This window comes from Pan paniscus, chromosome 9 (assembly GCF_029289425.2).
Source record: "Pan paniscus chromosome 9, NHGRI_mPanPan1-v2.0_pri, whole genome shotgun sequence".
Classification (NCBI taxonomy): domain Eukaryota; kingdom Metazoa; phylum Chordata; class Mammalia; order Primates; family Hominidae; genus Pan; species Pan paniscus.
In genome coordinates this window covers 47,702,799-47,774,737 of record NC_073258.2, presented here as the reverse complement: position 1 = coordinate 47,774,737, position 71,939 = coordinate 47,702,799, and the positions used below count along the sequence as shown (strand labels likewise).

Genomic DNA, 71,939 nt, shown 5'->3' with positions numbered 1-71,939 from the left:
CCGTCATGCATCTAGATGCTGCTGTGAAGGGATTTGGCTGATGTAATTAAGGTCCCAAATCATTAGTTGACTTTATAAAAAGGGAGGCTATCCTCCAGGAGCCCAGCCCGATTAGATAAGCTCTCAAAAGGGACTGGGCATCCGCCGAGAGAGATTCAAAGCTGGACGTGGGGAAGTTCTCCGTTGCTGGCTTTGAAGATGGAGGGAGTCGCCTGGTAAGGACCCAAAAGCAACCTCTAGCAGTTAAGAGCAGCCCCTGCTGACAGCCAGCGAGGAACTTGGATCTGCCAACAACCACTTGAACTTGAAAGAGAACACCGAACTCCAGAAAGGAATGCAATCCGGCCAACAACTTGACTTCAGCCACACAAGGCTCTAAGCAGAGGGTCCGGCTAAGCTGTGTGTGGACTCCTGACACATGGAAATGATGAGATGATTAGTGGGCCTTATCTGAGGCCGCAAAGTGTGTGGTCATTGCTTACGTAGCAAGATAAAACGAATGCAATTAGCAACCTCTTTCTTTTGCTTATCGGCTCTCTCCTCCTGCTAGAATGTAAGCTCCAGGCAAGCAGGGATTTTTGTTTTGTCCGCTGCTACAATCTCAGCACCTAGAACAGTGCCTGATGTATGGTGGGCGCTCCATACACGCCAGTTGAACGAATGAATAGGAGTGGGCCCCAGGCATCAATCAGCACAGCCCTGCCTTCCAGGAGCTGCCCGTCCATCAGGGGAGATCGGCCCCACCTGTAAAGAACAAGGTGGGAAATGCTAATGGTAGCTGGAGACGCAGAGTTCAGTTGTTTTCTATAAATCCAGTCTGGCTGCCTGTGCGAAGATCTGTATTTTCACAGCCCCAACAAAGCACTCTGCTCCGAGAGGAGCATCATTGAGATATTAGTACAACCCCCAACCACCCCCGCTCAGGTAATTAAGGCTGGCCTGGCTCCACCTCCCACTGCATTCACTGAGAGCTTGCCTGGGGAAAGCTGGTCACCCCACAATTGCCCTGTGCTGAGGAGGAAGCCTCTCAAACACCTACCTGTCAAAGTAATTAACCTATTAAAATGAAAGCAATAAATCCTGGTGTCAGGTTGAGCCACAGGGAAGGGGTCTCTGTTGTGTTTCTTTCATTTAGATTTCAAAGCCATGTCACTGTGGCTTCATAGTCACAATGGTAATGAGTCTGTGCACTGTCTGATGCCTGGGGACCAGCCACTGTGTTGAGGTCTGTGATGAGGCAGCTGCTCTCCAAACCCAGCAGCCCTGGTTTGGGACTAGCTGATGTTGCCCTTTGGATGTGGTGGGTCAGGGTCTGGGGGAGGTATAAGGATAATATTCTGGACTCCTCCCCTGAAATTTCCATACTTCCCCCAACCTCCCATCTCCTCTGTCCCAGGTAGGCAGGGGTAGGAGCTGGAAGCCCAGAATCTTAGAATTTTACAGGAGGAAGGGGTTGTAGAAGTCCTTCATGTTACAGCTGGCACACTGAGACACAGAGAAGGTGAGAGATTTGCTTGAGGTCACCCAGCAAGCTGAAGGCAGAGCCAGGACTGGAATCTAGGCACTTCCCACTATGACCGCTTGTCTGTCTGCTTCCTTGAGGGTATCAGGGTCAACCTCATTCCACAGGTGGGAACACAATCTTTATTTCCAGCTCTCTAAGAATCTGTTTACAGTCTCTGAGACCAGGCCTAGGAATCGAGGTTGCACTGAGAAACCATATCTGTAGAGGGAGCTTAGAGATCACCAGCTCCATGGGCTCCAATTTACAGATGAGAAAACTGAGGCCCATTGAGGATCAGTGCTAGCCCCAGGCCCCCTGGCAAACCGGTAGTGAGAAGCCAGGATTTCAAGCTCCTGGCCAGTGCTTCCTCTCCCATTCTCTCCCTATCTCATATCTTCCTATTAGGAAGAAAGTGGCCATTGAATCAGAACCTTGAAGGATAAGTAGTCAGACCTGATGGGGAGGGAATCCCAGGTGGAGGAGATAGCTTGATTCAGCACTGGTAGCATCAATGGCAGGTGTATGCAGGAAGCAGGGAGAGGCTCGGGTTGGTGGAGCTCAGGGTACAGAAAGCAGGTGCAAATGTGACCCCAGGGCAGGGGCCTTGGCAGGTACACGGACATATGTGCTGGAGCGAGCTGAGGAGGAAGACATGTTGCTAAATGCTGGTGTCTGCTCCTGGGCTGGCAGGAAAATTCCTGTGGGATGGGGGTCTTGGTGGTGTGGAGTGGGATGGGGGTCTTGGTGGTGTGGAGTGGGATGGGGGTCTTGGTGGTGTGGAGTCGGATGGGGGTGGGGGAGGCCATAGCCTCAGCCCTGCCCCGCCCCGCCCCGCCCCATTAGCCCTTCCCTTTCCTTTCCCTGGGTGCTGAGCTCATGGGAGGAGGAGACATGGGAGTCTTCTCTGGCCTCCTCTTTCTACCCCCAGGTCATATTTTTCTCTCCTTTCTTGCCGACTATATGCCTGACCTCAAGTTTGCATTCTGAGCATTTTCCTTTCTGTTCTTTTCTGGAAATGCTCATGATAGCCCTGTGTCATCAGTAGGGAAGATGTCACTATTCCCATTTTAAAGATGAGGCAACTGAGGTCCAGGGTCTTATATTTCCTCAGAATGTACTGATCTCCTTGGAACCGATACAGTGGTAATATATGACTAATCTGCCAGGCACACCCCTGTCATCCCAGCTACTCAGGAGGCTGAGGCAGGAGGATGGGTTGAGCCTAGTTTGAGGCTGCAGCGAGCTGTGATTGCACCACTGCACTCTAGCAGTCTGGGCAACAGCCAGCCAGACCCCTGTCTCTCTAAAAAATAGATGAATAACTCCAGAGTCCTTGATTCTCTTCCTGGCTTCCCCACTTGCCAGCTGCTTTTAGAATGTGACTAACCTCTCTGGGCCTCAGTTTCCTCATCTTTAGAATGGGGATGCTAGTATCTTTGTAGGGTTGTGTGAGAATCAAATGAACTAATATGTGTACATATTTGAGCCACACAGCTATGGTCAGTGTCCTCATCATCATCATGACTGAAAGTGATCCCAGAGCAGAGCCCTCTCAGGTGACCAATGCCCAGCCAAGCCATGGGAGGCCACCCCACCTCCCCCATCTCCCTGGGCCCAGTTGAATCTGAAAACAATGAACTGGGTCCCAGTAAGTATTTTCAGTCCTGACAATCAGAGGAGAGTTTGAAAAAAACAAAAAAAACAAAAAAAAAAAGGAGAAAAGAGAGTGAGATCAAACTGTTTTCTTCAGGAAGAAAGAAATCTCATTTGGAGGCGAGCTCCGTGGCGGGGAGCCGGTGCCACCGGGTGTGACACAGGATCTGTCCATTTCCATGCGGCTCAGGAATTGCTGCTGGCATTTCTAGCAAGTAGCTACCACAGGCCCCACTTCCTATAATATCCTAATTAAAGAGCTGTTATTCATACAGGAGGCACCGTTGCCAAGTGACAGGCTGGGGCTGACCGTGGCCTGGGCCTGGGGAGCAGAAGTTGGAGGCCAGGGAGGGTCTCTGCCACTGGGTACCTCCCTGCCCACTGCCCGCCACCAGGCCTGAGCTGTGGAGCCGGGAAGGTCAGGTGTCTGAGAGGCTCTCCTAGTGTTCCCAGTTTAGGGGTGGGAGCTCCAGAGAGGGGCACTCCTAAGGCAGGAGGTGGGTGGGGATTAGGGAGAAGGCCTCCCTGGAGCTCAGCCAGGTGGAGAGCTGGGGGTCAGGGTGGACGGGCAGCTAATATGGAGATTGAGGGAGTGGCAGAGGGACAGATGGGAACAAAGATGGAAGGAGGAGTCGCAGGGAGGAAGGGACAGCTGCTGAGCATGGCTGGGTGCCAGGCCAGGGCGCTCTGGGCCCTCGGCCTCATTCACCCAGCAGGTCAGTCTTCAGAGGCAGCAACTGAGATGAACCCTTCCCCTGAACCTCACTTTCCCCACGTGTGGAGTGAGGGGCCAAGTGAGGTGAACAAGTGAAGGAAGAGAGAGAGGAAAGGGGATGGCGATGAGGGGGTGGGCAGAGGGGCCCCCAGAGAGAAGGGCTGCAGTTGCTAACAAGCCGTCCCTGCAGCAGCCAAGCACGGTCCTCAAGGGAGAGGGGTTTGGGCAGGAGGGACTTCCAGGGAGGCGAGGGAATTCTGCACATGCTTTTCCAGTCAGGAAGTGGGGGAGGGAGGTGCTGAGTCCCCCAGTGGCAATTTTGGCAGAATGTTCCAGATGTTCTGCAGGGAAAGCAGAGTCCTTGGGGTGTGGGAGCAGCTGTTGGTGGGAGTTGGGCCTCAGGTTGGGGAGGGGGTGGGGCACACATCTCCCATCTGGGAAGACACTTGGGGGCTGGGCCAAGAAGGATAATCTGGTTACAGGGGCTGTGTGTGTGTGTGTGTGTGTGTGTATGTGAGTGTGTGTGTATGTGACTGTGTGTATGTGTGTAGGTATGTATGTGTGTGTATGTTCATGTTTTACAAACCCAGGAGTAGATTTGCTACCCCATTGACCACTAGTTAATTTCCAGAACAAAAGTGAAGGAAGAGATGGAAGAAGGCTCTTGCAGTAGGAAGCTGGGGTCAAGAGCAGCAAGGGGTGTCCCTCCTGCACTCCTGTGGAAACATAGGAGGGACTACTGTGAGCAATTCCTCCCCAGGTTCAGGCCTGGGGTTTGAGGTTGGTGCCCCGCGGTGTGCCCAAGGGTTGAAGGAGAGTCCAGGGTATGGTCCTGGCTTCCTCGGGCCTCAGTTTTCTCATCTACAAATAGGGCTTGTAGTCTCTGCTCTCCTAGCTTCAAAGAAAGGCTGTGAGGACCCCAGGGAGTGATGGCTGGAGGCAGGATCAGCTACATAATTTGCAGGGCCCCTTGCAAACTGAAAAATAGAGACTCTTTGTGAGAAATAAATTAAGAATTTCAAGACAGCAACAGCAGAGCATCAAACAAAGCATGGGCCCCACACAACTGCCTGGGCCACATGTCTGTGAAGCTGGCTCTGGCGAGAAGGGGTGTGGAGGGGCAGGAGGCCCCTGTGCCCATCTGATGCCTTGGCTCAGAGCCAATTTCACATGGGTTCTTGGTAGGCCCCAGGGAGGCATGATAACCTTCAGCAGTGGATTCTGGGTGGGGCAGGTGGGTGGAGGGAACTGTGGGGTCATTTGGGGGATCGGGGCTTGGAAATGCTGAAAAAGGAGGAGATGGTGATGGTGTGAGCACAAACCCTTGTCGTTACGGCTTCCTGGAGAGACTCCCCACTTTGTCTGCCCTGGTCCTGGCCCTGAGCCAGGGTCAGGGCCAGGGTCTCTCTAGCTAGCCTAGGCTCCTGGTCCTAGGGTGGTAGAACCAAGGCAGATGGCTGATTCTGAACATCTGCTAAAATACAATGTGAACCAACCAGCTTCAAGACCGAGTCTTGCTCCCAAGAAACAACTCGCTATCTGGTCTTACTTAGGGTCTCTTGACCAGTTGGAGAGTAACTTGGGGGAGGAAGAGGCCTTCCCAACATGCTCTGACCAGCCCTCAAAGGTGGGGCATATACTCTAGAGGTCCCAGTGGCAGCCTGAACCCTGGGGTCTGGGGCTTAGCACAATTGAGGATGCCTACCGCATGCGAGGATGCCTGCCCCATGAGAGGCTCATGCTGGGCCTTGGAGAACTTATAGGCAGGGGATGGAGGGCTGAGCCAGCCCTGATTTATCAACAAGGCCCTCCTAGTGAGAGATCCTGCAGCTAGAACCCAGTCAAGCCATGTCTGGATTCCTGAACCACAGAAACAGTGAGATGGTAAATGTGTATTGTTTTAAGCCTCTAAGTTTTGGGAGTAATGACGAATACATCCCATAATAGTAATGACACTAGGATTCACTCATTCATTCATTCATGACATCAGTCAGTACTCATCCACTCATTCATTTATTCATGAAACCAACAAATATCCATGAAGTGCCCGTCATGTGTCAGATACCAGCGTCATGTTATATGAGCACTTGATATGTGAACTGTACATTACAGTTTATAAAGGACTCCCTTGTGGGTTAATTATTCTTGTGTCTCAGCAGAAGGGGCTCCTAGAGCTCCTCAAGTACAGCCCTGTAATCAAGGCCTGCTTGCTGTGTCTCCTTCCTACAGCAGCCGAGGATGGTGGGGAGCCCAGCTTGTATCCTCCTGCCTGCCTTTGCCCATGTGGTCCCAAACAGGCACCGTCAGTTCAAGCCCAGCATGATCTTGAAGCCTCAAGTCCCCAAAGACTCAAGGGTGAGAAACAGAACCTTCTAGGTCACTGGGCAGAAGAGGCACCTGTAGCTCAGATATGGTTTGGCTGTGTCCCCACCCAAATCTCATCTTGAATTCCCACATGTTGTGGGAGGGACCGGGTGGAAGGTGATTGAATCATGGGGGCAGGTTTTTCCCATGCTGTTCTTGTGATAGTGAATAAGTTTCATGAGATGTGATGGTCTTAAAAAGGGGACTTTCCCTGCACAAGCTCTCTTCTCTTGTTTGCCACCATGTGAGACATGACTTTCACTTTCTGCCATGATTATGAGGCCTCCCCAGCCACATGGAACTGTAAGTTCAATAAACCTCTTTCTTTTGTAAATTGCTGAGTCTTGGGTATGTCTTTATCAGGAGCATGAAAACAGACTAATACAAGTCCCTCTTGAGTTCAGGTAAGTAACTTTCCTGGGCTCTACACTCATTCCTGGGATCCAGGATCTTGGGGGGTGGGGTGGGGTCTTCCTACCTGCCCGAAGTCCCTTGTCTGTACAGAAAAGGGCACTGGTCTGACCCAGCCCCATTCCTCACCTGAGCACCCACATGGACCCAAGCCAGAAAGAGGAGGTCAGGCTAAGATGCTGAGTCAGGGTGCTTTAGGCAGCAAGTAATAGGAGAATCGACCACTGCAGGCATCAACCATAAAGAAAATGTGTTATCTCATAGGACGAGATGTTCCAGAGGCAGCGTTGCTTAATTCCATGACTCAGCAACATCCCCTGAGGCCATGGTTTTTGTTTTCCCTTTTCTCTCTCTTCCATCCTCAGGATGGGCTGTTCCCTCATGGTCATGAGGTGGCTGCCACTGCTCCAAGTATCACAGCCTTATAGCTGCAGCCAGAGGCAGAAAACAACTTGCTTCTTGTGACTCATTTCTTTTCAAGAGCAAAGAAACTTTTCCCAGAAGTCCCCCAGCAGACATTTGCTTTTGTTTTGCTGGCCAAAATTGCACCACCTGCCCTCTCTCCCCGAACAAAGCATAGTCATTGGGGTTACTGGGATTGGCTTAGACCAATCATGATTCATTCCCTGGGGCTGGGAGTGGCTCCACCTTTCCTGACCTCTGGACAGCACTGGGCTTCTGTTAGAGAGGAGTCCCTGCTGTCCCACTCTGCTTTCTCTGCCCCTCCCCTTCCCACTCCAGGCCTCAGCCCTCAGGAACGTACCCCCATCCCACGCCTGGCACCTCCCCTCTGGTCAGCCAAGGACAGGCAAGGATCAGAGTCTCTGAGACAGAGGGCCCAGTGTGAGCCAGAGCCCTGGGCTGACGCAGGACCTTGGCATTGTCCAGCTCCCAAATCCCTGGGTAGCTGATCTCAGAGCTCCCCTGCCCGCCCCCAGCCAGTCACAGAACTGCTGACACTCATATCGCACTTACCAGGCTCTGTCGTAAACTCTTTATGTAAGTTACTTACTCCTTACAGCAACTGTAGAAGTAGTTCTGTGATCATCCTCATTTATCAGAGGAGGGAATGGAGACAGAGAGCTAGACCATGCAGCAGGAACTTAGTGGAGCTGAATGTGAACCCAGGAAGTCTGGCTCCAGAATCTTCCCTGAACTGCAGCTCTACGGCCCCCCCAAGTCCTGCTCCATCCCCTTAGTGCAGGTCACTGAATCACAGCCTTTCTGGGCAGCAAGCAGGACAGAGCCGGGGAGGGGAGGTGTCCTGGAGGGACCTGGGCTGCCTACCTCCCCCAGCCTGTGGGAGAGTCACAGGGCTTTGCTGAGCCTCTGTTTTTAATGTTTGAAAGGTGAATCCTAATGATGCCTGTATCAGAGGGGTGTGGTGAAAATGAGAGATTATAACCTCTAATAGTTAGTAGAGGATGACAGGATGGCAGAACGGTGATGGATGGGTAGACGAGGAGCATAGTGGATACAGCTCCCTCTGCCCACCACCCTCTTGTCTAGTGGTGCCCATGGCTTACTCCTCCACTTCCTACAGATCTTTGCTCAGCAAGGTCCTTCCTGACCACTGATAGGAAACGGAGTGCCAGCGCTGGCACTTCCTCTCCCTTTACCTTCTCCATCAATGAAGGGATCCCATCAACATCTGACCTGTTCGCTGCCTTGTTAAGATGCATACTGCCTGTCTCCTGCATTAGAATGTAAACTCCACTATTTTGTTCACTACTTATCTCTAGGGCCTAGAATGTTATTCAGCACATAGCAGGTACTCAACAAATAATTGTTAGGGAAGTGAATGAATGGATGAATGAATGAGTAAAGGGGAGGATGGAATGAATGACCCATGCTGGGATTTGAATGCTGGTCTTGCTGAGGGAAGCAGGGAGGTCAAGTCCAAGGATTCTTCCCAGCCCCACAGCTGCTGTCCCTGGCAAATCAGTGGCCACTCCGTATTCAGTGTATACTACTGGGTGTAGGGAAGGAGCTCCAGGCTTAACCTCTCTTGGCCATCTTCTCTCTTGTCCCTCTACCCTTCCAAGACACAGAGCCTTGTCCTATAGCTCAAACTTATCCCACCCTGGCCTCTCCTCATAGATGGAATTTGAAACTTCAGGAGCACTTGGTCTGGAGTCAGACAGATCTAGATTCAAATCCCAATGCTGTGGCCTCCTTGCTGTGCGACTTTGGGGAAAGTGACTTGATTGTCTAAGCCTTTGGCTCCTCTTTTGCAATATGGGTCCAATCACAAGCCTGACTTGCTAGCGTTGTGGGAACTAAGCTTGATGACAGACGCAGAACCCTTATTGTGGCTTGTGAGAAGGACTTAATAAAAGAAATCGAAACCAACCAGACAGACAATTATTGAGTGCTTACCCTCAGGCGGACATGGTGCTAAGTGCGTTATGTGCACTTAGTTCTCCCACCCACCCCATGGGGTAGATACTAGCAGTATTCCCCTTTTAAAGATGAGAAAACAGAGGCACTAAGATGTTGAGTCATTCACCCAGTAGCACCAAGCGAGTGAATGGTAGAGCTGGGATTTAACAAACATTTAAAACAAAACTCAACGGTGGACATGAGAAGATGAGGCAGTGAGAGCCTCTCTGGTCTGGGGGATGGGAGCCCTGCTGCTGGTCCCTAACTTGCTTGGTGACATGGCTATTCCCACAGGCAGTGCTGAGAAAACCCAGAGGACAAACGGGCTGTCACTGAGGGTGTCTGGGGAGTAGGGCCTTGAAGCAGGAGAAGAAGCTCTGCTTTATTCTGTTTTTAGAAGCTTTTTTTTTGGTTGGGGAGGGGGGAAGTGTCTGGTTATGAAATCAACACATGCTCATTTTAGAAAACATGGAGATGACTTAAAAGTATAAGGAAATAAATAAAAGTGATCTGAAATTTCCCGACCCTGAATGTTCACTGTTAACATGTTCATGCAGTTAATTTATTTGCTCAACAAATGTTTATTGAGTGCCTCCCATCAGCCAGATCTGTGTGTGCCGGACACTGGGGACAGTGTGAGAACCAAGTGGACACAGTCCCTGCCCTCTTGGATTAGATACTGCACAGCAAAACAGACTTGGGGCAGCTCATGGGTGTGGTGCTGAGACGGAGGAGCCACGTGCTGGAGGGCTGGACGCGGACACACGGAGCCAGGACCTGACTGGTGATCTGATTGTGTATTCTGTATTCTCCACTAACTAGTAGGTGTGAGCATCTTTAATTGGGAAATTTTCACAATGCATGAGTGGAAGGGGCCCCAGGTGGAAGGCAGGGCAGAGGCACGACAGCCGCTACATCTTGGGCCAGGCCCTGGGACACATACCATTCCCCTACAGGAACCCTCTGACCTAGTTTCTTATTCCTCCTGTGTGTTCATGTCCATCAGAACCTGGACTCAGGCCTCACTCCACCCTCCGTGGCCCAAATCCTGGGGTAGTGTGAGTCATCACAGGGAAAGGCCTGAAGGGCAGCCCTCAAAGTCACCTAGACCTCCCGCCCCACTTAGCTCAGATGGGGCAGAGGCTCCAAGGCTGTGCAGCAAGGCGGGGCTGTCATCATGGGCAAGGTTAGGGGCCAGGCCTTGTATTGCCTGTGTTTTCTTTCTGCTGCTCTCTAGGCTCATCCTAAGCCAGAGGGCCTGGCCCCTGTCCCCTCCCACCCCCTCCTCGATATGGTCAAGCTTGCTGGAGGAGTGCTGTCTTTGCCAATGGCTACGCCTGATGCCACTTCGTGCTGGTGATCTTGAAGGATACATGAGAGAACAATGCCTGGGCCTTTGCCTCTACTTTCTTCTCCAGCCAGGCCTGCTGGCCTCTTAGGCCTGCCCCCAGCCTGGTTTAAAAGTCCTCCATGCCCCTTGGCATGGAGGAGTCACTTTGGCTGACTCCTTGTCACAGCTGGGGCAAGGTCCAGGCTGGGGTGGGGGATCCCCGGCACCTAGTGTCCCCTCCCCCAGAGGTGAGCTGTTCCAGCCACGGAGGGGGAAGACAGAGTGCTCTTTCTTACTAACTGGATCAGGAAGGGGTGCCAGCTCCACTCCGCATGGTGCATATACACATGCTGCCACGTGCACATATGTTAGCACCTAGGCCACACGTGTGCTCACCCACCATGTGTACAAGCATCCACCAGAATGTATGCTGTGTGGAGGCAGGGACTTTGTTTCATTCACCGAATGCTAGCACAGTGGTGGGTGCATAGAAGGTGTTAATTAAACATTTGTCAAGTGATAACTAAATGAGTGATGAAATGAGTGGTAATACTTGTGCATGTCAGTGGCTATGCAGAGGGACACTCCAGAGTCCATTGACAGGCATATGTCAGGCTCACACACATACAGGGGTACGCCAGCACACAAACATATGCTCAAAGACACATGCACACAGGTGTGTGCTAGTCACACTAGTTGATGTGCGCATCTGTGCATGCTTGCTTATTTGAACACATGAGCATGTGGGCACACACCAGTGCAGGCAAGGAGACTCACATGTGTGTAGCCATACCCCTAGTGCAAATATGCACACATAAACCTGCATTTAAAACTGAAGACATTTTAACAAAATTGAGCAAGTCACTTGTTCCGAATCCTGTGCTAAGTGCTGGGTAGGGCTCAGGGGTGGAGAATTGAAGGTGGACTGAACTGGGCTCCATCCCCAAGATGCTTATAATCTATGGAGGATGACAGATATTAATTTAAACAGTACAAAGGGGTGAAGGAAACCATGTGTATGGGTGTATTTGTGTGTGCACATGAGTGCAAGAAATCCTAGAACCATCAGAATGGAGTGTTGGGTTCCCAGGTGTGTCTCCAGGTGGCTCTTCTAAATCTTGTTTCCAGGTTGATCTAGGGACACTGAGTGACTTGAGTGGGGACTCACGAGCAGAAATGGATGGACTACTTAAAAATGCATCCACAGCATATATTTCTCTGCATGCACACAGCACACATGCAGGCCTACAGCACAGGGATACACATGACCACAGGTGCACAGAACACCCTGCACCTGCTCACACAGCCGGCCAAGCACATGTACCCCACAGGTTCTGACAAGGCCTGCAGGTGTCTCTGGCTCCTCCTGAGTCAGGGCAAGGTGCCTTGAGAGAACCCTGTAAGAGACTGGAGCTGGCGGCTCCTCTAAGGAGTCTATTACACAGCCCAGCTCATTCATCCTGGAGGTGGGTAACAGGATGTGGGCTGCATCTTGTGGGTAGGAATGGGTTTGAAATGTAGCTGAGTCTCAGAAATGTCCTGGACCTAGTGGCCTCAAAGGAGATTGTGTGCTCCAGGTAGCCCTGGGCCTAGCCCCTGTTCTTTTAACCACACCAGGCTCTTCAGCAGGACTGGAGAAGCCTGGGATTGGGGAGAACCCGAGGAGAGGGTGAGGGATTGACCATAGTTATGAAAGGGGCACTCATGAATGCCAGAGCTGACAAAACAAGTCAAAGACCTGTGACACAGGGGGAAACTGAGACTCAGAGAAGGGGAAGGGCTTTCCCAGGGTCACAGAGAAAGGCAGCAGTGAACGTGAGACTGGAGCCCAGGTTCCTGGGGCACTTGTTGTATGTAGCCCTGGGATGCCTCAGGCGGAGGCAGAAGGGTCACTCGCTTGGGGTCTATGGTCCTCTTCAGGCCTTTCCTCCCTCCCAACACAGAAATATTGGCCCCACCCCAAGACCTGCTCATGAGGAGGTGGCTCCTGACTCTACTTTGCCATCAGAATGGCAAAGTCCCTTTGAGCTGTAGCATTTCGTGCCAAAGCAGAAAGATGGACCAGTGACCTCTGATGTTCCTCATTAGCTCATAGGACTTACCCCTGGGGATATCTCAGACCACGATTTCTGTAATATGGGCCAAGGAGGGAGGGAAAGCTACTGAACCTAGAATCAAGGGCTTGGCTTCAATCCCGCAACAGCAACTTCCTGGCTGTGTGACCTTCAGTGTGCCATTTAACCGTTCTGTGCCTCAGTTTTCTCATCTGTAAAATTGGGATAACATTCTTTATCTCATGGTCTGGGCTGTAGATTAAATGAGCTCATGCCTGGAAAACTCTTAACTTCATCAGGCATATAGCAAGGGTCCACTCAAAAGATGGTAGCAATGACTATTTTGGTTAGAACAGTAATTGTTAGACCTGTCTGTGTGGCCTATACCCTGTATGCACAGGCCTTGTATGCCACAGGTGCTTGCAGGCAGCTGCAGGGAACTTGGCTCTTTTTACCCTGTGGCATGAATTTGGGAAGCATGGTGTGTGTCTGAGTGTGGGTACGTAGCTGATAAATACCCAACGTGGAATGCAACTTTGCCTGAATCAGGCGAATGAACCTGCCAGTGCATCAAATTGAGAAATGAGTTTCGATTTCCAGCTGCCTGTGATGTATGGGCCTGCTTAGGAGCTGTGGGCTGGAAGCTCTTAAGCCTGGTGCTCTGGGCCACATGGCTGCCTGGCTCAGCGGGGCCCAGCCCCTCACGTCAGGGCTCTGGGAAACACTATTGGAGCCTAATCCGGGGATTTCCTCATGATGGCTGCAGCATCAGGAGGACCTGCAGGAGATGGGACATGGGGTGGCAAGGTTGAGGGGGACCAGGGAAGAGCAGGCTGGGGACACCTCAGCTCCTTTGTCTTTTGGGACTTGGAGGTTTGGGGAGCGAGGTTTATCCTGAGAGCCTGAGAAAGTTGGCCTGGACCAAACTGGTTCCTGGGAGTCTTTAGGCCTAGGGGTCTCTGATTCAGTGAATAAGAACAGAATACCTAGTTAAATTTGCAATAAAGAACAAATAACTTTAAAGTAGAAATATGTCCCAAATATTGAGTGGGATGCACTTACACTAAAAATTATTCAGTTGATCTGAAATGTAAATTTAACTGGGCCTCCTTTATTTTATCTGAGCCCCCAGGCACCAGCTGTGTGACCTTGGATCACACAGATCACCTTCCCTCTCTGATCTTCAATTTTCTCTCCTTTACAAGTGGGGATAAATCGCGGTCCTCACATGGTTGTTATGAGAATTGGTAAGACGCATAGACCGATAGTAGATTGTGGTGGCTGAGACCGTGACTCTTCAGCCAGACTGCTTAGGTTCAAATCCTGACTCTGCCATATCCTAGCTCTGTAATCCTGGGTATGTGCCTCAGTTTCCTCATCTGTAAAAAAAGATAAACATTTTTCTTACAGGGCTATAGGTAGGATTAGATAACATAATACACACATATAGTGCCTATTATAGAAAAGTTAGTAGCACATAGTAAGTGTAAGTGCCAAATAGGGATTAGGTATTTTTATTTTATTATTATTATAGGTATTATTATTACCATGATTGATTGTCCCCTACTACTCAGTGGCCTCCTAAGGCTGTTCCCTACTTATCAACCATTTTCACTTTAGTATGAATTAGTTGATAGACCATCTTCCAATAGATGAATCATGAAGACAGGCTTGCAGAGGAGTGAGTTGGAGAGATAATAAGGGCCTGTCCAGAAGGAAAGAGCACTGAAGACCACTGACCTCCACCCCACATCTGACCCTTTGGAGATGCCAGACAGGGAAGAAGAGGGAACACTAGACTTGGAGTCAGAGAAGCTGGCTTCGCTGTCCCTCCCACAGCTGTCTCCATCTCAGATATGGCAAATCTATCCTTCTAGACGCTCAGGTCTAACACCTTAGCTCTGCCCTTGACTCTGCTCTTCCTCCCATGTGTCACATCCAAATCCATCAGGAAGTCTTGTGTCTCTACATATACTCAGCATAGGACCACTTCTGCCTACCTCCACTGTTGGGGAGCCACTGGTCCGAGCCACCCAGATTATTGTAGGAGCCTCCTCACTGGTCCTATCTGGCCCTAAGGTTTGGCTTTCCACCTCCTTCTGGTAGTCTTCCCTGATTACCAGGCACTGGGCAAGGCTAGGGCAGGTGCTCAGGAAGTGCACATGGAATGAAGCACATCTTTGAAGGAGGAGAGCAGGATGTTGGTGGGCAAGGGAGGGCAGGCTCAGGAGGTACCTGGGCTCCTTGAAGCAGTGAATGGGGACGAGCCACCAGCTTTCCCCAGCAGGCTTTCCATGAAGAAGCCATATTTGCAAAGCACATTAAGCTTGGGCGCTAGTCTCTGTCACCGGCACCTAATTGATCAGCATGTGCAGAGCAGAGGCCTTACAGAGAAGCTGACAGGCTTCAGCAGGCCTTGGCCACTGGGTAGCTGGGGGATCTACCTCTTTGGGGTGGTTGGGCAGTGGGATCGCCACGTGCCCCCTGCATGGTGCACCCTGTGTCTGCGTGCAGGCTAGAATCTTGGCCAGAAGGGCCCGGCTGATTTTAATATAAATGAGTCTCTCCTCCTTGCTCTCCAGCAGTCTGAGCTGCGCTAAAAGGAGAATTAATTGGAATGAAAACACCAGCTCCAGCTCCTCTGATCTGTTCCTCTCAGAGAATTCACAGTTGTCTTCCTCCAAGCCCCTCCCCTCCCAGACTCCAGGCTAATTCCTTCAGATGCCAGCTGCAGAGGGATGCCCCTGACCCTGCATCCCACTGGGAGAAGGTCCCAGGGACACCTGTGATGGGTTGTGGCATTAAAATATTCTTAATGGAAGGCCACAGACATTTCAAGGTCAGGAGAGGAAGCCTGATCTTGACCAATGTGGGGAGATGGGGACAGTGGCCTGATCCATGCCATGGGGACAAGCAGTACAGGTACTCAGTGGTCCTTTCCGACAGGTAGAGGCATCTACCCTGGCCAACATGTGTTTCTTCCCGCTGAACTCTCTCTATCCCCTTCATCTCCTTCTTCCGCATTTTTTTTTTGAGACAGGGTTTTACTTTGTTTCCCAGCCTGTAGCACAGTGGTGTGATCTTGGCTCACTGCAACCTCCACCTCCTAGGCTCAAGCAAACCTCTCACCTCAGCCTCCTGAGTAGCTGAGGCTACAGGTGTGCACTACCACGCCTGGCTAACTTTTTGTTTTGTAGGAACAGGTTTTTGCCATGTTGCCAAGGCTGGTCTCAAACTTCTTCTTCTTTTTCTTTCTTTTTTTTTTTTTGAGACAGAGTCTTGCTCTGTCACTCAGGCTGAAATGCAGTGGTGCAATCTCAGTTCACTGCAACCTCCACTTCCCGGGTTCAAGCAATTCTTCTGCCTCAGCCTCCCAAGTAGCTCGGATTACAGGTGCCCGCCACCACACCCAGCTAATTTTTGTGTTTTTAGTAGAGACGGGGTTTCACCATGTTGACCAGGCTGGTCTTGAACTCCTGGCCTCAGGTGATCCATCCATGTTGGCCTCCCAAAGTGCTGGGATTACAGGCCTGAGCCACTGTGCTGGGCTGGTCTTGAACTTCTGAGCTCAAGGGATCTGCCCACCTCGGCCTCCCAAAGTGCTGGAATTACAGGTGTGAGCCACCACGCCTGGCCTCCTTCCACTTCTGTTCTTTGGGTTTAGGCTGGTGGTAAAGGGCTCATGCAGTGGGCTGGTGAAGGGCAGGCACTAACAACAACCACAGCTAATGCTCACTGAGGTGTTTCCTAAGAGCTTTATATGGATAGTGCATTTTCACAACAGCCCAGTGAGCTGGTGATTACTATGATTCCATTTCATAGCGGAGGCAACCAGGGCACAGAGGTCATGCTGCTCAAAGTCAAACAACCAGCCTGTGGTAAAACCAGGATTCAAGCCTTCAAAACCTGTGATTTTTGAGCCCTTCCCTGTGCATTGGGCCCTGGCCAGGATGTTGAGGAAAGGCTGAGTTTGCACACCAAGTCTCAATCTATCAGCCAGTCCCTCTCTCCTGGTCATGATACCCCCTCAGCAGCCTCTTTTATTTATTTATTTTGAGACGGAGCTCTTTTGTCCAGTCTGGAGTGCAATGGCACGATCTTGGTTCTCTGCATCCTCTGCCTCCTGGGTTCAAGCGATTCTCTTGCCTCAGCCTCCCGAGTAGCTGGGACCACAGGCACGTGCCACCATGCTCATCAGCCAGCTTCTTGCTGCCATCTCTTCTTGCACAATCATGTTCCCCTCTCTCTTGCTTTCTCTCTTCCTCTCTCGTGTCCTCTCTTCCCCCACAGATGACCCAATCACCATTGATCAGCCCAGCCATTACAGGAGGATCCAAAGGGGACCCTGAGTTCTGAAGTAAAAGGAGATTAATAAGGATCGAGAGTGCTAAGCCTCAAAAGCCCTTGAGAAATTCCAGAAGTCTCCTTTAGTACCGCTGCCCCAGGCCCCAGGGGCTCCTCGACCTCCTCAAGCACCTTCTACTTTCCTCTAGGCATGGCCATCCAGCCTGAATCACATCCCCCACTCACTTCATGGTGGACATGATTGTTTTTCTGTAGAGTTTAAAGATTAGGTTTGAGGCAATATCACTCTATTAGTCTGCAGGGCAGAGTGAGAGAGAGAGAGAGAGGGTATCAGAGCTCTGTGATGGACTAAACAGGCTTTTGTGGGCTAGCCTGGGAACCAGTTTCTTTTACAAATATTGTTTCTGTGGAAGATGCATTCTGGGTCCCAGAAAACTGACTAGGTGGACATGGCTTATAAACTTAGCTTCTTGTAATCTCAAAATAGCTTTGGCATTGGAGAGTTGGGCTGCTTGGAGGAAAAGAAAGGCTCTTCCTGCCCTCAGTCTTTCTCACCTCAGCTCTAAATATATTAAAAGGCCCACCCCAACCTCTCCATCCCATAATGCACCTTTTTTTTTTTTTTGACAGGGTCTTCCTCTGTCACCCAGGCTGGAGTGCAGTGGTGCGATCACAGCTCAATGAAGCCTCGGCCTCCTGGCTCATGCGATCCTCCCACCTCATCCTCTTGAGGCAGGACTACAGGCACATGACACCATGCCCAGCTAATTTTTTGTAGAGCCAGGGTCTCGCTATGTTGCCCAGGGTGGTCTCGAACTCCCAAAGTGCTAGTATTACATGTGTGAGCCACTGTGCCTGGGCCCATAATACACTTTTTAATGGCAGTAAATTATCCAGGGTGGGGAGGGGTGGGAGTGAAGGAAGGAGGTAGCAATATATCCTGGATATATTGGAGAGAAGAAAAGTGAGAGAACCCCTGCTACCATCCGCTGAGGCTGCCATAATGAAATCCCACAGACTGGGTGGCTTATACAACAGTCCAAGATCAAGGTGTTGGCTGGATTAGTTTCTTCTGAGGTCTCTCTCCTTGGCTTGTAGATGTCTGTCTTCTCCCTGTGTCCCCACATGGACTTCCTTTTATAGGTCTGTGTCTAAATTTCCTCTTCTTATGAGGATAGCAGTCATATGGGATTAGGGCTGACCCGAATGACCTCATGTTGCCTTAATTACTACTTTAAACACCCTATCTCCAAATACAGTCACATTCTGAGGTACTGGGCATTGAGATTTCAACATACGAATTTTGGGGGACAGAATTCAGTTTGTAAAAGGAGCCATTTCCCCTTTGGAATTTCTGTATGCCTGGCAGGGGATGCTTTAGCTAGAAGTGAGGTGACCCTCACACAACATCAAGCATAATGGAAGGTGTAATGACCACCTGCTGCTCCCCACTTTTGTAGCCAATTCTTTGAGATACCAGAGCAATGAAGTATAGACAGAGCCAGGTTCAGCACATGAAATCTGTAGAAATTTGATTGACACAAAGATGCTGCCGGCATCTTGGGATCAGGCCAGAGGTGTTGCAAATTGAAGGCAGAGGAATTTCCTAAGCATCTCTAAAGTTATGGCTGAGGCTTCTGTAAGTCAAAAAACCCTTCTCCCACTGCAGTGTTTCTTAATCCCTTATCACCACAACAGCCAGGATGAGTGGCAGGCGCTTTAGAAAGAGGGGCAGTGGGAGCAAGCCCTCCAGTGCTACTTCCATCCCTGAGTTGAAGATGTTGGTCCTTTTGAGTCTCTCCTAATAGTTTCATCTCCCTCTGATGACTGGCCAATATGTCCTGAAACATTTTGGGGTGTATCTGGGGTAAGGATATTGCTGGCATCATTTTACATATGTAGATCATAAGGAAACCAAAATGACAGAAAGTGTACATGTCACCTATGGGAAAGGTGAGACTTGAGACTCCTAAGCCAATAGAAAGCAAATTATGTCCAGAAAGCAGTTATGCCCCTTTTATTTGATAATAAAGGGCAACCAAGCACTTGATTCTGGGAAACAAGTGAGGAAGTGTAGGAAACACAGTGGATTTGACTCCAGATCTCTGCTGCTTAAGAGGGGAGCTCACTGTAGCTCCCCTCAACAGGAAAAGCCCAACCTTTGCGGCCTGGCACACCTGAATCCATATCTTGGTGGTGTGACCCTGGGTAAGTTACTTAATCTCTTGTAAGCCTCAGTTTTTACACCTGTAAAATGGGGATGATACCCAAATGATATAATTTATAGAAGTGTTGAGCCCAGTGCCTGGCACATAATAGGTGCCTAGTGCATATCAGCTTCTTCCTTGTTCTTCCTCTCCCAATCTGTGTCTCTGGGTCTTTCTGCTTTGCCTGGGCAAGGTGACTGTCACTCTTGCCCCTTCTCTGCAGCATTGGTCATGTAATAAGGCAGAAGAAGCCTGGCATATACATTATAATTAGACAGTTTCTAGGTTTTCCTCTCTATAAATGGTTGGGTTAGATATGGTGATATCTGAGCTGCTTTCCATCTCTGACATTTGTGAATGCTATATTCTACTGGGGCTGTGAGACCTTGGCCTTGGAAATTCATGGGGAAGTCAAGACCCAGTTCATCCTGATGGTCAAAGGCTGGTCTGGATCCCTGAGAAACAGCTACAGGACACACAGACCTCTCCCTACCCCGGACCATGAGAGGAGGGAGGGTGGTGCGGGGCTGGTGACAGAGCTAAAGGGTGTTGCTATAATTAAACACCATGTCTTACATCAATTCCACACTGACGCTTCTCTACAGAGTCAGGCTGACATTCATTTCTTATAAGAACGCTTTGTCAAAATAATTTTTTTATTAAAAAAAGAAAGATTCCTGCCAAAGCAGCAGAGCCATATTTTCCAGGACTCTCCAAGGGAGAACTGACTCAGAGCAAGCTCTGAGCAGGGGTATCTGCTTATTGGCACCTTAGAGATCTGAGCCTGTGGTAGGCGTGAGCTCTGAGAGGTTATTGGCTCCACATCTTGTGCTCCTAGGTCAAGATCCCAGACCCCTCTGTAGGATGGAAGTGAAGATGCTTGGAGCTTGGAGCTCTGGTCCAACCCAGAGGGGGAAGTGACTTGCCCAAGGTCTTAGTGCCTTCTGGCAGGGTAGGGCTGGAGCTGTCTCATTCATGAGTGAGCACTGTGAAATGGAAAGGACAATAGGCCCATTGGTGCCCCTCTCTCAGGCTCAGCTTCTTATTTGAAAAGTAAGAATAATTATGCCTAAGCTAGGGGTTATCATGGGAACTAGATTAGAGGGTTTATTGAAAGGTGTCTGGCTCAATGAATAGAGGGATGTAATTCTAGAAGGCATAGGAAATCCAGGGGTCTATACATGAGGAAGGAGAATTCACTGGGCTCTTCTACCCAAACAGCTCCCCGGAAGTTCCACTACACTGTTTCCTAGGGCAGGACTGGGGAAGTAGGAGCAACCCACCAGGTACGCATGGGCTCCAGCACCTTCTTTGTGAGTAGGATGTGCTCCTGACCACTGCACCACACTGCCTCTCTAGAAGGGTTTTGAACTTTTATAATGAGAACTCAACCTTTCCTTGGCCTTCTGAACAGTGAGAAGACACCATCTAGAAATAATACTGTAAGTTTGAGGCAAGGTCAGAACTTGAACCCAGGTCTCTGCTAACTCAGATCAACGTTGGTCTCCCAGGCTCATGGGAACTGTCCCTGGTGCTGACCCCAGGTCCACACTCTCTAGCTTGACTTGGCCTCGCGTCTGGCTTGGGTTCCTGCCCTAAAAGGCCCTTAAGAACCTCTTTTGGCAGAGGAAGACAAAGCCCCCAGAGGACAAGTGACTTGTTCAAGGCCACATAACAGTTCCCTGTGGCACTAGAGTACCTCATCACTTACTTCATTGTCCATGGATTCTGCATTTCTAGATCAACATTTGAGACCAGGTTTTAAGCTTATCTTTGTCACTGACTCTGCCAAAGTCATAGAAAGAGGTATCTTACAAGTGTGTAGTACTTGCTAACTTTCGAAGTGCTCTCACTTTGAGTTTTCAAAATAACCTTTTCGAACAAGACAGATAGGATGGAAAATAAGGTAAGACAGAGGAGATTCAAAGAGAGGCTAAGTGGTTTTCTTAAGGCCACCCAGCTAGTGAGTGGGAGAATCAGGACTGGAATCTGTTTCTTCCAGCGTCTTATCCTGACATCTTCTGCATGATCCCCATGTGACTTATTTGGCCAAGCTTAGCCCTGGAAGAAATCTTACTGGGTCCATCTGAGTCTGTGCTCCCATCCCATTCCTCAGCCTGCTTCCTTGCACCTGTTGGGGGTTCTGGCACACCTGGCCTGGGGCAGGTGCCTTCTTCACAGCCATGCCAAGAAGGGAAGGGAGGCAGGCCATTCACAGTCTATTTTCACCTTACACTTCTCCTGGATGGTGTCTGCCTCAGGGATGTTGGCAAGGAATTCTATGTAAACTGGATAGGGGCCCACAATCTGGGACAAAAACCCTTCAAAGGTTGGAGAATAGGCATAAAGGAATGTAGCTGGGGTCTGAGAGGAAGGAGGCTGTGAAGGCAAGCAGGAATTAGAGTGAAAGAAGAGCACCCTGTCCCTCGCACCTCATTACAGTATGGTGTCCACCCTCATTAGAGGGCATCATGACAACAACACTCCTTTGCAGTGTATGTGGACCCTCTTTGGGCTGGTAGATTATGGAGATATCTATAAGGTGGTTGTAACATGTAGACTGACTCAATCATGGGCTGCAGCCCGGGTATACAGATGTCTCTGCTTCTATCTTATTTTTTTTTTTTTGAGATGGAGTTTCACTCTGTCACCCAGGCTGGAGTGCAGTGGTGTGATCTCAGCTCACTGCAACCTCTGCCTCCCGGGTTCAAGCGATTCTCCTGCTTCAGACTCCCAAGTAGCTGGGATTACAGGCATGCACCACCACACTTGGCTAATTTTTGTATTTTCAGTAGAGACCGGATTTCACCATGTTGGCCAGGCTAGTCTTGAACTCCTGACCTCAAGTGACCCTCCTGCCTTGGCCTCCCAAAGTGCTGGGATTACAGACATGAGCCACTGCACCCAGCGTCTCTGCTTCTAATACTCAGCTTTTCTCCTCCGTTAATGATCATCACTTCCCAAGAAGAGATCAGTGGAAATGTCCTGCAGCCACTGTGTTTATGAGTGGTGCATGCATGTGATTGGGCACACATTGGCCCACTTTTTCTCTCTTTCTTTTCTCTTTCCTCTCTTTTTTCTTTTACTCATACCCATCCCATCTCTTCATCCAAGCAGAGGTAGGTGAAGACCGCGGGAGAAATTGGGGTCTGGAGAGGGAGCTGGGTGTGGGGAATTTTAGTGTGACTTTCTTCAGTCACGCGATGAAAGAAAGAAAGAGCTGCTTCTCTCCTCCTTGCCCCTCACCCCACCCTTTATCTGTAATAAGCTCCCTTTCCCCGGATTGCCACGGAGGAGGAGAAGGTGGAAAATTATTCCTGTTCTGCTCCTAGAAAACTTTAAAATGCTATCGCCATGGAAACTGCTCTCGAGCAGTCTTGGAGCATGCTTGTGAGAGAGGGTGAGGCAAGGTGGGGGAGGATGAGGATGATGGTGGATGAGATGCTCACAGGGGTCTCCTGACCACCTCAGCACTGTTGGTTCTTCCTGTTTATATGATGCATGATAGAACCAGGCTATTTCCTTCTGGGGTGAGCGGACACAGAAACTATTCCTGGACCGGAGGGATCTGAGGAGACTGGGATCTCTTTGTCCCCCACAACAAGCCCACTCTGACTGAGTTCTGATTGTGTGCATGTGTGCAGGCGCTGTGTATATGTGTGGCAGGGGAGGAAGGGCATAGAGGTGAAACCACCTTTGCCATCAGAAGAATTTTCAAGCTAGAGGATGGAGAAAGAACTGCCACCTCTTTAGAACTTACTACATGCCACCTACTTTATATATAGTTCCTTTTAAAATCCTTACCTCACCTGTCAAAGAGACAATTAAACACCCATTTTACAGAGAAGGAAACCAAGGTTCAGGGAAGCCAAGTGACTTGCCCAGGAACACATTGCCAGTCAGTGGCAGAGCTAGAACTTGAGAACTAGACACTCTGACTCGAAATGATGCCCAGTTACCATTTCTTTAGTGTCTTACCATGTTTCAGGTGTTGTGCTAGACACTATATTTATCATTCTTGCAGCTTTGTGAACAGAGAGCTTTTATCCCCAAGTCACAAAGGAGGAAACTGAGACACTGTGGTTAAAGAATTTTCCCAGGGTCTCAGGGATAAGAGGTCACAGAGCTGGGACATGTATACATATGTATTTTTTGAAGACGGGGTCTTGCTCTGTTGCCCAGGCTGGAGTGCAGTGGTGCAATCATGGCTCACTGAAGCCTCCACCTCCCAGGCTTCAGCAATCCTCCTGCCTCAGCCTCCCGTGTAGCTGGGACCTTTTTTTTTTTTCATAGAGATGGGGGTCTCCCTATGTTGCCCAGGCTGGTCTCGAACTCCTGGACTCAAAAGATTCTTCTGCCTTGGCCTCCCAAAGTGCTGGGATTACAAGCATGAGCCACCACACCTGGCCCAGGATTGAAAGGTAAACAGCAGAACTGGGATTTGAATCTAGGTGCATCTGATGCTGAAGCCAGTGCCTTTTTCTGCCACGCCATGCAGCCAGAGAGTATGCAAGAGAGTGAAGTGGGGCGGGGAATGCGGAATGTGGGCTGAGGCCAGCTGGTCTCACCTCAGGGTCCAGAGCAAACACTGAGTCACAATATGGGAACCTCTTACAGGTTGTCTCTAAGGCCCACACAGCCCTGGAGAGTTTGGCCCAGAAGTGGGGGGTGAGCAGAAGTCTCCATGATGTGCCTAGTTAATAACCCATCCTTGGGGTGTGGGGGATAACAGGAGATCCTACCTTGACCATGAGGCAGGAGAGTGGCTGAGTGGAAGGCAATGGTGAACAGGAAGAGAACCATAGAGGATAAAACTCGAAACCTAAGTGGAATGTACTTCCTCTCCCACAGGGAAATGGGAAGGAAATACCATATTAATCAGAATAATGGGCAAGGCTATACTGCAGTAATAAACATTCCCAAAGATCAGTGGCTTAATACTCTGAGGTTTATTTCCCATTCATGTTATATGCTGTCAGTTAGTCTTTGCCAAGTAGCAAACCATTTGAAACTTAGTGGCTCAAAACAAAAAACATTTAATATTTTTTTCTGATTCTGTGGGTTGACGGGGTGGTTATTTTGGTCTGTGCCAGTTTAGATGGGGCTAGATGGTTTAGGGCGGTCTCACTAACATGTCTGGGATTTCAGGTAGGACAGTTGGGGCCTTGCCTCACTCCATGTGGTCTTCCTCCAGGAGGCTAGCTGAGGCTTTTTCACATAGTGGCAGAAGAGTTCCTTCCCAGCCATGAAACAGGGTAAGCTCCAATATGCAACCACTTCACAAGCCTCTGCTTGTATCATATTTAAAAATATGCCATTGGCCCAAGCAAATCACATGGCTGAGCAGGTTCAAGGTTGGTAGGAATGGACTTCATCTCTGGATGGGAGGAATACCAAAGCCATCTGGCAGAGGGGAAGGCACACAGGGAGGGGAGGAATAATTGCGGCCATCTCTACAACCTACCTCGTGCCTTGCCATCCAGGGCCACTGTATAGATCTGCCCCACGTCTTCCTCGTTCCAGGACCCAGGCTGGTCATGATTCCACCTTATTGCTGCTATGATTGCTGAAGCAGGAAGAAGAGAATGTGGAGAATTACACATGACCTCTTAAAGCCTCCATTAAGGAGAGGCACATCACTTCTGGTCTCATTGCTTTGGCCAAAGCAAATCACGGCCATGTCCAGTTTCAAGAAGGTGGGGAAGTAGGATTCTACCATGTGCTTGGAAAGAGAACTGCAAACATTTGGAGAATGGCACTAATGACTACCACCAGCATCATTTATGGAGTGCTGACTAGATGCTCGGCAATTTAAAAATGTTATCTCAGATGTTCTCATGGCATCTTTATGGGGTAGGGATTATTATCTCTGCTTTGCAGCTAATGAAGCAGAGTGGTTGAGGATCTCACCCAGGGTTATGCACCCAATAAGAGGCAGAGCCAGGACTGGGACCCAGTTAGTCTGACCCCAGAGGTGATATCCTTTCTAGAGCATCATGTTTGTCCCCTACCTCCTCAGAGAGAGGACAGAGGGCACGCTTCACAAGTGACTCAGCCTTCCTGCAAGGAGGTGATGCGGTGACTTTTACGTAATTTGTTCACTCAGTCATTCATCCATTTGGTTCACAGTTATTTAAATGCCACCATGGACAAGAAGAGCAGTGAATAAGACAGAGTTGGTCCCTGTCCTTATGGCTTAAGATTGGGAACACTCACCTCCGATCCCAAAGGTCAAGGATTTCCTAAGTTTTCAGCTTTAGAAAGTGGAGAGTTTCCAAAGTTGAGGAGGCTCACAGGTTCCCTACTCTAACAAGGGTTCCCCATAGATCAGAGGAGCTGGGGAATATTGCCCCAGCATCTGGGCTTCTCAGAAACCCTGGGGAGCTGGCAGCCTCACTGGTGTATTTTGTAGGAGCTGCACAAATGCTCAGTGACGAGCAGTTAATGAGTAATGCATCCCACATGCTGGACAGAATCTCTCCTGGCATTCTTGAATCCAGAGAAATTGCTGGGCTCACGCATGAAGCAGAGGGTTTCAGGAACCCACACAGGTGAGCTTCCTGGGCATCTTAAAGCTTGGGAAGGAGGTCACAGTCTTGCTAAGCCACCAATGGCCCTGACAGTCCCCACCTATGCCACCCTAGATGTGCAGTGGGACCCTTTGGGATCATGTGGCCCAGCCTTTTCCTTCTTCCCTCACCATCCGTCAGAGCCCAAAGCTCGTTTATTGCATATCTGTTACATAGACCTCCAGCTCCCCTGGAACCCTTCCAGGGATGAGGAGCTCACTACCTCCAGAATCCGTCTGTTCTAAAGTGCTTTCTGATTACTTGGTTCCTTTGCCCAAGAGCCCACACAACCCACCAGCCACGTGGAGCCAGCAGATGCCAAGACGCCGTGCGTCCTGGGTGCAATGACACCCTTGTGGCGGTTGGGCTGCGGGCTGGGGAGGGGGTGTTATGTGAGCACGCGTAGCTCCAGGCAGACGGGCCTGGCTCTGCCGGGCTGTCAGAGATGCTGAAGCCTCAACTCTCTCTGGCTCCCAGCAAGTACAACTATTTATAAAAGATGAGGTTTGCCAGGGAACAGGGAGAGGCTGAGACATCTGCTCCCTCTGCTGGGGTGGCCGGTGCTCACCATAGGCCTCCCAGCCTCAACTCCCTGATTGAAGGAGCCTCCAAAGGCCCCAGCCCCAAAGCCCCAGTGAGCCCCACCGGCAATACCTCTCTGCCCTGCCCCCACCCCAAATGGACATCTCAGGGATGGGATCGGCAGGATGTTCTTCTCAGAATGGCAGCTCCCTAGTCCTACTCCGATCTCAATCCAGCTCTGGGGAGGAGAGGGCAGCTCCTCTCAGAGGGGGAGGAAGCTGTGCTGCCCTCTGAGTCTGTTTGCCTCTTAGAGAGCTGGCCCCTGGCCACCTAGACTTACCTCCCCTTCAAGACTGGGAGTGTCTTGAGGGCAGAGACCATGATTGGCTTTCAGGGTTCAGGTGGAACAGCTTCTTGCAGCAGCCAGTGCAGCACAGTGGGTACAGAGCTGGTTTGGGAGCGTTTGGGAGCAGGCACAGAGACCTAAGTTCAAATCCTGCTGCTGCGATCTTCTCTGAGCCTCAATTTTCTCATTTCTTGAATGGGGATGAAAGGAATCTCTGCCTCTCAGCGTTGTAAAAATATTCCATATTAGTTGTTATTATATCTTCACTGTTTAATGAATGACTGAGTTCTGGACTGTGTTGTGAAATGGTTGGAATGCTAATTATGAGTCAGAAGACCTGAGTTCTGCCACTGCCAGTACAAAGTGCTGTGATCTTAGGAGCTAGGTTCCTCCTCTCTTAGCTAGGTTCCACCCTCTCATCTGCAAGATGGGTGTAACAATGACAATGACATCTGCCCTGCCTGACCCCCACTCCTGGATGTCATGAGGCCAGGATGGGGGAATGTAGGGGAAAGACAAACTGCCTTGAGTGTTTGTTCTAATGACAGCCATGCCATGGGTGACCAGACGGTGGGAGAGTGGAGGGAGTCAAAATAAACAGACCTCAAAAAAATGAGTATCCCCGTGCATGGGGCGCTTCACTCAGTGTTCCCCTAAAGATGGGTGACTGTCATTGGAGCAAACTGTGCCACCCATATTAATGCGTTTTCTTGTCTGCAAAATGGGAATAACAATGTATCCTTCAGGAGACGCTATGAGGACAAGAAGTTTCCTGAGCACCTTGGAGACTGAGAGGAAGGCTGAGGCCCCTGCAGGGGATGGCTGGGGAGATGCTTCCCCGGGAATAAATGAAAGGTGGGGGTACCATGATAGTAACTGGTTATGGACACCAACTTCATGCCCTGCCGGGGCATTCACTATGTCTTTCTAATACAAAGAGCCACTGATGAGGATACTAATGCCTTTATTTTGTAGATGGAGAAACTGAGACACAGGGAGTTATGTAAAGTCACAGGTTTGACAAGTGGTAGAGCCAGGAATGGAACTTCATCTCCCTGGCACTGGGGCCTGGCTTCTGAGATCACATCGTGCTTCACCCGCAGAAAATTCCCAGGGCCCCTCTAATAAAGGTCATCAGGGAGGGTCCAAGAGAGATTGGGCCATTTTCTAGAGAGTCACAGGTCTGGGACAGGTGAGCAGCTTCCCAGGCTGAGGCTGCCAAAGCCCTTTCAGGCAAACCCAAAGAGGTCAGTTTCAGAGGCAGTGAGGCCTCATGGTTGGCAGGGCTCATGTGGTGTAATGGGTTGAATTGTGTTTTCCAAAAGATATGTCCAAGTCCTGACCCCCAGGACCTGTGAATGAGACCCTATTTGGAAGCGGTGTTTTTGCAGATGTAAGTGAGTTCAGGATCTTGAGATGGGAGCATCCTGACAGGTGCCCTTATAAGAGAAAGAAGAGTGAGATTTGAGACAGACCCAGAGGAAGAGGCCGCGTGAAGACAGGGGCAGAGACTGGAGTGATGAAGGGCAGAGACTGGGGTGCCACAAGCAAAGGAACACCAAGCACCACTAGAAGCTGCAGGAAGCCAGGAAGGACTCTCTCCTCGAGCCTCCAGAGACAGTGCAGCCCTACCGACACTGATTTTGGACTTTTGGCCTCCAGAGCTGTGGGAGATTACATTTCTGTTGTTTTAAGCCCATTTTTGGTAATTTGTTATGGAGGCCCTGTGGGGAGAAGAGATGCCTGGCCAGGCCCCTAAATGTTATAATGGGACTGTTATTGATCACATTGATCCTTCGTACAAGTCTGGATGACCTCTGCTTTAGATCTCCCACTAGGGAAGGTGAATTACCAGTATCTTCTATTCTGTTTCCTGGTGCACCAACTCTCTCTTTGACTTTGGACACACAAATTTTCTTTTTCCTTTAGGGACCCACTTTTCCCATCAGTAAATGGGAGGGTTGCTCCCTTATGCAGGAGCTGGAGTGGAAAGGGGTGTAGGGGAGCGGGAGGGGTTCCCTCCAAGCATCTCGATCCTTCTGCAGTTCCTGGGATTGGGCTGAGGTGGAATATTCTTGGCAGGAAAAACTGGCTCCTGAGATTTCAGGAAAATAAGAGCTTTTCTGGGAGAAAAGAAGGGTGTGATGTGCTTTAATGCCTAAAAACGCTTTGCTAAGCAGCAGATTGTTTCAGGGAGAACGGAAAGTGAGGAGACACTCCTGGAGGGGGTGGGCAGGACCCTGATAGGTGTCATGGAGTGCTGGATGGGGCAGGGGCTCTAGCCAGAATCTGGTGTTCAGAGATCCTGGCTGATGGGGAATTCCTCGTCCCTAACCCTGGAGAGTGAGATTGGGCTTCGCCTCTTGGGCTGGCTTTACACCAAATCCTACTTGGAGACAGGATGAGAGACCATGCACTACTCCCAGTCCCCAAATGAATCATGAATTAGGGGTGTGTCCATCTGAGTTGAAGCTTGAAGGATGTGGTAGAAATTTTTTTAATAAAAGTTTTTCCAGGAGAAGTGAAGATTCCATCCTGGGTAGAGTTGAGAATGTGTGTGGCAGCCCAGCGGGAAGTAAGGTTAGAGAGGCAGGAGACGTGGCTGGAATGAGCACTCACATTTCCTGAAGGCTACTGAGATGCCAGGCACTGCGCTGGGCTTCATAGGTTTCTTTTCATTGTATCCTCAGCACAGTTTTATAAGTTAGGGATTACAATGTCCACTTTACAGAGGAGAAAATGAAGGTTCAAAAAAGTTAAGTAAATTTCCCAGGGGCATAGAGTATGTTGGGGGAACTGCCTGACATTTGTGGAGCCAAGTTTTGGAGGATCTTAAGAGCCCAAAGAAGTGTTTAAACTTGAGGCTACAGGTAATAGGGAGCCATGGTAGGTGTTTGAGCAGGAGCATGGCACAATGGAAAGGATGCCATTGAGACCTGGCAGCTGAGGGGAAGACTAATAGTAAAATAGTAATACAAAATAATAACCATGATAATAAGAATGAAAGACTCAGGAGTACCTTGGCTGCCTTAGCATTCTTCTAACACAGGGCACCTGGAGGTCAGGCTGGAACAAAGGTATGCCCAGGTTGGAGAGAGGCCTGAGAGGCAAGGGTGGGTGGAGTCAGAAGAGAGAGAGGGTATTAGGGAGCAGGGAGAGAGGGGACTGATGGGATCTGCTGGCTCAGGGTGGAGAGAAGACAGCAAGATAGAGCTTTAAGGGGGATTTTGGGTTTTTTCTTCTGATACCCAGCCAGGGACAGAAAGGCAGCTGTGTCAGGCCTAGGGTCAGATGTGGCTTGACCACTACCCAGCTGTGTGATCTTGGGTAAATCACTTCACTTCTCTGAGCCTCTCTCGCCTCATCTTTCACATCCAGAGAATATATTCTTCCCACCATGACCCCTGCCAAAAAAAAAAGTTGGTTGTGTTCCATTTTCCCTCTTACTGGCCCAGAGCTACCACTTGGAGGGCAACTGCCAACCAGGGAAAACACTTTCATCTCTCCAACTCCTTTCTGGGGTGGGGGATGGGGAGCAGCTTTCCTTTGAAAGGGACGTTTGAACCAGCCATCAGAACTGAAGACAGGGATGCAACAGCTGGAAAAGGGTAAAGAAAGGCATTCCTGGAAGGGAGCACAGCACGGGGAGAGGCACGGAGGGAAGGATGTGCCTTGCTCCTGAGAGCTTCGCTGCTGTCTGATCAATGTGTGCCACTCCCTGTTCTGTTACCGTACAATCTCCAAGCAGCTCCTGCGCTCCAGGACTTAAAGGACACTTGCAGGTGGGGCCTGTACCCATTTCTCAGTTGAGGTAAGTTGAGGCAGGAAGAACATTGCTGCTAAGGAGGGTGAAAGAACAGGGTGTGGAGGCCCTGTCAGCACTGCAGGCAGTAACAAAGCTGTCAGGGAGCAGGCTGTGAGGGGAGGGTTTGACTGCAGTCACATTATTTTTGCTCCCAAATTGAAATTAAAGATCATTTCAACTCCAGATGCTGGAAATGCCTGGGTTCATTACTTCTTGGGATTTTGTCCACGCTCTCGTTCTAGATTCAATTAAAGCAATTTAAAGTAATTAATTAAATTTGTTATTTGATTAATAAAGATAGAAATTCGGCTAAGTTGCTGTGAAGGAGGAAGTCATGTTGGAATTTGCTAGCAGCGGACTTGGAAAGATTCATTTCTGCCTCCTCCTCAGCCTCCTCCCCCTGCTATTTACCCACTGTGTCACCTCTGGACCTTCCTACCCTTTCTTTTTTTTAAATTTTTTTTATTTTTTATTTTTTTATTATTATACTTTAAGTTTTAGGGTACATGTGCACATCGTGCAGGTTAGTTACATATGTATACATGTGCCATGCTGGTGCGCCGCACCCACTAACTCATCATCTAGCATTAGGTATATCTCCCAATGCTATCCCTCCCCGCTCCCGCCACCCCACAACAGTCCCCAGAGTGTGATGTTCCCCTTCCTGTGTCCATGTGATCTCATTGTTCAATTCCCACCTATGAGTGAGAATATGCGGTGTTTGGTTTTTTGTTCTTGTGATAGTTTACTGAGAATGATGATTTCCTCTCCTTATTCATCTCCTGTCTCTCCAGCTGTGGATCACACCGCTGTAGTACCCCAGCCTCTCTACTGCTCCCAGAACACATCCACACACTTTGAACCCTGACCTTGAAGCTCTGATTCCTGAGTCCTAGTTGAAAGGGTAGGAGGAAATCATCATCCTCCTTTTCATTGTATCGTTGGTCAACCTTTCTCTCTGGGTCTTAATTTCTCTGGGTCTTAATTTCCCTATCTGTAAAATCAGACCATTTGGACCAGATGGTTTCTAATGGGCCCTTTGAGCTGTAAGAAGTGGAGTTTATGGGGTTTCATCCAGGGCTGGAGGACCACTGGGTCTGGGGGAGCCAGATGGGCAATGGGGTCATGGTGTCCCTACATCATCTCCATGTACACAGCGTTTGTGGTTTACAAGAAGCTCTCACTGCATTTTCTCACTTAGGCCTCACAACAACCCATGAGATCGGTGATGACTGCCCCCATTTGCCAGCTTTGCAGGGAGAGGTCAAGACCAAGACGATCTTCAGGCCCAAGGGAGGTAGGGAGGAGGCTTGCAAAGCCCACCCCTGGGAAGAGGTGAGGACCAGACCCTTTTGGAAGCCTCCTCAGGCAAGGTGTCTATGCATGCTGTCTCACTTCATCCTTGAGCAGCTCTGGGAGGAAGGTACAGTTACCCTTGCTTTACAGAGGAGGAAGCTGAGGCTTGAGCTGGAGCTCAGAAATGGGGCTGGAGTTCCTCATCATTATCTCAACTACCCTTGCCTGCTGGCCTGGAGGACGAGGCTGGGACTGAATTCTGGGCTTGGCCTGTCTCCACTGAGTCTGGCTGGCCGCCCTGCCTGTTGGCAGCTTGGAGTGTGGGTGCCGAGCTGGGCATCTGGTGGGCTGGCTGGAGCTGGAAGACCCTGGGAAAGATGAGGTGAGCAAGGAGCTTGGTTCTTAATTTGGAAAGAGTTTGGAGAGAGGGTGGCAGACACCTCAGGGAGGGTATTATTGGAAGACAGTTCCAGGGAGGGGCTTTGAGCCAGACTGTCCCCTCAACTCTCCTCAATTGGCGAGCAGAGGGCTGAGTGGGCTTAGGAAGGAGGGGGCACTATGACTAAAGTAGGGAATACGTGCAACACCCCACAAGGGGGAAACAAACTTTTCAGCACTCTGAGAGTTAAAAGGGATAACTCAGCTCTGGTAACCATTGTGAACTTTGGATTATGTCTAGGATGTGAAACAATTCAATCTTTCTCTGATGGCTGGGATGGGGTGAGGGAGTTCCCTTCAGGGCTGTGGTGAAGCCATTGGTGACCCCAGTTAGGACAAGGGCAGCTGCTGATATGATTGGCAGGATCCCCAAAGGCTTTAAAATCTCAGCTGTCTCTCACAGGGCTACACCCAGGACTTTAAATTATTTGGAGCACAGATACTGTCCAGGAGCCTCTTGGGGGAGGCCCAGCCTCTTAATGGTTCAGCAGCATGGTTTCACTCTGGTTCAGCAGCATGGCTTCACTCAAAACAGGGGATGTGTTAGCCAATAAGGGAGCAGAGAGAAGGTTCCCTGATTCAGTTCCACCCAGGGGCAGACCACAGTGGAGAGAGATGGGGCGCAGAGGGTAGGGGTGAGCTTTGATAGCCTGAAGGAGTAGAAAGAACATGAGTTAGGAGACCCGCTTCTAGGGCCAGCACGATGTTCACTGGCTGTTAGAATCTGGGCAAAGCCTCTCTCTCTGGGTCTTAATTTCCCTATCTGTAAAATCAGACCGTTTGGACCAGATGGTTTCTAATGGGCCCTTTGAGCTCTAAGGAGTGAAGTTTATGGGGTTTCATCCAGGGCTGGAGGACCACTGCGTCTGGAGGAGCCAGATGGGCAACGGGGTAATGGCGTTCCTGCATCACCTCTATGTACATGTACGTAGCATTTGTGGTTTACAAGAAGCTCTCACTGTATTTTCTCACTTAGGCCTCGCAACAACCCACGAGATCTGTGATGACTGCCCCCATTTGCCAGATGAGAAGCTGAGGCTCGGAGATATTGAGGAATCTGTCGAGCGTGGTAGGGAGGGGATGTGGGAGTCAAATCCGGGTCAGAATGGCTTTAAGACATTTTCTTTGCCTTGGGCCACAGCTGCCTCTTCCTTGTTTATGTTGTGGTTTTGGAGGAGGTAAAGGGACCCCATCACTTCAAGTCCCTCCTCTGGGAAGGAGACCTCATTCCTAGGTCCTTACTCTGTAGCTACTCAATCAGGCCAGGGCCTCAGCTGGACCCTCAAGTGGCTGTTTTCACCTCATGGGACTCCACATGGGTATATGACATTCCCTTTCCACTGCCCTGCAATTAGATGTGGGAGGCCTGGGCGGTTGACTCACCTCCCCCTACTCTCAGCCCATCCCGGGAATCTCATCGGGACCTCTGGTCTCCTATGCTAGCATGGGCATGGCCAGGACAGCTGCACCCTCCTCTCTCACTCTAGCCTGGGTGAAAGGGCACAAGTATGTCTGGGAAGCCATTTCTCCCTGCCCACAGCCATCCTGGTTCACGCTGTGACCTCAGCTGCCATCCTTCCCATTACCTGCTGTATCCAGGACAACCGACAGCTCCTACTATACAGGGAGGGGAGGGTGAGGGGTGGGAAGAGGCGGCTCCACTGTCCTGACTCCCCAGCGAGGGTGCCACCTGTTCTGTCTGAGAAACTCATGGCGGGAGGTAGAACCTCGGGTCCTTCATGAGACATAAGGAGGACTGTGGAGGACCTCAGAGGTTGAGGAAGAGGCTGATTTGTAAACCAGCACCCTGGGCTCTGGCTGTTCCAGCCTTCATGGAGTGGCGGAAACAGCAGGAAGGTGGAATTAAAGGAACTGGGCTGGATGTCCTCCACCAGCTCTTAGCAGCTGTGCGACCTAAGGTAGGTCCCTTGACATCTCTGAGTTTCCACGCAGAGATGATCGATTCATAGACTCACTAGGGACCTGCAATGAAAATAAATGGACTTTGTAAACACTACAGCTTTAGTGTTAACAGCACATGCTCTAAACTGCACAGAAAGGTTGGGTTTGAATTCTAGCCCTGCTGTGTGACCTTGTACAAATGACTTCACCTCTGTGTCAGGTGCTTTTGCTATGCAGCAAACACCTCACAACTCTGTGCCTTAATGCAACAAACATTCATGTAGCTTGTGATTTGGGAATCAGCAATTTCCACTGGGATCAGCTGAGCTGTCCTGCTCTGGGCAAGGCTTGAATGATCTTGGCTGGGCTCACTCTTGTGTCTGCCATTAGCTGGTGGATCCCTGGAACTGGCTGATTAATTTGGCTTCCTCTGGGATGATGAGCTATGGGGCTCTCTCCACAAGCCTGCGCCTGTTCACAGAGCGGTAAAAGGGCTTCAGAGGCAGTGAGAGAGAAGCCCCAGTGTGCAAGCACTTTTCGAGCCCCTGCAGGCATTATGCTTGCTCCTTTCTTTTTATTTTTTGAGACAGGCTCTCTCTCTGTCACCCAGGTTGGAGTGTAGTGGCATGATCATGGTTCACTGCAGCCTTGACTTCCCAGGCTCCAGCAGCTCTTCCATCTCAGCCTCCTGGGCAGCTGGGACCACAGGCGTGCACCACCATGCCTGGATAATTTTTGTATTTTTGGCAGAGATGGGGTTTTGCTATGTTTCCCAGGCTGGCCTCAAACTCCTGAGCTCAAGCGATCCGTTTGCCTCGGCCTCCCAAAGTGCTGGGATTACAGGTGTGAGCCACTGTGCCTGGAATATGCTTGCTTCTTTCTTATTGGCCAACGTAAGTCCCATGGTCAAGTCCTGAGCCAGGGTGGGAGGGCACTGCCCAGGGTAGTGCATGAACAAATTGGGGGCCATTACTGCAATAATCTATCATAACTCTCTGGGCCTCAGTTTCCTCATCTGTAAAATGAGCATAATATCATACTTTTCTCAAGGCCTTGTTGTGAGGGTTGAAAAGAAATGAGCAAATGTCTGTAAAATGCACTCCATGACTCATGGCCAGAGAAGAGTAAGCAGTTCATTAAGAGTGAGCCGTTGTTAATATTGTTATTGACAAGGACTTTGAGAGAGACAATTTAAAATCCCATGCAGCAGGCTCTGGGCTGTGGGCCCTAGGAGCCAGCCTTGGGCCTGCTTTTCCACTCAGGGGAAGTGGGAGGTGCCAGGGAAAGCAGGTCCTAGGGAGGGGTCCAGTGTCTTCCCCATTACAGCCCCTGATGGAAATCAGGGCTTTGTATCTCTTCAGAACTGCTGCTAGTCTTCCCCAGGATCCAAAGGGATGACTTTGCTCCTTCCACTTCCCTTCTCTCCCTCCTTCTGGGCTCAGGGGACTTTATTATTATTATCTTGTTAAGTGACAGGGTCCCGCTCTATCACCCAGGCTGGAGTGGAGTGATCCTAGCTCACGGCAGCCTTGAACCCCTGGGCTCAAGCCATTCTCTCATCTCAGCCTCTTAAGTAGCTGGGACTACAGATGCATGCCACCATGCTAATTAAAAAAATTTTTTTTTGTAGAGATGCGGTTTTACTATTTCACCAGGCTGGTCTTGAACTCCTGGGCTCAGGCGATCTTCCCGTGTGGGCCTCCCAAAGTGATGGGATTACAGGTGTGAGCCTCTGCACCAGGGTTCAGGGTATTTTTGATGAGGAAGAAAGTGATCTGGGAAAGAAAGTGCTCACCTGAGGTGTTTGGTTCTGGGAGGAACTCCAAGCATCTGTTAAGTTGGGGTTCCAAAACTTCTCTCCATCAAAGCTCATTTGGATCTTTAGGGGACAATTTGCATTGTGTTCCCTGCCACATTTTTTTCTACCACAACCCACACTCACTGGGAAGCCAACGGCCGTCACATGCTCATTTAATGCCATGTAGACACTGGCAGTACTGGGCTCATAAGCTGGAATTGGGTTGGGGTGTGCGATGTCATTAATAGTTAACCAGAGTCCCTGGACAGTTGGGAAAAATCAATGAGGCTGCCATCTTGGTGAGCTTGTGTAAGCTGTCCCAGGAAGGCGAGGAGGATTAACTTTGTTAGACTTTTTAAAATCTTGAAAACAAGATTCACACAACTGCCTTCATAGAGCCCAGCTCAGCAACCACAGGTCTGGTTCAACCTCTTCATTCTGTGCTTCTAAGGGTCCTTTCTGAGCTCACCTAGGGAACCCAAGAAAGGAGGATGGCTGGCTCTTCATTCTTCTGATCTTCATTCTTCCTTGTGTGTTAGGTCCCCTGTCTTAGACACTGGAGATAGGACAGTGAGCCAATCAGATGCGGGTCCTGCCCTCATGGAATTTATGGTCTAAGGGAGATAGAGATTAACTGATCATAAGAATAAATGTAAAATTATATGGCCAGATGGTTTTCTTTTTTGAAATATTAATCTTTCTTCTTTCTCTGGCATTTCCTCTTTCTTTATAGGGCAGTTGGGCTCAGGAAATTCACTGCTGCAGGGTAGGGATGACTCAGTGGAAGTCAGTAGTCAGTTCTTGTCTTTTGAGTGTCAAAACTGAAGCTCAAATGTGTGTGTGTGGGTGGAGGGTGGAGGTGGTGGTGGGTGGTGGAGGATAGAAAGAACCAGGTGAAAACCCAAAGATTTGGAAGGCGCAGGGTGATTTCCTGGGCTGGGGGAAGACAGGGTGATGGTGAGGGGTTGGGCTGTTGCTGGGTGGGCTTTGAAGATGGGCCATGTACCTGCCCGGATCCTTCTCTGCCCCTCATCCAAGGAGGTCTGGAGGGCCTGGGAACAGAGAAGACTTGTATCACCATCCCCAGGGTAAAGCTCAGGGAGGTGGAAGGGCCCCAGCATTCCCTGAGCCAGTGGAGCACAGACTCCATGGTGTTTTGGAGCAGAGTCTTAAGGCAGCCTTGAGTCTTCTGGGGCCAGGGCAGCTCTGCAACCCACCAGCTGAGGCTCACCCAGAGTCACCACGGGGGGCAGGTCCTCCACTTGCCTCTGTTGCTGGGTCCATGCCTGGACCTACCTACCAGGTGGGCTGCACACCTTTTCTTCTGGGGAGGAAAATGTTCCTCTGAGTTTCACTTTTTAAAAAATTTTGACAAAAGCATATTGGCCACTCTGGCTCTTCCAGCTCAGCAGCACCTGGCATTGTTTTCTGACCACCTGATGTGCCATGTGCTGCCACCCACTCCTCTTAGCTGCCCATGCTTGCCCTGTGAAAAAGGCGCCTCAGTGCGGAGGCTGAAGGTCAAGTATGGGGAGGGGGAATGAAAGAACCACAGGCTCGACCCTCAGCCACAAGGTCTCCCACGGTCCCTGGAACCACTGCGGGGCTGGGCCACTGTTGGGGGTCTGCCTTCCAGATGCAGACAGCACTGGAGTGGGAGTTAGAGCATGGATAAGCCTGGCTATGCCCCTGAACTGGCCATGTGACCTGAGACAAGTCTCACTATCTCCAAGCCTGTTACTTCATTGATAAAACAGGGACAACATCAGTGTGGTCAATGAGATAAAGGATTTGAAAGATCAAGTCTTGTTGTCATAATAAAAGTAGATTTACTGAGCACCATGCCCTGAGCCAGGCACTGTGTCAAGAGGTGGCTCAGGTGAATCTCGTTGATTCTTCCCCACACGCCTGTGATGTGGGATGCAGACATTATTGTTACCCCATTACATAGAAGGGGAAACTGAGGCACAGAGAGCTCAAGGAAGCTGCTGAAGATCATATAGTTAGTATTTCGCAAGCTGGTATTCAAAGCCAGGCTGGCAGAGCCCACACCGAGACCCCTTCTATATCATGCAGCACTTTTGGAGATTCCCTGGTAGGATGGGGCAGAAAGGGACTCTGAGGCCATCTCATCCACTCATCATACAGAGAAGGAAACTGAGCCTCAGAGGAGGGAATGGACTTGCTTACGATCTCAAGCAGCCTAGACACCACATTGATATATGCATGAATAAAATGTGAAACACTACGTGTTCCTTTTGGACAAACGCATGTGAATCCACAAAAAGGACTTTCTGAGGATGTCCAAACTTGCCCACATGGGATGCTCTACTTTTGAAAAGTGCAGGTCTTGGGCAAGGCTGTGATGAGGAGAGGGGAATGTGCGGGGGACCTTTGAGGACCACTAAGCACTGCTCAGAGCAGAAGGAACAAAACAGGACCGCTGCCTCCTTCACCAGCCTGGATTTGACTCCCAGCTTTGTCCAGAGAGGGAATTGGTCCTGAAGAAACAGTCAGAGGTGAGCACTGAGATGTATGATGCAAGGTGCTCACTGTAACACTGTTTCCAAGAATGAAACATCCGAAGGAACCTAAATGTCCAACAACAGGGGACTGGTTAAAAATGCCATTGTAGTTTTGTCGGGTTCTAGAATATAAGACAACCGTTAAGAATAGTGTTATAGAATAAGTGTCTAAAGGCATATGGAATGTGTTCCCGGTTGTATTTGCCTGTTTTCACACTGCTAATAAAGGCATGCCTGAGACTGGGTAATTTATAAAGAAAAAGAGGTATAATGGACTCACAGTTCCACATGGCTGGGGAGGCCTCACAATCATGGCAGAAGGTAAAGGAGGAGCAAAGCCACCTCTTACACTGCGGCAGGCAAGAGAGCATGTGCAGGGGAACTCCCCTTTGTAAAACCATCAGATCTCATGAGACGTATTCACTATCATGAGATAGTGAGAACAGCATGAGAACAGCATGAGAAAACCTGCCCCTGTGATTCGGTTACTTTCCACTGGGTCCCTCCCACAATACATGGGGATTATTACAATTCAAGGTGAGATTTGGGTGGGGACAGAGAGCCAAACCATAATGCCAATATAAAGTTAAGAATAAAGTTGGTTACAACATAAAGTGGGCCATTGGATTTCAGTTTTGTAAAAAGAAAAAAGAAAGTGGTATATACATGGGTTGTGGTTTATTTCTGCATTGTGTTTTCTGGAGTTTCCACGTTTCTGAAACATATGGCTCTTGTCATCAGATCACCCTCCCATTCTGTTATTAATGCTTTTCGGTAAGACAGGGAGGGGGCTTTCTGTCCCTGCAGGGCTTGGAGAGCCTGGCTGGCCACCTGCCAGGGAGGTAGGGAGATAGAGAGGCTACTCTCACAATACATGGAGGGAGGGTGTGTCCATTCCCCTTCCTGGGAACTCTGAACCCTCAGCCTGTCTCAGTGAGGAATATTTTCCCAGACTAGGGGCTGAGCCCCAGCCCGGCCCAGCTTCTATGTGTAAGGGTAGACCAGGAAACAGAAGCATTGCCCACGTTCCCTGGGGAATTTGTCTCCACGAGGTGCCCACTGACAGGCTGGCTCATTTGTTCATTCATTCAACAAAAATCTCCTGAGCACCTACTATGTGCCTGCCACTGTTTCAGGTGCTGAGAATACAGTAGTCAATAAAGTAGCAGCATTGTTGTCCTTGTGGTGCCTGTATTCTTATGATACAGACAATGAGCAATTGAATACATATATAATATAATGTCAAGTGGTAAAAAGAGCCATAAGTAAAAAGGAAAGCCAAAAAAGATAGAGAAGGATAAGGGGGTGACAATTTGGGGTGGGCTGGTCAGGGAAGACCTCTGTGAGGAGTGGCAGTATTGAGCAGCTAGTTGAACATTGAGAGGGTGCCAGCCATGTGAATACCAGGACAGAAAGTTCCAGGTTGAGGGAGTAGAAAGTGCAAAGGTCCTGGGGCAGGAGTGTGATGGATATCTGAGGACAAGCCAGGGGAGACAGTGAAACTGGGAAGACATGGCTCAGAATGTGATTATGGGAGGGTGGAGGGAGAGGCCAGACCCTGGACTTGTGGGAGAAGATCAAAGACACTGGTTTTTGTTCTGAGTGAGGTGGCAGCCTCCAGAGGTCTTTCAGCAGAGGAGTGATGAGGCCTGATGTCTGTTTAGCAGGATGGCCCTGGCTGGGCGGAGCAGGGAAAAAGCTGCTGCACCCACCCAGGGGATCAGTGATGGCAGCTGGACACTGACCTGCCTTCTGGGCCTGCAGCCATCAGGTCATCTCCCAGCTGTCCATCTCCTGAAGGCTGGGAGGCCTGTGAGGCTTGGGTTCACCCTCTGATATAGTTTGGCTCTGTGTCCCCACCCAAATCGCATGTTGAATTGTAATGCCTAATGTTGGGGGAGGGACCTGGTGGGAGGTGATTGGATCATGGCGAGGAATTCCCCTTTACTCTTCTTGTGATAGTGAGTGAGTTTTCATGAGATCTGATTGTTTGAACATGTGTAGCACATCCTCCTTCACTCTTTCTCTCTCTCCTGCCCTGCCATGGTAAGATGTGCTTGCTTCCTCTTTGCCCTCCACCATGATTGTAAGTTTCCTGAGGCCTCCTAGCCATACTTCCTGTACAGCCTGCAGAAAAGGAAGTCAATTAAACCTCTTTTCTTCATAAATTACCCAGTCTCAGGTAGTTCTTTATAGTATTGTGAGAATAGACTAATACACTCTCCCTGGGGGAAGAGGCTGAGTGAGATCCGGGGTGATGGGGGGAGGTGGGGCCACAAGGTAAAGTCTGCAGCCAGAACCTCCACTGGTCAAGGCTGCAGCCAGGGTGATCCACCGCTCTTTCCCATCAGCTACTGAGATAAACTCTCTCCCTGGAGAGGGAAGGGGATGTCAGGAAGGATGCCAGACACACAGACTGCTTCGTTCATCCAACAAATACTTATTGAGGATTTACTACATGGGAACAGCTGTGAACAAGAGAGATCGAACTTCCTGGCCCTACAGAGCTCCCATTGGAGTGGAAGGAGAAACATTAAACAAATGAATGAGTGAAAGATATAGTTGGCCAGATGATGGTAAGTGCTATGGAGAAAACTAAGGCACAAGGTTAGGACTGTAGACACCTCTGCCCCAGATACTCATCTTCTTTTCCTGTTTCATTTTTCTTGTTTTTCTTGTCATTCTATTATTCTATATCAATTTGCTCATTATGTTTAGACTTTACTTTCTGTCCCGGCCCCCACTGCTAGTTCACTGCTGTCTCCTCAGATTCCATAACAGCACATGGTAATGGTAATTGCTCAAGATGTAGCTTTTGAATGAGTCATGCATAGGAAGGGTGGGAGTTGGGGAGCATCTCCCTTCATGGACCCCTCCTACTCTAAGATCAGCAGCTTCAGTCCAGCAAGGGGGCAAGAGAGGATCCTTTTCATGCTCTATACAGTAACTGAGATTGGATGTTGGCAGCTGGGTGGAATGGCAGAGCCTGGATAATACTGTACAGGTTGGCCGTGGAGCCTACCAGGTGAGTCCTCCTGCAGTGCTCAAGCTAAAGGGACAGAGCCTGCCCCCAGGATCAAGGACAAAGACTTTTAATGAAACACAGAGTCTGAGCCAGCATTACAGGCCATAGACCTTCTAGGTCAACAATTCTTATACTGTTTCAGAGAGTGAGGGGCTGTCTTAGTCCATTTTATGTTGCCATAATGGAATATCTGAGACTGGGTGATTTATAATAAATATAAATTTATTTGGCTCGTGGTTCTAGAGGCTGGGAAGTCCAAGTTCCAGGTGACTGTGCCTGGTGAGGACCTTCTCTTGCTGCATCATCCCAAGGCAGAAGGTGGAAGAGCAAGAGAGCATGCTTGTATGAGAGAGGAAGGGGACCAAAGCCATCCTTTATATCAGGAGCCCACTCCCATGATAACTAACCCACACCTGTGACAATAATATGTGATATGGTTTGTATCTGTGTCCCTGTCAAAATCTCATGTCAAATTGTAATCCCCAGTGTTGAAGGTGGGGCCTGGTGGGAGGTGATTGGATCATGGGGGTGGTTTTTCATGAATGGTTTAGCATCATTCCTTTGGTACTGTCCTTGTGATAATGAGTGAGTTCTTGTGAGATCTGGTTGTTTGAAAGTGTGTAGCACCCTCCACCTGCTCCTACTCCTACCATGTGAGACATCTTGCTCCCCTTTTGCCTTCTGCCATGATTGTAAGTTTCCTGAGGCCTCACCAGAAGTTGAGGAGATGCCAGGATCATGCTTGCTGTACAGGCTGCAGAACTGTGAGCCAATTAGGCCGATTTTCTTTATAAATGACACAGTCTGAGGTATTTTTTATAGCAATGCGAGGACGGGCTAGTATAGCATTAATCTATTCACCTGTTAAAGGTCCCACCTATCAACACTGTTGCATTAGGGATTAAGTTTCCAACACATTAACTTTGGGGGAAACATTGAAACCACAGCAGAGGGGAAGGTGTCTTGGTACTCACTCCCCCATATTTCTCCCCATGTAATATGACTACTTCATTCATATTTAAAATCCATGCTTGGGAACTCATGGTGACAGGCTGGGTGAGACCCTAAGTCTTTTCTGGGTCTTGCTCTGGAGCATCCTCAGTGCACTGCACAGATTCTGGTCCCAGCTGTGGGACTGAAAGTCAGGTGGGGGTGTGGGCTGGGGGCCTCAGGGGTAAGTATGGAGTTAGGATCACAGATCAACAAATAGGTCTAGAACCAGAAGGTATGGAGGCTTTGTACAACTGTGTCTTATGATCTAAGGCAGGGTTTCCCCAAAACAGAGAAATGGAGGTGTTTTGTGGTTAAACTCTAAGTAAAACACAATCAAAATGTTTTATTTCCTATAGGACTTCTCAGGACCTTTACATGTTAATGAAAATTGTGACTCTAAGAGGAACCAATGCAGTATTTCCCAAACTCTTGTCCATGGAGTTTGGGATCCTCCTTTTTCACGTAGGATCTTGAAGGGTTGGGATTTTTCTGAATACTCTGAGAAATTCTGGTCTGTGTTGGTACCTGTGTAAGAGGCTCCCCTTTCTTCCTGATCCCTTCTTTGCTTCATCTTCTTTCCCTGCTAATTCAGCTTGTGTAATGCCAACACCTTATTAAATCACAGAAACACACTTGGTTTTCTTTTATGAGCATTCAGAGCTATTGAGCTGTGCAGTGTCACAAGGAAACCAGACCTCATCAGACACTCAGGGCTCCAGTACTGAGTGAATCTTCAGTACCCAAGGTTGCCCCAGCACCAAACTTTCCTTGCTTCAGCCAGGGTCCTCTCCTCACTAGTCTGTAAAAGCTGTGAGCTTGCCTGCCTCTGAGCTTTTGCTTTGGCTGGAATATCTTTTTCTCCTCTTTGGCCACCTCCTGCAGGTAGTCTTCCCTGACTATCTCAGCATTGCTTCAGAAGCCCCAGAGGATGGTTTCAGAAAAAGACAGAAGGTGAGTGATAGGGTTTGGCTGTGTCCCCATCCAAATCTCATCTTGAACTGTAGCTCCCAGAATCTCCACGTGTCTTGGGAATCTCCGCGTGTCTTTGGAGTTGCCTTCCACGATGGAAGGCAACTGAATCATGGGGCAGGTTTTTCCCGTGCTGTTCTCGTCACAGTGAATAAGTCTCATGAGGTCTGATGGTTTTATAAAGGGCAGTTCCCCTGCACACACTCTCTTGCCTGCTGCCATGTAAGACGTGCCTTTACTCCTCATTTGCCTTCCACCATGATTGTGAGGCCTCCCCAGCCATGTGGAACTGGGAGTCCATTAAACCACTTTTTCTTTATAAATTACCCAGTCTTGGGTATTTCTTCATAGCAGTGTGAATATGGACTAATACAGTGAGAAACTCCAAGTGTTATTTAAAAATGACTGTAAAGCCAACCTGTATGCTATCCTGGAGACTGTAACTATGGGCATGCAAAAAGAACAAATTTGTCAAGAACTGAAAGGGAGATCCACCCATCTCAGAAAGACTGACACTGGAGCCCTTTGTGCTTATGAAAATAACCCCTGTAGCGCTTGAATTACATGCAATCTCAGGATGCCTGATGAAGGCTTGTCCCTGACTAATTCAGTTGTTCTTTTTAACATTTTATTGTTGAAAATTTCAAACATGTACAAAATAGAGAGTATTATAATGATACCCCCTACAGCTTTTACCCAGCTTCAACAAGTATCAATCTTGTTTCATTTCTATACTCACCCACCACACCATATTGTTTTTGAAGCAAACCCTGTATACCATATATTCTATCCATGTTTATCTCAGTACACTTTTATACTGTTTTTACATAACCATAATACAATTATCTCTCTAAAAATTAACAATAAATCCTTACTAAGATCAAATGTCCAGTGTCTGTTCACATTTCCAGTTGCTTTATACATGTCTTACTTTTATTTATTTTTTTTAGTTTGTTTGAATTGGCATCCAAATGAGGTTGGTTGATATGTCTAAGTCTTTTTCAATCTGTAATCCTTATTTCTCTCCTTTAAAAATTTTATTTATTGAAGAAACCAGATGCTTGACCTGTGTGTTTCCACAGTGTGGGCTTTCCTGATTGCATCCCCATGGTGGCTTCACTCCTCTGTCTTCTGTATTTCCTGTAAGTCGACAATTCATTTTTGAGGCTTGATCAGGTTCAGGGTTGGCTTTTTCAGTCATACAACCTCACAGTGCTGTGCGTTTCCATCAGGAGGCACATCATGCTTGTTGTCTCCAGCTTGGGGATGTCAGGAGGTATGGATGCTCACGGCTTGGATCCATTAATCCATTAGGGGTTGCAAAATGGTGAGATTCCAATCCTATCATCCCTTCCTCATTTATTAGCTGGAATACTTCTAAAAGGAGAAACATCCCCTCATCTGCAATTTCGGTACCCAGTAGTACAGTTTGTATAGGAAAGATGGGAAAAATGCTTGACTCTTTCTCTTTATTTATCAACTAATTACCTTTTAATGGCATGATGCTAACAGTTAATACTTGTAGAGCACTTACAGATCACCAAATGTTCTTATCAACACTATCTCATTTAATTAATTAATACCACACAACAAACCTGTGTGGTAGACACAACAGATGGTGTTATTTTTAAATCTTTTTTTTTTTTTTTTTTTCAGAAGAGAGAACTGAGGTTCAGAGAAGGTAAGCAACTCGTTCAAGCTCAGAAAGCTACCAGAACAATCATTGCTAACTTACAGGGAGCCTTAACTCTGAGCCAGATGCTGTTCTCTAAATGTGAATTAACCCATTTACTCCTTAAACAACTGTAAGAGAAAGGCAGGGACAGTCTCTGTCCCCACTTTACAGGTAAAAAGTCTGAGGCCAAGAAAGCCTCAAATTGCGTGAGGTCACATAATAATACTAGAGATTACCCTTTATTGAGCACTTACTGTGTGCCAAATGCCTTGCTAGGGGCCTAAACATAATACAGCACTCTGCTATCTGTTGTGTGTTGGGTTCTTGCCACATGTCAGGCATATGTCTCTTCATAGCAACCTTAGGTTAACCCTGTGTTACAGAAGAGGAAGCTGATGGTCAGAGTGGTTGGGTCACAGTCCCAAGGTCACACAGGGTTTGTATGGAACTGTGTTGGATTCCAAGCCAGTTCTCTTCTGCATTACACATCTCCAGCCCATGGGCCAGGACTTGAGCCTAGACTTTCTGACCGGAGTCTGTGTCCCCTCCTGTTCCCCTCCCCAGAACCCTCAGAGTGTCTGATCTAGAGGAGGAAACTTTTCCTGTGGGCTATCAGCTGCCTCCAGGCTCATTCACCCTCCTGTAACCAATCTCTTCTGTGCTTGGCCTTAATTGACAAGGGGAGACCAGGGTGACAAAAAAGGGGAAGAAACCTCATTATGTGGCAACAGAATGAGTGGTTTTAGTGACTCCACACATCCCCAGATGTAGTTGGGTCGGCCTTTAATTGCTGTTCTCCACCACTTTTCTCCCAGAATTGGATTATCAAGCCCATTCAGCAGCACAACGTATTGAAAGGACTGGGGACCTCTTGGCCCAGCAGGGAGAGGCAGGAAGGGCCCTGCCAGCCTGGGAGGGAGGGCCCTGCCTGGGCCAAGAGGCCTACCTTTGTCTGGGGCCATGCTTGGTGCCCATCAGCCATCATGACAAGGTCCTAAATCACGATGGCCTCAATAATCCTAGCGACCTGGGGCCAAGGATGTGGCTGCAGGCTGGTATGAACAGTCATAAATGCGAGTCTGCCAAGGGATGCTCGCCCTCCTAATGAGATGCTGTGGCCTGCTTCCTGCACGGAGAGAGGCCTACGGAGATGGGGGAGAGGGCAGGAGGAGGAAAAACAAGAATCCAATTAAACCCTCAATTCGAGCAGAGTAAATGAATTTGACTTTAGGTGATCAAGAGGGAGAAAACTTCCAATTAGACACAGGGCAATCCTGGGGCTGAGCATGCTCGTGACCCGCCCTCATGCCCGCCCCCATCACTTTTTAGATAAATGTTAAGGATTAGAATGACATGTAATTAAAATCCGTCAATCCCATACACGGGCTGCTGATGGGGTTGGATGACTGCTCGCTCACCTGCCCTCTGCTTTGTCATGAGCTCCCGCCCCCTCCTAGCTCCTGTGTTCTGATTTGCCCTCGCCGCCAGCCAATCCCCTTTGAGCAGGAGGAAGATTCGGGCCGGAGGGGCAGCCCTGGGACGCGCCCTTTTTCAAAGGCCAAGAGAGGGTTTGGAGAGCAGGGCTTTAATCTGGCCGAGGCACATAGGCCTCAGGTTGCACACTGGAGGCCCTTGGACAAAGGCTGACCCACAGATGAGTTAAAAACAATTGAAATGCATTTATGGCACTGCAAGATCTGGATATTTCACATAAATATTTGGATTTTCTAGTTTCTTTTGAAAAATCAAAAATTACATATTGGGCCTGCATTCCCACAGAGTAACAACTGGCTCTGGTGGAATAGTGGCCGACCGTTTAGACAAGATGCAGGTGTCCCAGGTCATTACATCTCCTATCTGGCCTGGTTCACTCATCTGTTGGCCTTTCAGAGGGCGGGTCACTCGTGTGCTCAAGCCACAGGATTGCCCTGTGAATAATTAGAAGTGTTTCCCCTGTTGGCATTTCAATTTTGCAAGCTCTGATCTAGGTCTTCAATCTCTAGGCGAAGGGAAGTGCCCAAAGGTCCACTTCGAACTCCTCTTCCCACCCCAACTCACACACCTTTGCTCATGCAGAACCCTCTTCCTGGAAAGCCCTTCCTCCTGTAGAATCTTAAGTATCCTCCAAGGCTTCATTCAGTGCCACCTCATCCGGGAAGAATTTCCCATCTCCCTGGCAGGAATTTTGCCCTCCCTGCTCTGGCTTCTGGGATACTCAGTGTCCCTGCTATATAGCACCTCTCTGGTGTGTGATGGTGAAGCCACCTGCCCCAGTGGGCTATCAGCTAAGAGCAGGGACGAGGTCTGATTTGCCCTGCCTCCCTTCACGTGCTCAGCACAGGGACTGGCCCAGGGCGGACACCCCGTGAATGTGAATTGAAGAGCATTGAACACACGCCAGCATAGGACTGGCCTGGGCGCATGTGGCAGCGACCAGGACCATCTTTGCCTCTTTCCCAGGCCCTCTTCCCACCTCTTTTGTCTCCCATTTGCCGTCCCTTCTCAGGCTCCAGCCTTGCTGGCTGGAGATTATTTTCAGAAAGGTCTTTGGGAATGAACATGTCAGGATTCATCCTGCAGTGGACAAAGAGAAGCAATATTTAACTCAATGGAAAGATGTGCTCATGCTGGAATATCAAGCATGTAACAGCAGATAGGTCCACAGGAAGATGCCTTTTGAAAGCAGGGCCTACCAAGGGACTCATGGGCTATTCAGTGACTTATACAGCCCATGATTTGTGTTATGGTTCATTGACGTCCCGCACTTGGCTGTGACCCAGTGTCACAGGACAAGTCACCTGACCTATTTGAGCTTCGGTGTCCTTGTATGAAAAATGGTGATAATAATACCTTCAGCACATTTCTTAAAAAGTTAAACATAAACTTTCCTCATGATCCAGCATTCTCCTCCTAGACGTCTATCAAAAAGAAATGAAAACATGCACCCACACAAAAATTTGCACACACAAGTCTTTGTGGCAGCTTTATTCATTGTATTAGGCCGTTCTTGTATTGCCATAAAGAAATACCTGAGACTGGGTAATTTATAAAGAAAAGAGGTTTCATTGGCTGATGGTTCTGTAAGCCATACAGGAAGCATGGCAGCATCTGTTTCTGGGGAAGCCTCAGGGAGCTTTTACTCATGGAGGAAGGTGAAACAGGAGCAGGCACTTTACCTGGTGAAATCAGGCATAAGAGAGTGGTGGGGGATGCCACACACTTTTGAATGACCAGCACCACAAAGAGCACCAAATCATGAGGGATCCACCACCATGACCCAAAACTTCCCACCAGGCTCACCTCCAGCACTGGAGATTACAATTCAACATGAGATTTGGGTGGGGACAAATATCAAAACTATATAATTCATAACAGCCCCAAATTGAAAGCAGCATAAGTGTACATCTACTTGTGAATAGATAAACAGAATGTGATATAACCATACGATGGGATACCATTCAGCCATAAAAAGAAATGAATGGCTGATACACACTAGAACGCAGATGAGCCTCAAAAGCATTAAGAAGCCAGACACAAAAGACCACATATTATAGACTCAATTTCTATATGACAGGGCAGAAATTAAATTAGTGGTTTCCTGGAGGCAGGCATGGGGTGGGAACAGGAATTGATATAAATGGGCAAGAAGGAATCTTATTGGGGTGATGAAATGTTCTAAAACTGATAGATGATGATAGCTGCACAACTTGGTAAATTTACTAAAAATAATTGCATTGTAAACTGGAAGTGGGTAGATTTTTATGAAATTGAAACATTGCCCTATAAAGTTGAAAAAAGTACATTCTTGGCCAGGCACAGTGGCACATGCTTGTAATCCCAGCACTTTGGGAGGCTGAGGCAGTTGGATCACTTGAGGCCAGGAGTTCGAGACCAGCCTGGCCAACATGGTGAAACCCCCGTCTCTACTAAAATACAAAAATTAGCAGCATGTGGTGGCACGTGCCTGTAATCCCAGCTACTCAGGGGATTGAGGCGGGAGAATTGCTTGAACCCAGGAGGCAGAGGTTGCAGTGAGCCAAGATCATGCCACTGCACTCCAGCCTGGGTGACAGAGTGAGACCCTGTCTCAAATAAATAAATAAATAAATAAATAAATAAATAAATAAATAAGGCACCTTCTGCACAGGGCAGTGGCCATACTCAAAGGAGATGACACCCAGGCCACCTGGTTCAGTCTTTAGTGGATCCCGGGTGCTTCACAAATGTCAGTCTCAATCCCACTGTCCGTGGCCCAGGACAGTTTCAATGACTGGGGAAAAACAATTTGTGATTTCTGCTTTTTTCTGAGGCATTGCCTTAAGGACACCATTTGAAGCCATAGGCCTCACCCTTCCAGGCTCCATTTGCCACCCATCCCCTCACTCTTTCCTCTCCAAGGCCTCTGCACCTGCCTCTTCTTGTAGCCTTCTCCACCCCACACTTACTACCTGTTTTCCCAAAGCCAAACTGCATCCAGGTTGATTAAAGATACTTTCGATAAACAATTGTCGTATTTCAGGCAAGACATGGGCAGACAAGCATTAATGGTATACGACAACGTTCAAACTCCCTTCTTCAATGGGCTGCCCAAATCGGAAAGCCACTATAAGACTAGGCGAGGTCTTCATGTGATGCTGTGAACAGGGAAAATTTAGAGTGAGGGTTGACATTTCACATTTAACATGTTGTTTAACAATGTTTCACGAGCCGACTCTGACTTTCGGGAAGTAAAAGAAAATGGCAGAATTTATCTGAAGATCCTCAATGTAGAAATGAAACCACTGCTTCTTTAAGGGGCGCCGTCTCAGTGGCATCCCTGGAAAGTCCAGGTTGCCTGAACCACTGGTAACCAGTGGCTGGGGGTCGGATCCCAACAGGGGTCTGGGTTTATGGAAGTGAAGTCTATGCTAAAGGTGGGAATGGAGAAGGTGACATAAAAACAAATTTTAGTTTTTCCACACAACAAGGCTTTTGCGCTAAGGTGGCTATGTGTGTCAAAGTCAGGGAATCCCTACTCCCGGGACCTGAGAGGAAGTCTCCTGAAACTAGAAGGGAAAGATGTTTTCCCTACATCGATCCAGCTTCGGAGACATTCTATTAGTGACATACGCTCCATTCCCCCCAAAACAACAAGGAAGTGTTCTGAGTGCTAACAACATAGCTTAAAAAAAGGTACAACAAAATTCTGCATTTTCATAAAACTTGATAAAAAATAATATTTCAAACTGTGCAGTCACCAGAGGTACACAGTTACCCCAAATGCGCATACTCCACTTGGCAGCCCCGGGGCCTTCAGCTTTCTGTGCCTGCTCTGTGTTGGCAGCTGCATTTTCTGCAGGACAATTCCCCTCCTTGCCGGCATCAGCTTCTCCCATCTTCCCTTTGGGTCCCTTCTCTCCCTTCTTGGGTCCTTTTAGGCCTGGGCTCTGGCTTTGGAGGAGCAGGTTTAGCAGACAACCTTGCAGATCTTCTCTGTGGTTTGTCCTCCCCTTGGTTTCATTTCCCTTAGCGTCTCCTTCAGCCTTTCACTTGGGCTTGGTGGTGACAGTAATGGGACGTAGGTGCTGGACGCAGGGATGCAGGGGCGTGCAGGCTTTGGTGGGCCCGAGAGTCGTTCATGCCTCTTCTTCACACTGCTCCCTACCTCTTTCCTAAACCATGTGATGACCTGGGGCCAGGCCTCCTCCTTCCCACAGGGTTCTGCTTCTTCCTCATTTTCCTACACAAGCCTCAGGCTGCTCTTTGAGGCTTCCTGCACTCACAAACATTTGCTGGCTTCCCAGTGCCTGCAGGAGAAAGCTGGAGCCGTCACCTGCAGGCTCTGCCATTGGTCTCCTTCCTCCCTCTGCCTTCACTTCCTTCTGCTCCATCTTAAAATGACTTTCCATGTTCTACCTTGGCACCTTGGCCTGTGCCATCTCCCTGATGCAGGCCTCACCCTCCTCTCAGCACCCACAGCAGGAACTCTCATGCGGGGTAGGAGGGGGAGCTTAGGAACTTAGACCCAGCTGGTTCTAGACCTGGCTCTACTGCTTAGCATCCAAGACACTTCAGTTTCCTTGTATGTGAGATGGGAGTGTTATCGATGTGTAACACGCAGAGCTGGGCAGTGTCCCTCTTGCTCACAAGATCTGAAGTCCATGAGGGCAGGGATCATGAGCCCCACCCTACCCCTCCCTGCTCCAGAGTGTAACATCCTCGGGACCTAAAACAGAGCCTGGCACAGGGGTATGTCCCAGCACGAGTCTGTGGGTGCATGAATGAGTGAATTCTGGATTGGCTTTTTTTCTAGTGCCTGGTCTGTGTTTGGTAAATGCCCCTCCCTCCTCCTGTTGGCCTGTTTTTGACAAGCATTTCTTGGATGCCCAACATGTGCTGGGCATTGGATATGGGGCTTCACTTGTAGGAGTAGATGAATAGAGTCACTCATTCATGCATTTCTTCAGCTCATGTTTCCTGGGGTCCTACTTTGTGCCAGGCAATGTTCCAGCGCTGGGGTCATAGCAGAGAGCAGGACAGACACCCCTGCCTTCATGGGCTATTTCCTAGTGACAGGAGAAAATGACAAACCATCACTATAATAATAATTAACTAAATAAGCAGACTATCCAGTGTGTCTACTGGCAATGAGTGCTAGACAGAAAATCAAGCAGGGAAGCGGGTGGTGGTGATAATTTTGAAGAATGTGTCAGAGTAGGTCTCAGGGAGGTGACATTGGAACAGGTGCTGGGGGGTGGAGACACGTTAACATCTGGGGAAGGAGCCTTTCAGGCAGAGGGAAGAGCAGGTGCAAAGGCCCTGTGACAGGAGCCTGCCTGGCTTGTCTTGGCTGTAGGTAGTTGGGAAGGTAACACCAGGGAGGTGACAGAGGCCAGGTTAGGACTTGAGCCTTTGTTCTGCTGGAGGGGAAGCCTTTGGGGGGTTTGAAACAGTGGAGTGAAGTGACCAGACTTATGTTTTCAAAGGATTCCCCTGGCTATTGTGCTGAAAACAGACGGTAGTAATAACAGCAGTCAACATTTACCAAGGGCTTACCCTGTTCTGGGCACAGCTCCAAGCCCTTTAGACAGTTCAACTCATTGAATCTTCACAACAACACCATGAATTGGGTACTACAATCCCCATTTTAGAAAAGAGGATAGGGAAGACTCAGAAAAACAATTTTCCCAAGTTCATATAGCCTGTACATGACAGAGCTGGGGTTTGAACCCAGACAGCAGTCCAGGCCAGGCACCTGTGTGAGTACCATTACTCTGCACTGCCTCTTGCATGGGGAAAAATGGGGCTGTGAATTCAGACAGACCTGAGTGTAAAGCCTCACTCCATTTGACAGCTGTGTGGGCTTGGGCAAGTTACTTAACTGCTCTGTGTTCTAGTCTCATCTGTACACTGAAGATAATAATAACAACTGTAGAGGTTGCCAAGGTGAAACAAGGTCAAGGGTAAAATTCTATATGTGGCCGGGTAGAAGTCAACACATGGTAGCTTTTCCTTATGAGCCGAGGGCTTGGCTGCTCAGCCTGCCCACTGCAGTCTATCCCTCCTGTCCCCAGCAAGGGATGATATCGACCTTTAAAGATGGTGTCTTTACAAGGACTGTAGGACCTTGGCCCAGTCCCTTCCTTTTTCTGGGCCTCAGCTGTCCCTTCTGGAAAGAGGAAGAGCCCACATGGTGCTGGCGTGGGTCTCTCCCAACTCTGCAGTGCCACAGTTGTGCCTAGTAAACTTTGCCTACCCCTCCCCACCCCACCTGGCCCAATCCGTGCAGCTCTACCCCAGAGCCCCAAGAAGTAGAATAACCTGACAAGGAAATAAACACCTGACTGAGCCCTAGCTCCTCACTTAAGGCCCTTCTGCTGGGGAGGCAGCCAGGCCTCCTTATGGCCAAAGACATTAAAACCCTTTGCATGTAGGGGCTCCATGGTGAGAGCTGACTGCGTGGTCAGGAGTTGCGCTGCCCCAGCCTGCCCGAGACCCAAGGGGCCCAAAGCAGATGGCTTCTCTCAGAGTCTAATTATTCACCCGCCCAAAGCTCCAGACAGGCCGTTACCGCGACAGTCATTGTTTGTCTTCCTTGCCCTGGAAAGGGAGCAGATGAGAGAGGAGGGCAGCTGGCGAGCTGGTCCACTGAGAGGGAGGCCAGTGTGGACTGGGGGATGTTCCAGAAACCCGCCCCAAGGAAGGTGCTTGTGTTTGGGAGAAGGTGCCCCGTTCTGGAGTCAGGGGCTGCTTTGGAGTCCTGGCTCTGCAGCTTCCCAAACAGGTAACTCAAATGCTTTGGGCCTCTCTTTTGCTCTCTTTTCGTGTCATGTTGATCTGTTAGTTTTGGGGTGGGGGTGGCTCTCAGAAAAAGGTCTGGGGTGTGGCTTATAGGAGAGGTCAACCACTGCTTGAGCAGATCCTTCTATCACGGCACTGGTCACTCTGGCTTATGATCACGGTTTCCAAGCCCATCTTCCACTAGCCTGGGCACCCCAGAGGGCCAGACCTATGTCTGGTTGCATCTGGTATCCCCAGTGCCCTGCACACAACATGGTATATAGCTGATGCCTAATAGTTGGGTGCTAAAATGAATAAATAATGGCAAAAGTTTGCCACTGAGTGAGTATTCTTTTTCTTGCCTTTCAGTTGCGGTCAGGGATACTCCCTGGCAAAATTGAGATGAATGAAGTTTGTCTCTGAACCCTTCCCACTTTACTTTCCATGTCCTTCTCTCTCCTCATTTGGTATTGTGTGTCCTCCTCTATCATCAGGCAGCTGTTAGGGAGAAAATGATCTGTGTGTCTAATTTATACTAAAGTGAAAATGACTGATACAACTATCAGTCATTCTTTACATTTCTGTAATGGACAATTCCTAATCCAAAGGGATGAAACTTACTGGCCCAACTGCAGGGAGTCCCATACCTCTTTCTAAAGCCTCATCTCCTCGTACTCATGTGTTTTTCCTCCTCCCCCTCTCCCCGTCTAGTGAATTTCTGGTTCTACCACATCACATAGCTCAGTGGCTCATCAGAACTTCAGAGGTGATCACAGCCACCCAGTGCAGGGTAAGATAGATTGAAACCCCCAATGACAGGAATTACAAGTGATGGGGAGTTCACCACCTTTAAGGCACCCCATTCTATTGCTCTGACTGATGCTGAAACTTCTGTCCATTAGCCCGTTTCATCCTTCTCTGCCTTCTGGAGCCAGAGTCAAATGCAGTAACCTGGTCCCCTTTCACGTCATAACCCTTAAATGAAGGACTTTATGTTCCCTAAATAAAGACCTCTAGACTTGCTATTCCTATGTGCAGAATGTACTTTCCTCCCTCTGAGCCTTTGCTCTTTCTCACCTCTCTGTGCCCTCTCCCTTCAAGGTCGCTTTCCAGTCTGAGGTTATACCTTGCTGTTGGTTTCTTTGTAGAACAAATATGATGAACAGCACCCCAAGCCCAGTGGATTTGTGGCGGTTCTCAAAAATTCCCTGGAGGAATGGGTTTGGAGAGTGCTGTCTGCATTAAATAAATTATAACAGGCAATGTTCATTGAGAGCTCTCTTTGTGCCTGCCACACACTGTTAGAAGGAGATATGACCTAATATAGTCCTCCCAGCGATGCCATGAAGTGGGCTCTTTCATCATCCCCACTTATAGGTGGAAAAACTGAGGCACAGGGACATTTTGTAATGTTCCCAAGGTCCAATAGCTAAAAGTAATGGAGGATTTAAATCCAGGTCTTCAAATTTTATAGACCATACTCTGACTACCAAGATCTGCTAAATGTATGATGCTGCCACCACTGCCTGCCTGCCTGCACGCACACACACACGCGTGCGCGCGCACACACACACACACACATACTCTCTCTCTCTCTCTCTCTCACACACACACACACACACACACGTGCATGCACATACATAGAGGTCATTCTCCTGCTTGTTACAGTGGATCAAGCAGTAGCAGGAGACGTGGCTTCAAAGTGTCTATTCTGTAAGAACCAACTACCTGTGGCTTTTGCACACATGACCTGGACCCGTACTCTGTGCTTAGCCCCAGCCCTGTCTCTTAGCTCCAAATGTCTGTCTCACCTTTACTTACCTGGTCAATTCCTATTCATCCTTTAAGACTCAGCTCAGATATCAGCTTTTCCAAGAAGCCTCCCTAATACCTGCTTCTCTGGAGCTGCCTCAGAGCCCTGTGATCACCCATCCTGAAGGCATCTATCACATTGTCTCAAAAATTAGCACCTCAAGAGTGGGGGGCCATTTCTCATTCTCTTTAGTTCCCCAGGACCTAGGACAGGGGCTGACATACAGTAGGTGCTCAATAAATGCTTGTTGAATTTAATTGAACCATGGAACAACATTAGCCATGGAACAACGTGAATATCTCTGATCTTCCAAGCCTTTGTTTTCTCATCTGTAAATCACGAATAATAATAGCTGCCCTGTTTTACTCTGCAGGGGTTTTGTGATGCTCCCTTAGGAAACTGGCTGTGAAGATGCTTTGTAAATTACAAAGACTGTGCACGTGTAACAGGTCATAGAATTGATGGTGATTCTTTACAACAGGTTTTCTGGCCGAGCACAAGTGCTCTTGGCCCTTTGAGCCTCAGTTTCTGCATCTGTGGCATAGGCCAAGCTCTGCCTGCTGTACAGGTTATTGAGGATCAACTGGGATGGCATATATTACACAATTGTGTGTCCCCCAGATGGAAGGACTGGCTGTTTCCCATTAACAAATAATTGGGAGGTAACCTGATTCAGCTTGGACAGAAAAATCTACCCCTGAGCAGAGGCATTTTGCTCCTTCCTTTTTGAGATGGAGAAGAACAAAGAAGAAAACAGAAGGTGAGACAGAGAGAAAATCTATTGCTCTGTAGTCCCAGCATCCCCAAGCAAAGGCACAGACACAGGTGACAAAAGTACTGGGCACTTCTAGGGGATCAAGAAGCTTGTTCCAGCCAGAAGGATCTCAACAGGAAACTCATGATCACATAAGAGGAGCCCTGAAGGCTTTTGATGCCAAACCCGCCTGAAGTCACAGAACTGGAGTGTAGGCTGTGTTCAAGCTAGAAGAGACATCCCTGCCCTCAAACCCAGAGAGGCCAGGCAAGCAGCTTCCACTGCTGTCTGCTACCAGATGGGTCACCCTCTATCTCTTAGACTTGAGATGACCCCTCCCTGGCACATCACCTCTCCACCCAGAGCTGTTCCTGATATTTATTAGGCAGGATGGAATTTCATTTTGTACATAACAAATAAATAAGGTTCTTCTAAGTTCTTTATAAAAGTCAACTCATTTAATCCATAACAGTCCAATGAATCCCGTTTTACAGGTGAGAAAACTGAGGCCCAGGGAGTTTACACAGCTGGTGAATGGTGGAGCTGGGATTCTAGCCCAGGCAATCTGGCTCCTGAATGAAGGCAAGGCAATGATTCTCCAAACACTGGAGGAATGGCCACGTCAGGCTGCAGATCCGACCTGTGGTAGGAGGGACAGAAGCTGTCCTCTGGAGGCCCTCAGCAAGCGTGGGGTAGGTGCAGGACTCAGGGGAGTGTGGAGCCTGTGTTGACCTTGATTCCCCGGCTAGCATGGGGGAGCCCCTGAGAAGGCAATGGGGGCCCCGTGGTCTGATGAGCCTGGGCCCACCTGGAGCAGTGAAGAGGTAGAGGGCCCCATGGGAAGCCTCCGTTGCCTGGGCCTTTGCCTGAGACCACTGGACATCTGGATGAGAGAAAACAAAGGCTTGATGTGTCAAGCATTCCCTCTGTCCTCTCTGGCTTCACCAAGCCCCTCTGGTCCACCATGCTGCCTCCCCACTCCTCAGGAGCCTGACATACTTAGTTTCCTCGGCCAGGATTTTTCTTTTCTCCCCCAGCATCCTCCTCCCTCATCCCCCTGCCCCCCCCCATTTCCAACCCATCTTTCCCATCTCAACTTGAACATCACTTTCTGGGATGTGGCTCTCAGTCCACAGGCAATGTTGGCTTCTCCAGTTGTAGATTCTCAGAGTGTCCAGAACACTCACTTTGTAGCTCTTTAGTCTCACCTGTAATTAAACAACTCATTGTGCAGTTGTAATTTCAAAAATAGCATTATTGACCTGTACATATTTAGGGTTTAAAATGTGATAAGTTTTGACATATATTAAAAGAAATGGCAAAAACCACAATTACTTTTGCACCAATCAAATATACTCACTCATTAAAACATCACCACAGTCAAGATAATGAATATATTTATCTTCCCTAAAAGGTTAGCTCATGACTCCTTGTAATCCCTCCCTTCCTCCCGCCAACCCTCTCCGCCCTAGATCTAGTCAACTGATCTAATTTCTGACTGGCATTTTCTAGAATTTTATACAAAAATATTCTATGATGTATACACTTTTTGGCTTCTTTCACTCAACATAATTATTTTGAGATTCATTCATACTGTTGTGTGTGTCAGTAGTTCCTTTTCATTGCAGAGTAGTATTTCATTCTTTGGATCAAGCAAAATTTTTGTAACTATTCACTATTGATGGATATTTGGGGTGAGTCCAGCTTTTGGTGATTGCAAATAAAGCTGCAATAATTATCTGTGTATAAATCTTTGTATGGTTATATGTTCTGATTTTTCTTGAGTAAATAACTTAAGAATAGAATGGCTGGGTCATATGTGGTTGGTGTATGTTGATGTTTTAAAAAACTGATAAACAGTTTTCCAAAGTGGTTGTACCATTTTACACTCCCTCCAGCAATGTATGAGAGTCCCACTTCAGCCACTTCCTTGCCAACACTTGGCATGTTCAGTCTTTTTAATTGCAGCTGTTACAACGGATGTGCTGCATTAACTCACTGTGGTTTTAATGTGTATTTCCCTGATGATTACTGATGGTGAGTATCTTTGCATTTTTCTATTTGCCATCCATATGTTTGCTTGGTGAAATACGAGTTCAAATGCTTTACCCATTATTATTTTTGCAATTGGGGCTGGGCCCAGTGGCTCACGCCTATAATACCAGCACACTGGGATGCCAAGAAGGGAGGATAGCTTGAGCCCAGGAGGTCAAGGCTGCAGTGAACTATGATCATGCTACTGCATTCCAGCCTGGGCAGCAGAATGAGACACTGTCTAAAGAAATAAAGAAATAAATAAAAATAAATTGGGTTGTTTATGATTGTAAGGTCTTTATCATTAAACCAAAAGCTCTGTGAGGATAGAGACATCTTCTCTGTTCATTGTTGCAGGTGAGGCTCCAGGGCCCAGCACAGTGCTAGGTATACAGTTGGCATTCAATAAATGTTTGTTAAATGAATGAATGAATGAATGAATGAAGGGCATGTCTCTGTGTGGCTCAAGTTGGCCAAATATGCCTGTGGTAGGGTCAGGAGAGAGTCAGCAGATATGCCTGTGGTAGGGTCAGGAGAGAGGAGAGCAGTTAGACTCTATGATAGCGGGAGAAGTGGAAGGTGAAAGAAGAAAGCAGGGTCTAGAGAGGCTATATCCGGGTCCCTGGGAGGATCCCTCACCCTGGCTCAGGACCCAAAGCTTTTTTGGTGAGCGAATTCTACCCAAAATTTCAAGGACTTCTGGGGTCTATTGTGGATCCCAGCTTATTCCTCTCTATTATCAGGTCCCCAGAGACCTTATGCCAAAGGCTTGCTGATGGGGAAATGGCAAGCCTGGGAAGAGGCTTGTGGGGAGATTTTAGGGCTTCAGTCACAGCTGCATGCCCTGCCCAGAGTGAACAGTCTCAGACTTTGAACACAAAATGGCACTGCCTTGAAGGCTGAACTGACCCTATAACCACAAGACTTGAGCTGCTGATCCCTGCAAGACAAGGCTGGAGCTCACGGGGGAATCCTTCCAAAAAGTCTGAAAGCCGGAGCTCCCTTTTCCACCTCCTCATTCTCCCTTTGTCCCAGAGACAGCTCTCATGCTCATGGTGGGCATGACATTTAGACTTTCAGAGTTATTTCCAAATGAGGTTTCATATCAGCCACTGGATTGTGCATAGGCGGTGGTGAAAGCCTCAAGTAGTTACAAGCAAACACTTAATGTAGTCCACAAGGCTCTGTACCGTGGCTTTGCCTTTCTCCAGTCTGCACAAGGGTGCCACCACTCGTCAACCTGGGTTGTCTCCACCTGCAGGAAGGGCTCCCTTCTTTAATTGTTGGATGGGCACCCATTAATTTGAAAGGTGTATACTAAGATCATCCATGCAAGTACTAACCCGGCTTTGCTATCGTCTTCATTTTTAATATCTGGTGAGCCTCAGAACCTGGAGGCTTTAAAGTTTCCAGCTCAACCTCTGTGGGGCTGAAACAAACAAGCAACAAGTGGACCAGGTGGTGGGGGCTTTGGGGCTGAAGGGCACTGGGCCATGTAACCTCCTCCCTTATGTCCCAAGACAAGGGAAGAAGGAAGCCCAGGATGTGAACCCCAGGAGGGTCTTTAGGTCTAACGAGGTACAGTCATAGATGGACATCACAAATCCTTCTTGATCTACAAATGGATGAGAACCAGGGAGAGGTGACCATGAGGATATGGAAACAGCACTGGTTTCAGTCTCAACTCTGCCGCTTATGAGTACCGGATCCATCACTTACCCTCTCTGAGCCTCAGCTTCCTTATCTGCAACATAGGAATAATAATGTTCACCTCATGAGGCTGATGGAGGTGTGATGGTTAATTTTACATTTCAACTTGGCTAGGCCATGGTACCCAGATATTTGGTAAAACACTAGCCTGGATGCTGCTGTAAAGGTATTTTTTAAGGTGAGATTAACATCCAAATCAGTAGGCTTTCAGGAAAGCTCCTTCATAATGTGAGTGGGCTGCATCCAATAAATTGAAGGCCTTAATAGAAAAAATGACTGATCTCCCCCAAGGAAGAAGGAATTTGGCTAGCAGACTGCCTTTGAACTTGAGCTATAATATCGACTCTTCCCTGTCTAGCCTGCCAGCCCACCCTGCAGATTTTGGACTTGTGTGAGCCCATTTCTTAAAATAAATCACATGGACACAGGAAGGGGAATATCACACTCTGGGGACTGTTGTGGGGTGGGGGGAGGGGGGAGGGATAGCATCGGGAGATATACCTAATGCTAGATGACGAGTTACTGGGTGCAGTGCACCAGCATGGCACATGTATACATATGTAACTAACCTGCACAATGTGCACGTGTACCCTAAAACTTAAAGTATAGTAAAAAAAAAGAAAGAGAAAAAAAAAAAAGAAATTTGTACAATAAATAAATAAATAAATAAATAAATCTCCTTCTGTCTCTCACACACACACACACACACACACACACACACACACACCCTGTTGGTTCTGGCTCTGTTTCTTTAGAGAACTCTAATACAGGAGGATTAAATGATAAAAAAATATAATGACAGATGCAAGACAGAGTACAAACTGTGTGATTCCATTTATATGAACTTCCAGAAAAGGCAAATCTAATCTATAGTGAACAAAAGTAGGCTATGGTAGCCCAGGGCTGGGGTTGGAGGATGGACTACAAATTGGCACAGGAGACTTTTTGGGATGAGGAAATGAGATGTGGTTTTGTGGGTATACACATTTGTTAAAACTCATCAAATTGTAATCTTAAAAATTGGCCAGGTGTGGTGGCTTACACCTGTAATCCCAGCACTTTGGGAGGCCGAGGCAGGCAGATCACCTGAGGTCAGGAGTTTGAGACCAGCCTGGTCAAAGGGTGTAACTCCGTCTGTAATAAAAATACAAAAAATTAGCCGGGCGTGATGGCATGTGCCTGTAGTCCCAGCTACTTGGGAGGCTGAGGCACAAGAATCGCTTGAACCCGGGTGGCAGAGATTGCAGTGAGTTGAGATTGTGCCACTGCATTTCAACCGGGGTAACAAAGCGAGACTCCATCTCAACAACAACAACAAAAAAGTGTTGGGACAACTAGATACCCCCATTTGAAAGAATGAAGTTGGATTTCTGTCTTACATTTTACACAAAAATTAACTCAAAATGAATCATACCTAAATGTAAGAGCTAAAACTGTAAAGCTCTTAGAAGAAAATATAGGAGTAAAATATAGGCTTTGCCTACCCCAGTATCTTAGGTATGAAACCAAGAACACAAATGACAAAAAAAAAATAGGTAAATTGGATTTTATGAAAACTAAAAACTTCAAAGAGTGTTATCAAGAAAGTGAAAGGACAACTGACAAAATGGGGAAAAATATCTGCAAATCATGTACCTGATAAAGGACTTGTACCTAGAATATATAAAGAACCATTAAACTTAGTAATGATAAAACAAATAACCCAATTTTAACATGAGCAAAGTGTCTCAATAGATAGTTCTCCAAAGAAGATATATAAATGGTCAATAAGCACATGGTAAGATGCTCAATATCATCAGCCATTAGGGAAATGCAAATCAAAACCACAATGAAATATCACTTCACGTCTATTAGGGTGAGAATAATTAAAAAGACTGATAATAACAAGTGTTGGTGAGGATGTGGAGAAATTGGAACCCTCATACATTTTTGGTGGGAATGGAAAATGACACAGCTGCTTTGGAAAACTGTCAGACAGTTCCTCAAAAGGTCCCACATGCACGTGACCCAGTAATTCTACTCCTAGGTATTATAACCAAGATAAAAGAAAATGTATGTTCATACAAAAACTTGCACATGTATGTTCCTAGTAGCATTGTTTATGGTAGCAAAAACATGGAAACAACTCAAAGAATGAATGGCTAAATAAAATGTGCTATATTCATACAATGGAATATTGTCTAGCGGTAAAAAGGAATGAAGTACTGATGTTTGCTAGAACACCAATGAACCTTGAAAGCATTATGTTAAGTGAAAGAAGCCAGACACAAAAAATCATATTGCCCATAATTAGCAAATCTTATGGAGGTAGAAAGTAGATTAGTGGTTGACTAGGGCTGGCGGGGTGATGGTTGGAAGACATAGGGAGAGACTGCTAATAGATCTGAACTTTTGGTAGGGAAGGATAATGAAATAGATTGGGTGATAGTTGCACAACTATGTCAGTATACAAAAAACCACAGAGTTGTACATGTCATGTGGGTGAATTATATGGTATATAAATTGTATCTCAATAAAGCTATTAAAAATGGGTGCATTTGGTTGTGTACAAATTATATCTCAATGAAGTTGAACAAAGATTGTGTGTGTGTGTTTGTGCGTGCATGTGCACATGCACATATAGATGTATATAGCAGGCACTGTTGCTATTCTCATTTTCAGTTGAAGAAATTGAGACCCGGAGGCACAGAGAGGTCAAGTGACTTGCCCTAAGGGAGGGAGTCAGGGCCCCACATCTGTTGTTAGGGTCAGGGGAGACTAAGGAGTCACTCGGCCAGCCAGGAAAGGTGTGAAGAAAGTAGCTGTCTGGGTGCTTCTAGGAGCTCCATGAGCCACAGAGAGTTTCCATATGAACCAGTGCCCGCAGGGACGCAGTACTTGTGAGCAGGGGCTGTGTGTTTATGCTATGTATCGAGGCCGTGCCAGGTGCCAGGACCTGGCTAGAAAGTTTTCATTAATTACCTCATTGAGTACTGTGTTCACAGCCACCCCAAAAGGGGGGTGCCAGCCCTCCTCCATATCACAGAAAAGGCAACCAAGGGACTGGGTGACTCATTCAGTAGCTTCCCTGCCAGCCCTTCCTGTCCACGGCAGGAGCCGGGGCCTAGATAGTCCTGGTGTCCAGAGGCCTCCTATCCCCCTGGGCCTCCATCTGTGTTGGGCCACTCTTCTCAGATCCCATGGGCCCTTTTCTAGGCCCTGGGGTGGCAGTCCACCCCGACCCCCAGATTTACTGCAGAGAGGCCATGCTCCTGGAGTCTCCAGGGCACCGAGGAGTTGAGGTGCTTCTCTTAGTAAGATGACCTGTGTCTTAGACTGGCGCGGTGGTTGTCCCACAGGCCAGGGACTCAGGTCTGTTGCTCAGACCTAGCTTGAGTCCTGGCTCTGTTCTGAGATGCTGTGTGACCCCTGGTCATTGCTGTCCCTCTCTCAGCCTTGGGTTCCTGTTTATAAAACAAGGAGGTTGGGCCGCATGAACTTGTGACACTCTGTGGTCCCAGAGGTTGTTCAGCCTGGGGAAAGGGGCTTAGGGAGGGAAGGTCAGTGCCTGCAGCCCATCAGGAGGGCAAAGTCTGGGCACAGACAGTGTTCTGTGTCATTCAGCCTCAGCTGGCCTTGTTAGTCCCCTGGCCTTGTTGACAGTGCAGGGTTTAGCTTTACAAGCTTGAGTTTCCCTTCACTGAGCCCCTTTGGGAGCAGCCTCTGAAGCCATCGGGCAGAGCTGGGGCCGGTCGAAGGGGTGGCTCATGCGGGCTCTCTTTCAGCCCAGGGAGGGCTAGCCCAGCAGAACCCTCCTGCTATGAGAGCTATTTTTAAAGAGCTTCTCTCTCCCTGAGGGTCTCCCAGTTTTCTGATGTCAGCTGTTTCCTCCCTCGTCTGGACAAAGGGAGTGGGATTTCAGAGACTTAAGCAGGGATGTGGCTGTGTGACCCTTCATTAATGTCATCAGCACAGCATGGGGCTCAGAGGCCACAATGGGATTTGTTCCTATGTTTAATTCATGTTGCAGGGGCTTTAGTTCAACAATACATTTATTTCAAGAATGAGAGGAGAGACAGGGCCACAGAAGGGTGGTCAGGGATCCAGGCAGGGGAGAAAGAGAGAGACAGAAAGACTTTCTGAGAGTTCTTTAAACTCTGAAGCAACCAGAAAAAAGAGATTTAGAGGAAAGAGACAGAGTGACCGAGTGGGATAAGGTTGTACCTGTCAGTAGAGGCTGAGCCAGATACAGACCTGAATGTGAATCTTGGCTTTCCCTTTGACCAGTTATGTGACCTTGGATAAGCTATGGGTAAAGCTCCATGATGCAAATAGTACAAATAACTAAATCACGGGGTTTTTTTGTGTGTGTGAAAATTAAAATTTAAGGTATATAGTTCCTAGAACAGTGTCTGGCTTATAGCCAGCACTTAATAAATGTTCCTTCTAGACTCTTTTTACCACTATTTCTCTAGACAGACTGCTTGCCATTTGGGGCAGGGACCAAGTCTTATTCATCTCTGGGTCTTGCCACCTGCACAGAGACTGGGGTATATTCCAGGGGCTTTGTAAATGTCAGTGATGGAAGGAGCTCAATGGTGGACGAGTCTTTCCAGGAGTGCCAACCTGTGGATGCACCAGGCAGCCACCCAGAGGTGCAGAGCTGGCAGGGGAAGTCCTGGCTGGTGGAGGGACCCTTGTGGTTACTCCCATATCCCTTTCCTATCTGTGGCCTAGGCTTCTGTTGGTCCCCAGAGGTGCACTAAAGACCTCCGTCCGTTCATTTGGCTCCCTCATCTGGCAGTCTGGTTGCCATGGAAACCGATGGTTTCACAGGACAAAGCACAGGGAGACTGAGCGATGGACAGAAACTTGCAAACACATTATGTAGTATAAAAACCGGTCTGGGAGGCTGTGAGGTGCAATAAAGGTTTCACTGCCACTTGCCTAGGAAAAAAACCACCATAAAACCTCTATAAGCTCCAGCTGAAAAAGGGTTTTGTTACCATGTTTATATATTTTCTTTTATTCTTTTCTTCCTGTCTTGTTGGTGGTTTTGTTTTTTTTTCTTGGCGTCAGATCTTAGCAAATCACAGCCCAGGAATGCTGTTGAATACATTGTTAGCCCTGTGGTCCTGCTGTCTTCTTCAAATGTCCTGACATTCAAACCTCCTCCTGCCTAGAGCCCCTGAAACTTTCTGGGCACCCCTAATTTCACATGTCTAACCAGCTCTGTTTTTGCTTCCCAGTGTCAGGCCTAGAAAGGGCCAGAGGAAGCAGGGGACACCGTCTTCTCTACATCCCCAACAACTATAGTCTTCATGCTGATGACAGCCTCCTCTTAGGTTGATTTGGTTTCTTATGTTAAAATCCCAGTGTGTAGGGAAATCTCTCTCTAACCATGTTTTTCCTCTACTCTCACATCACAGTAACAATCATCAACACAGAAGACTTCTGTGACCAAATGTGTGAAGGTTTTTCCCCATGTACCAAGCAGCAGACACTAGCTGGGTATGCTCTAATCCAGTTCTGACCTGGAGATACTGTCAGATCCCACAGGTTGAGGACTCAGTCCCCAGTACTGCTCCTCCCCACATCAGTTGAAAGTCCGGACTTCCAAAACTTCTGACTGACCTGCTTCACATTGGAGTTCCCATGATGGCCTCTTTGGGTTCAATTCATTTGCTGGCAGCTCACAGAACTTAGGGAAACACTTATGCTTACTGGTTTATTATAAAGGATATTGCAAAGGATACAGGTGAAGAGATGTGTAGGGTGAGGTATGGGGGAAGGAGGGCAGAACTTCTATGCCCTCCCTGGGTGCACCACCCTCCAGGAACCTCCAGGGTTCAGCTATACTGAAGCTCCCCAAACTCTGTCATCTTGGGTTTTTATGAAGGCTTCATGATATCAGTATTCCTTCCCTGAGTGTATAGGGTGGGACCCTCTCTAGGAGGGTCTTCAGACCCACCATCAGAAAGGCATGGGAAGATTAGAGTCCTGTCTTGGGGCAGGCGAATGGAGGGCAGGACAGAGATTCTGTTTTCTGAGGCCTAACATACACAACATGATAACAAAAGACCATCACAAGGGATATGGGAGTTATGAACCAGGAACTATGAACAAAAACCAATAAATATCATAACACCATACCTGGGATGGTGGGGGAACTTCCACTTCTAGCCAAGGGAGTAAGAGAGTGCAGAATTATGCTCAGGCTAAAAACATCAAAAAGCCACAATAAAATGTATGAAACAACTTTGTTTCATATATTTACAAATTTGGTTACCAGGCAATGCAAGACTGTGAGCTCGAGAAGGGAAAAAATGAGGTGAGCCCTGTGATACTTGGCAAAAAGGGGAAATATAACAGATTACAGCAGTCTAATTGACTTGAGGAGGCGGAGGCTGGAATTTGTGGAAGCTGAGGGCAGCTGGAACTTGTAGGACATAACAGAGAGGAGAGGTGTGTGTGTGTGTGTGTGTGTGTGTGTGTGTGTGTGTGAGAGAGAGAGAGATTGAGAGCAAGAGCTAGAGCCAGCTTTCTGCAGAGGGAGGCTCTCAAATATTTGGCCGAATAGCTGAATACTGGTTTAAGAATGCGTGGGGTGAAACTTCATGAGGTTGGGATAAGCACCTAAGTACCACTGGAAACCAGTAGGCTGAGTAATTCCCAGAGCTCAGAGGGGTCTGGGAATGGTTTATGTTCCCCCTATCCAGATTGGCTAGACCTCAAAATATGTGAGGCATCAGAAAGAGTCCTTCAGAGTCCTTAGTAATGGAGCTAAATAGCCTCAGACTAAATGCTGCTTTGTATTTGCCCTAACAAAGCTTATATAGCAACATTCAGAGAATCAAATTGATCTCAAATGACTTAACTGCATGCCAATACATTCTTTAAAGGAATACAACAAAATTCAGCAACTAGAACATAAAATTCGCTGTGTTCAACATCCAATATGATCCACAGCCCAGGAGAAAAACCAATCCATTGAAACAAGATCCCTAAAAGACAGATATTATGAAACTAGCAGATGATGGTGTTAAAACAGTTATCACAAATATGCTTCATATGTTCAAGGAGGTAGAGAAAAACACAATTATGATAAGGAGATAAATGAAAAATACAAAAAGACCAAAATAAAAATTTCAAAAATGTATATAATTTGAAAAATACATTGGGGGTATTAAAAGGAGATTAGCGACTGTAGAAGAAAAGATTAGTGAACTTGAAGACAAGCCAATACAAACCATCCAAAATATAGCACAGATTTTTAAAGGACAGCGAGAGAAAAAGAGAGAGTGGGAGAGAGAGGGAGGATGAATAAAGTAGTGTCCTATGGGACAATATTAAGTGGTCTAGCAAGATGGTAGATTTAAATCCAAACATATTGATAATTGCATTAAATGTAAATGAGCTAAATACCCCAATTAAGTGAACAGATGATCATTTTGACTAAAAAAATCAAGACTTAGTTGTATGCTGTCTACAAAAATCTCACTTTGAACATAAACACTCAGATTAAAAGTAAAATAATGAAAAAAGATATACTATGTAAACACATAAAAAAAGCTGGGGCAAATATATTAATATTAGACAAAATAGACTTCAGAACAAGGAATATTAACAGATCAATTCATTAAGACGACATAATGATCCTGTGTATGTATGTAATAAGAGAGCCTCAAAATACATGAAACAAAAACTGGTAGAATTGAAAGAGGAAAAAATAAAGTATTCACTTACACCTGGAAATTTCAATACTTGTCTCTCAATAATTGATAGAACAAGTAAATGATAAGGATATAGAAGACCTGAATCACACTTATTAACTAACTTGAATTAATTGACATTCCTAGAATACTCTACCCAACAACAGCAGAGTACACATTTCTTTGAAGTGTCCGTGGAACATTCACCAAGACTGACTATATTTTGGGCTATAAAACAAGTCTCAATAAAATTAAGAGTATTTAGATTGTACAAAGTATTCTCCCTGAGCACAACTACAACAGATTTAAATTAGAAATCAATAACAGAAAGATATAAGAAAGAATCCCCAAGTGTTTAGAAATTTATAAAGCATACTTCAAAATACTTCATAGATCAAAGAATAAATCAGAAGCAAAGCTTAAAAATATTTAAAATTGAATGAAAATGAAAACATTATGTCAATAATTGTGGAATTTGGCTAAAGCAGTGCTTAGAGTAAAATTTATAGTAATAAATCCTTCTATTACAAAATAAGAAAGGTCTTAAATGAAAGATATAAGCTTCCAATTGAAAAAATAGAAAAAGAAGAGCAAACTAAGCCTAAGTAGGTAAACGCTATAAAATAATGAAGATATGAGCAGAAATCAATGAGATTGAAGACGACAACAGAGAAAATCATTGAGGCTGGATGATCAATAAAATTAACAAACTTTTAGCTAGCCAGACCAAGAAAAAAAAATGTACCAACATTAGGAATTTTTTTGAGGGTATTACTACAGGTCATATAGACATTAGAAAGATAATAAAGGATATTATGAACAATATTTGACAACCTAGATGAAATGGACAAATTCCTTGAAAGGCATAAACTACCAAAGTTCACTCAAGAGTAAGTAAATAACTGGAACAGCCCTAAATCTATTAGAGAAATTGAATTTGTAGTTAAAGACTTTCTCACAAAGAAATCCAGGCTTAGATGCCTTCATTGGTAAATTGTACCATACATTTAAGGAAGAGATAATATCAGTTCTATAGAAACTCTCCCAGAAAATTAAGTAAGAGGGAAGCCTTCCCAGTCATTTTATGAAGTCGACATTATCCTGATGCCAAAACCAGATGAAGATGTTATAAAAAATGGAAAGTACAAACTAATATGTCTCATGAAATTAGATGCAAAAATATGTAATATATAATTCTATCATATTGTGGCCAGAAATACATTAAAAAGATAATATATCATTAAGAAACCACAACAATCCCCCAAAATTGCATATTGTATGTTCCATTTATATAGCATTTTTGAAATAACAAAATTATATAATTGGAAAATAGCTTATTGGTTGCCAGGGGTTAAGGAGAGGGCAAGAATGGGAGGAATATAGATATGGCTATAAATGGACAACATGAGGGATCTCCATGGTGATGAAAATGTTGTGTATCTTGAATGTATCAATGCTAATATCCTGGTTGTGAAATTGTACTATAGATGTTATCACTGGGAAAAACTAGGTAGAGGGTACACGGGGTCTCCTGTATTATGTTTTACAACTGCATGTGCATCTACAATTATCACAAAATAAAAAATTTAATTTAAAAAAAGTTTTGAAAAAAAATAATGAGGATACCTAATGTTGGCAAGATGCGGAACAATGAGAGTGCCCATTCATTGCTGGTGGGAATAAAAAATGGTACAGCCACTTTAGAATAGGCTGGCAGTTTTTTTCATAAAGTTAAATAGATACCATATGATCCAGTTATCTCACTCCTAGGTATTTACCAGAGAAAAATGAAAACATATGTTCCTAAAAACACTTGTATGCAAATGTTAACAGCATTTGCATATTGTCCCCAAACTGGGAACAATCCAGATATCCATCAATAGTTGTTAATTGATAAATAAATTGTGGTATATCCATAAAATGAGCTACTACTCCACAATAAAAAGGACTGAATTATTGATACACACAACTTAAACAAATCTCAAAAGCATTATGCTAAATGAAATAAGCCATCACAAAAGGGTATAGACTGTGTGATTCCATTTATATGATATTCAGAAAAAGGCAAAACTGTTGAGCTAGATCAGTGATTGCTATGGTTAGAGTGGGGATAGGGGATGACCTGTGGAGGAGTAAGAGGTGACATTGGAGGAGATAGAAATGTTCTGTATCTCCGCTGTGGTGCTAATAGTTATGTGACTCTCCACATTTGTGAAAATTGATTGAATTGGACACAACATTGACGAATTTCATTATTTACTCACTATACCTCAACAAAACTGATTTTGAAAAATCCCATGATGATGACTCTGGCAGAGATCTTGGAAGTTATATAGTCTGACACCCTCATTTTGGAGGAAATGAAAGTAGCCAGGGTATGAATGGGGCAGGAAGAGTGTCAGGGACGCTGGCATGTAGGGAAGACAACAAGTGGGTCTGTGTGGCTGTGGCACTGGGGGGTGAGATGTGAAGGGGACTGGGAGACCAGGTAGGTCTCACAGGGAGGAGAAAGAGGTCCAAGACACTGGATGCTGTAAGCACTTCAGGCACCTTTATGTAGATTAGAAAAAGTCATCTCCTCTGGGTTGACAAGCTGGAAAATAGGCCCCCTGTGTGTGAGACAATCAGTAAAAGTGCCAGAATGCACAGATTGGGGAGCAGATTTTGCCCCCATTCTAACCTCTCTGCCAAATGTCCCCCTGCAGTGCACAGCTATGAGGCAGGCCTGCCTGAACCCCAGGTGGTGTTATCTGGGCGAACATCATTCATTGGTGAAAGCGGGTTTCCATTGCCCTCCATCTCCATATACCCAGCTGCTATCCATCCCCTGGGGTGTGGGTTAGCTGAGCCCCTGGGTTGCTCTTCAGCTGTTCCCATCCCAAGCAGTCTTCTCTAGTGCACATGAAGGTAAGGTTACAGTATTTCTGGCAAATATACAGCATTGTATGAACTCTACAGAGCCCTCCCCTGCAAGTGTCTCTTGTAGGATCCTCCAGCACAGCACTTAGCTACTATCCATCCCTCTGTGTACACAGCAACATTCCTAGACATGTACCATAGCCCCTTCCCCCACATGTTCACCAAAGCGTTCATCCTATTATATACATCCACCTACCCATGGACATACATAGGCTATAGTTTTCCCTACTAACTCCCTTCATGGCAGACATTGTCTTTTGAAAAGCCAGTGTGTACAATCAATTAGTTTCCCATTTCAATCAGAGGCTATTTATTCTTTTGAAAAAGGAACCAGCGCCTTGGCTTGCACTTGAACAAATGTCCTAGGAGTCCCTTTCTATCCCCTTCTCTCATATCTGCCCACAGATGTCAGCTTCTGTTCTTGGAGCTTAATCTTGGGGCTGTGGGAGGCCCCAGGAGCCCTCACTCTCACCCTGATTCTGAATTCAAGATCCTGGGGCTTGGGAGGGATGGAAGCCCAGCCCCCGGAATTCCCACACTACATGAGCTGTAGTGAAGAGATAAAGCACATGACTGCAAGCCTCTGGGCAGATGCTCACTGGAACCATGTAAACCGATTTTCCAGAATTTCCCCAGGTGGGCATTCTAATGACTCACAACAGGCAAGCTGGGCTCACCACAGTCCCAGGCATCAAACAGCCCCTTACCCCTCCCTATGTGTTAGCTGCCTGGAGAGAGGGTGGCCTTCTTAATGACAGGTGGGCCAGGTCTCTGAGGACTGAAGACCAGATCAAGGATGAATTGTCTCCCGGAGTTGTCATATGCCTGCCCAATGGGGCTGTCCTGTGGGAATCCATTTATTAAATCAACAGAGATTTACTGAGTGCCTACTATGTGCCAGGCAGCATTCAAGATGCTGTGTAGACAGCAGTGAGCAGAACAGACAAAAATCCCTGCATGCATGGAGCTTCCATTGCAGTGGGAGAAAATAATTCATAAGCAATCTGCATCTGTCAGTTGGCAATAAAAGCCATGGAAAAAATAGATCAGAATAAGGGGGATTATTCTTGCTGTAAATAGGACAATCCAACATGGTCTCACTCAGGAAGTGATATTTGAGCAGGGCCTGAATTTATTGAGGAAGTGGACCAAGCCAGTGTCTAAGGGAACAGCCTTCTGACAGAGGGAACAGCAATTGCAAAGACCCTGAAATCACAGCATGCCTCGAATGTTTGAGGAGTAGCAAGAAGGCCAGTGAGGCTGGAATGAAGTGAGTAAAGGGAATGTAATAGTAATTACGCCCTGTCTAATACATCATCAGTTCCTCTGGGGTGTGCTTCTAAAATACACCTAGAATCTGTCCATTTCACTCTACCCGTAGTGCTATCAACTGAATTCAAATCGCCGTCCTTGCTGACCTGAACCAGTCTCTTCTCCACTCTCACCTCTTCCCTCCCATTCATCCTCCACACAACAGCCAGAGTGATTTTACTGTGGCAAATTGGATTATTATTCCTAATCCTTCATTTCCTCCCTGTAATAATTGTATGCCCTTTGCAATATGAATTTTCAGTGCCTCCCACCAGTGCAGACAGTGTATTCTCCAGTCTTGTTGATCAGGGTCTTGGTCATGTGCCTTGCTTTGGTCAAGAGCATGTTAATGGACCCGATGCAAGCAGTGGCATTAAATGAATTTGTGTGGTTTAGCTTGGTCTTTTACATATCTATCATATTCCATGAGGAGAGCATGCCTTGATAAACACTGGTTCCAGAATGAGAAACATAGGGAGAAGATCTAAGATCAACTATTAGTGTGATTCATAGCCACCCCAGCTGGCCTGCAACTGGCAAGACAGAAAAGTAACTGCTATTGGGAGCCACTGAGATTTGGGTGTTGTTTGTTGTGGAGCATTATCATAGCATTAGCTGACTAATACACTTGCTGTGGTATTTAAAATAAAATCCAAACTC

General features: G+C 47.6%; 1 long non-coding RNA gene across 3 annotated transcripts; it reads left to right on the top strand.

The window, feature by feature from the left end:
• Positions 1-29,899: 29,899 nt before the first annotated feature.
• Positions 29,900-57,501, top strand: LOC117974907 (uncharacterized). 3 transcript variants are annotated; one of them, XR_010113298.1, is made up of 4 exons: positions 29,900-31,502; positions 31,614-31,845; positions 32,878-32,970; positions 55,234-57,501. It is a non-coding gene; the product is annotated as an uncharacterized LOC117974907 (long non-coding RNA). The 3 variants fall into 3 exon arrangements; XR_010113299.1 differs by lacking the exon at positions 55,234-57,501 and having other exon boundaries at positions 29,900-31,071; positions 31,369-31,502; positions 32,878-33,520; XR_010113297.1 differs by lacking the exon at positions 55,234-57,501 and having other exon boundaries at positions 32,878-33,520.
• Positions 57,502-71,939: the final 14,438 nt, after the last annotated feature.